Below are 72,089 nucleotides of genomic sequence, written 5' to 3' on the forward strand. Positions count from 1 at the left end.
TGAAGATTGGAAGCCCACTAGTTATTAAACCTCTGAAAACCAGAAATACTTCTTACTAAATTCCCCATGAACATCTCCCCAACCACCACCCTCCCCCCACGATCCTGACCACGGGTGCTGCCTGTACGGAGTTTGCACATTCCTCCTGTGACCACGTAGGCTTTCTCTGGGAGCTCCAGTTTCCTCCCACATCCCAAAGACGTCCAGGTTTGCAAGTGAATTTTCTTCTGTAAATTGTCCCTAGTATGTAGGAAAGAGCTAGTGTAAGGGGATTGCCGGTTAGTGTGGACTCGGTGAGCCAAAGGGCCTGTTTCCATGCTGTATCTCTAAACTAAAGTAAACAAATCTAGACAAGTAATGAGACAAGTGATATGGTCAAATGAAAAATAAACGAATATCCGATAAGTCAACTTGCAAGAACAAGCTCATTGCATTTTGATTAAGTAACTTGTTCAAAACATTAAGGTTATTGGGTTAAATACTAAACTGACAGTTTGAAGAAAATAGTAAGGCTTTAAAGTGAAGTATAACCTCTAAAGTACCATGAAACAGGCCTGGCAAGTGAATGAAAAATTAATTGCAATTAATCCCATTGTTAAAATTCTCATCCGGACTTTGTATCATTCTCAATTGTTTCTTTAGCAGAGCATTGACGCGCCAGTTTTTTTTGGCCACAAATATGTTCCCTCAAGGTTAGCTGAAATAAATAAGACATCATTTCATGTTCATATTCATATTCACATTCATATTCATATTCATATTCATATTCATATTCATATTTATATTTATGTTCATAACCCAGAAGGAAACTATTCAGCTCTCAAATAGTATTCTCATCAATCACATTCCTTCCAATTTATTCCTTGCATTTTATTCTCCCTCACAAGGCTAATCTCTACCCATGTGGTTTTACTACCCTAACACGCTAGGGTTCATTTACCATACAGCACATCTTTGTTATTTGGGAGGAAATGAGCATCCGGAAGGATCCCACGTTCACAGGGAGAGCAAGCAAACATCAAGCAGTCAGCATCGGAGGTCATTTTGAGTCAAGACCCCTCACAAATGCTATGCTCAGACTTTCCTTCAGTAACTTGCTTTAAAAATCTAGCCTGGGGTGGATCCAGAGGAGCTACTCTCAGTTCTTTAGAACTACTGTGGCCAGTGTGTGGGCGCTTAGGGGCGCTTAGGGTCACCCCCCCTTAGTAACTGATATATATCAATAAAATCACCAGCTCATTCATCTTAACTTCAAAGAATATGGATTTACGTCTTTCCCCATTTGTTATAGGACAACGCTCTCATCCTGGGCATGAGGCGAATGATTCTCTTTGAGACGGCTAGGATGTCCTTACCTAAATGAGTGACCAAACCTGTTCACAGTACTTCAGCTGCAGCCTTACTTGCAATTTGTATTCTTGTAATAATATTTTTGTATTTTTAAATGTTTTTAACCGAATTTTCACTGACTCTCAGTATATCTTAATCCTGATAATGAATCCAAATATCCTCATTGCAGAATGCTTTCTCAGCATCTTTGTGTCACTAGCAAACTTGAATACAGTATAGACTGCTCCTTCCTCCAGGTCATATAAATGGTATAAATGGTAAATAACTGATGGCTAAGAACATCCTTGGGGCACTTCGCTACTTGCGTACTTCCAGGCTGATAAAGATCCGTTTATTCCAACTGAAGATAGACACAAAAAGCTGTAGTAACTCAGTGGGTCAGACAGCATCTCTGGAGAGACCTATTCCTTTTTTCCTGAGATGCTGCCTGACCCATTAGGTTATTCAAGTTTTTTTTTGTGTCTATCTTCGGTTTAAACCAGTATCTGTTGTTCCTTCATTTACTCCAACTCTCTGCCATCTATGTGATCACCACTCTTCAGTCCATGTAAGTACATAACCCACAATTCCACTTTCAGTTTAGATTATATTATTATTATTATTATTATTATTATTATTATTATTATTATTATTATTATTATGTACCCAAGTACAGTGGAAAGCCTTTTTTGGTGTATTCTCTCCAGTCAACAAAAAGACCATACATGATTACAATCAAGCTGTCCACAGTGTATAGACACTGGATAAAGGGAATAATATTTAGTAGAAGATAAAGTCCAGTAAAGTCTAATTAAAAATAGTCTGAGAGTCTCCAATGAGGTAGATGGTAGGTGAGGACCTTAATGGGATCTTAATTTGTGTATTTTTGGTGGGACTTTATCAAAAGCCTTTTGGAAATGCAAATAGACAACACATGGAAGTTCTTATCCATCAACCCTGCTTGTTGATGGATAAGAAGTCACCTTTATTCTTCATTGTCAATGAAGAATAAAGAGAATTATCAACTGTGAGTTTTATTTCATAAGATTATGTTGAATTTGTTTGGTTGCATTAAGCTTTTTTAAATGGCTAGTTATAGACAGCAGCATCTTCCCTTCAACAGATGATGGACTTCCTAACATCCAGTTTCTATTTTTTGATACCCTCCCTTTTTAAAATAAGGACATTGCCATTTTCCAGTCTGCTGCTACCATCTCTGACTTTGGAGAGTTCTGGCTAACATCACCTGATGATCCTACTCTCATTGCAGCCACTTTACTCAAATCTCTTGGGTGGAGGTCATCAAGTTCTGGTGACTTGTCGGACATTAGTTTCATTAACTTTTCCAATACCTTAACCTTGGTGATAGTGATTGCTCCCAATTATTTCCTCCTCTTTTGAAAATTGTCTATCTGTAATTATTGGGATATTAGTCTTATCCTCCAAAAAAGTATGCAAAGAATTGGTTTAATTCACCCACCGTTTGTTCATTTCCCGTTATTATTTCTCCATTCTCATTCTCAAGGGGTCCCACACTTATCTTATCCACCATCTTCCTTTCCACACGTGGGCTCATGATAAGTCCATTATCTCATCCTCTTCAATCACTTAACCAAGGGTCTCTGTTTCATGGAAGCTGTGTGGCAGCCACAATTTGTGCCTTTTGATTGCATCCATAACTCACTCATATAAATTTTGGGTACACATGATAACATTAAAATTTAATGTTAGGCAATTTCACCACCAAGGGTGCAGAATTTTGTTGAAGGCTGCAATAGCAATTTTTATTTATTCCCTACATAGTAAGAACAGAGTTTTATATTATATCATCCCTCTAAATTTTGTCTGCCACCATCAGTGAGAGATGTACCTGTGGATATAATGAAAGGACATTATTAAACAATGGTGATAATGCATACACTAAATTTGAAATAGTTTTTTAATCGAGGCAACTCGTGAAGAAACCCAAAGTTGTACTATTTATAGATAATAAGAAGAGAAAATCCATGTAATTTCCATGCCTATAATCGATTATACATATTTCCTGCATGAATAAGGAAATTTCACGTCAAAAAAGGCTTCAAATATTTAATATCCTCAGGAGGTTGTCGACCCTAAGGCCTTGGCTCAGTCATCCTTGGCATCAACTGTTTTTTTTTTTATTTTGCACGATGCTTCTGTTAAGGAACGGTTTGATAATTGCAACATTGCCAAACCCCCAGTTTTAGTCCACAACATATTGAATTGCGCTTCTGTTTTTAATTCATAAGATTCCCTGGAATAGAAAGGGAAAATCTCATCTTCCTATCCCTGGGAATTGTTCATATTAAAACAATAGCTCTAAATCAATAAACTGTAAATGAAATCAAGAGTGTTGGCAATGCTCCATTGCTAGATGTTCAGCAAAAATATCCAAGGAAAATTTGATCTGCTTTCTCTTTTCATATAGGATTAAACCTGATTAAAGCTGCTCTGCCTCGCAATTATTTGGCTGTAGATACTTATTTTACTTTATATAATCCTTTCTGACCTCATTTGTTCTCTTCAAATTGTCCCAATTCTGAAGAAATGATTTATAAATGATGCGGGCAAACATCTTATCATTGGTTTCTGATTTGCAGGGAGTTAAAATTCTGCTGCAAGTAACTTAGGGTAGCAGTGGATTTTGCAGTACTTGTCTGGACATTGGAAGGATGCTCATGTCTCAGGAAGTGCTGTGGACCAGACTGATGTTGTGCCCACACTTTGACCTCAGAAGTCAGAAAGCTAATGGTACAGGTCACTTGTACAAAATCTACACTGACATTCACAAGCAGTGCCAAGGGAATGCTGCTTAATGAAGAGTCTGCCCTTCAGTGAGACTTTATAACTGCTTCGCAGAGGGATGTAAAAGATCCTTCAGCAACCTTTTAAGAACAGTATGTGCAGGAACAGGCTCTTTGGCCCACAGTGTCTGTATCGAACATGATGCCAAGTTAAAGTAATCTCCTCTGCCTACACGTGATCCATATCCCTCCACTCCCTGCATATCCACGTGGTTATCTTAAACGCCACTGTCATACATGCTTCCATCACCACCCCTTGCAGCATGTTCTAGGCACCCACCGTTCTCCGCATAATGAAAACCTGTCCTGCACATCTTCCTTCAAACCCTCCCATTCTGATCTTAGAGCTACGCCCTCTAGTTTTTGCCATTTCCACCCTAGGAATAAAAGTTCTGACTGTCTACAGTCTCTCTGCCTTTCATAAATTTATATACTTCGATCAGGCCTCTCCCTCAACCTTCGATGCTGCAAAGGGTGAGGAAAAGACCCCCTTCCATGCAGTTTAATTTTATGGAAAAAGGATGTGCTAGTATCTGGTGTAAATTGCATGAATTACTCACAGGCGCTCATTTCTAAAGTACCATCTTACTCACTTCAATGGAACCGAATTTTGGAAACACATACAATTTGCACCCACAAATATATTGTGTATTTAGTGTTATGAATTGCATATACATTGTGACAGCATTGGTCCCCTTTGGCAGCAGTGACAAATGAAAAAAAAAAAGATGTATGTACATACAATGCACTGCCAGTTCGACAAAGTCCAATTTTAATAAAATAGTCAGATTATTTAAGACAACAAGATTTAATGTAGTTTCCCTAAACAACACATGTTGTTAACGTTTTTAATATTAAATAGATTTATAGCCAATGATGGCTTATGATAGCACTTGACCATTCAGTGAAAGATCAAGGTGGAGAAAATAAATAAAGAGTGTTGGAATTCTGGTTAATTAATTATCTATTAACCAACATCACTTAAAATAAACAACATTTAAAGCACAAGAATATAAGTAATAGGAATAATAATACTCAATGTTATTGTGAAACTCATATATCAAGTTCACTTTACTCCCCAATCTTCTCATCCCTTTCAAAAATCTATCTCAATCCTGAATATCTTCAATGGCTGAGTAGGTTAACATATGATGAGCATTTGTCTGCACTGGGCCTGTATTCGCTGGAGTTTAGAAGAATGAGAGGGGCTCTCATTGAAACATACAGAATAGTGAAAGGCTTGGATAGAGTGGATGTAGAGAGGATGTTTCCACTAGTGGGAGAGTCAAGGATTAGAGGTCATAGCCTCAGAATTAAAGGATTTTCTTTTAGGGAGAAAAAAAGGAGGAATTTCTTTAGTCAGAGGGTGGTGAATCTGTGGAATTCTTTGCCGCGGAAGGCTATTGAGGCAAAGTCAGTGCATATATTTAAGGCAGAGATAGATAGATTCTGGATTAGTACGGGTGTCAGAGGTTATGGGGAGAAAGAAGGAGAATGGGGTTAGGATGGAGAGATGGATCAGCCATGATTGTATGGTGGAGTAGGCTTAATGGGCCAAATGGCTTAATTCTCCTCCAATGACATGATTTTATGATCCAGAGGCTAATTAAATTGAGAATACTGAAGATTTATGACTCTAAGAAAATTATTTCTCCTTACCTCAGTTCTAAATACCTATCCTTTATCCTACAATGAATTTAGTTTAGTTTAGAGGTATGGCGTGGAAACAGGCCCTGCAGCCCACCGAGTCTGTGCCGACCAATGATCACTCGTACACTCATTCTATCCTACACACTAGGGGCAATTATAGAAGCCAATTAATCTACAAACTCATACGCTTGGAACCCACAAGGAGAAACCTCCACAGCCACAGGGAGAACATACAAACTGTGTACAGACTGCACCCGTAGTCACGATCAAACCTGGATCTCTGGCGCTGTAAGGCAGCAACTCTCCCTCCTAACCCCATTCTCCTGCTTTCTCTCCTGTTTCTTTGAGATTACCTCTCATTTTCAGGTTTTCTCTGAGAACAGGGACACACTTAGCAATAAAACACCTTGTTGTCAACATCAACAGCAGGCCTCAGGATAAATCCCGCTCTTCAGCCAAGTTGAATGTCGTGTTTGGATTAAACTCCCAGCAAACAATCAACACCATCGAGAACCTCTCATTTTCAGGTTTTCTCTGAGAACAGGGACACACTTAGCAATAAAACACTTTGTTGTCAACATCAACAGCAGGCCTCAGGATAAATCCCGCTCTTCAGCCAAGTTGAATGTCGTGTTTGGATTAAACTCCCAGCAAACAATCAAAGATTAGATAAAGAACAGTTGTGCTATTACCGTTGCCTATTTCCTTCGCTCCATAGATGCTGCTGCACCCGCTGAGTTTCTCCAGCATTTTGTGTACCTTCGATTTTCCAGCATCTGCAGTTCCTTCTCAAACACCAGAATAAAGGCACCAAGGTCACTGAAGTGAAACGAACACATGGCATACTGGACATTGATGGAGTGAAAGTGCTTCTATTTCATATAGGTTGCTGGCTCGTCCTCTGGTGCCCTGATAGCTACATCAGTGTGACTATTAATTTATCTTTCTCTTGGCCAAAGTTAATAATCTCACACTTCCCTACATCACACATCTGTTATATTTTCCATCTATCTTTGTTTCTTTGTCAGAGAGTCATACAGTCTGAAGTTTCTAAAGAAGGGTCCTGACACTAAATGTTACATATTTCTCCAGAGATGTTGCCTGATCCACTTAGTTACTCCAGCAATTTGTGTCTATCTTTAGTCATGCAGTCAAGAAACTATGCATTAGGCAAACTGCCCCTTCGGCCCAACTTGCCAATGCTGACCAAGTTGTCTGTCCAAGCTAGTCGCACCTGCCTGCACCTGGACTATATCACTCCCAACCTTTCCTATTTATATAGCTGTTTAACAATCGTTTTAATTGTACCTGCCTCCATAACTTCTTCAGGCAGCTTGTTCCATGTACGTGGAACCCTCTGTGTGTAAACTTTGCCCCTCAGGTCCCTTTTAAATGCACCGTTGTAATTTATTTCTTCGATATCCCCAGTTTATTGGCAAAAGTAAATAATCCCACATTTCCCCACATCAAACTCCACCTGTTGCAGTGTTCTTCTATCTGTGTCCCTTTGTCAGAGAGTCATACAGTCTGAAGTGTCTGTACCTTCTACAAACTTGAATCAAGCACAATCTTTTTCTGCTTGTCATCATATGAGGTAAACATATGCAGGCTTATGACATATTATCTCACCTTTGTTACTGTGTGTTTGGGCAATCAAACGCACCGTGTTTCTGCTCAGTTAAGAGTTAATCTCTACACTTTGCAATTAACTCTGTAAGAACCTAAAATACTCATCTTGTCCACAAACTACGCTGATGAAACAGTAATCACAGCATCAACAGTGGCAAAGTTATCAGGGACATCAAGTGACCACATAACTTCATTTGCAGAAGACACCAAAGTGGTAAGTATTATAACCATATAATAACCATATAACAATTACAGCATGGAAAATAGTCCGTGCCGAACATGTATTCTCCCCTGGTCCCATCTACCTGCACTCAGACCATAACCCTCCATTCCTTTCCCGTCCATATAACTATACAATTTATTTTTAAATGATAAAATCGAACCTGCCTCCACCACTTCCACTGGAAGCTCATTCCACACAGCTACCACTCTCTGAGTAAAAGAAGTCCCCCCTCATGTTACCCCTAAACTTCTGTCCCTTAATTCGCAAGTCATGTCCTCTTGTTTGAATCTTCCCTACTCTCAGTGGGAAAAGCTTATCCACGTCAACTCTGTCTATCCCCCTCATCATTTTAAAGACCTCTATCAAGTCCCCCCTTAACCTTCTGCACTCCAAAGAATAAAGACCTAACTTGTTCAACCTTTCTCTGTAACTTGGTTGCTGAAACCCAGGCAACAATCTAGTAAATCTCCTCTGTACTCTCTCTATTTTGTTGACATCCCTCCTATAATTAGGCGACCAAAATATTACACCATACTCCAGAATTGGCCTCACCAATGCCTTGTACAATTTTAACATTACATCCCAACTTCTATACTCAATGCTCTGATTTATAAAGGCCAGCACACCAAAAGCTTTTTTTACCACCCTATCTACATGAGATTCCACCTTCAGGGAACTGTGCACAGTTATTCCCAGATCCCTCTGTTCAACTGCATTCTTCAATTCCCTACCATTTACCATGTACATCCTATTTTGATTTGTCCTGCCAAGATGTAGCACCTCACACTTATCAGCATTCAACTCCATCTGCCATCTTTCAGCCCACTCTTCCAACTGGCATAAATTTCTCTGTAGACTTTGAAAATCTACTTAATTATCCACAACACCACCTATCTTAGTATCATCTGCATACTCACTAATACTTAATATCATCTGCATACTTACTATTGGAGATAGTGAAGATGGTTGTCCAAAATTGCAGAAAGTTCTTGATTGGATGCGTAGGCGAGCTGAGGAATAGTTAATGGAATTTAATACAGAGAAGTTTGAGGTGTTACATTTTGGGAAGTCAAACCAGGGCTGACCTACACAGTGACTTGCTGGGCTCTGGGGAGTGCTGTAGAGCAGAGAGAACTAGGAGTGCATGATACATTGTCCTTGAAAGGCACGATGCAAGTAGATAGGGTGGTCAAGAAGGTTTTCGGCACATTCGTCTTTATCAGTCAAGGAACTGAGTATAGAGATTTGGAGGTCATGTTACACTTGTACAAGACGTTGATGAGGCCAGATATAAAGTACTTAGTTCAGTTTTGGTCACCCTGTTACACGAAAGATTTTGTGAAGCTAGAAAGGGTGCAAAAAAGATTTACGAGGATGTTGCCATGACTTGAGGGCCTGAGTTACAAGGAAAGGTTGAGCAGGTGACTATTTTATCCCATGGTATTAGAGACTAGGCATTAATATGGATAAAGGATTGGCTGACTGGCAGAAGGCAGAGTGTGGGAATAAATGAGTTTCTTACTGGTTGGCTACTGGTGGCTAGTGGTGTTCTGCAGGGGTCGGTGTTGGTTGCACTACTTTTCATGTTATATGTTAATGATCTGGTTGATGGAATTGATGGCTTTGTAGCCAGGTTTGCAGACGATACGAAGATAGGTAGAGAGGCAGGAAGTGGTGAGTAATTTGGGAGTCTGCAGAAGGACTTGGACAGATTGGGAGCGTGGGCAAAGAAGTGGCACATGGAATACAGCATAGCAAAGTGTACGGTCATGCACTTTGGTAAAAGGAATAAAGGTGTAGGCAATTTCCAAACGGGGAAAGGATTCAGAATTTGGAGGTGCAAAGAGACTTAGGAGAGCTGAAACAGGTTAATTTACAGGTTGAGTTGGGAGCAAAAAATGTTAACATTAATTTCACGAAGATTAGAATATAAAAGCAAGGATGTAATGCTGAGGACACAATGTGCTGGAGTAACTTAATGGGTCGGCAGCATCTCTAGAAAACATGGATAGGTGATAGGTCCTTGTTTCTACACTTGTAATGCTGAGGCTTTATGAGGTGCTGGTCAGACCATATTTGGAGCATTTGGGCGCATATCTGAGGAAGGATGTGCTGGGATTGGAGAGGGTCCAGAAGAGGTTTACAAGAATGATCCCAGGGATGATTGGGTTAATATACGAGGAGCATTTCATGACTCTGAGCCTGTACTCGTAGGAGTTTAGAATGATGAAGGGGGATCTCATTGAAACCTACGCCCAGATGGAATGGATGTGGAGAGGATGTTTCCAGCAGTGGGAGAAAATGACTAGAGGGCACAGCCTCAGAATAAAAGAATGTGTCTTACGAATGGAGATAAGGCACAATTTCTTCAGCTCGAGGGCTGTGAATGTGTGGAATTCATTGCCACAGAAGGCTGTGAAGGCCATCATTAGGTATTTTTAAACCAAAGATTGGCAGGTCCTTGATTGATAAGGGTGTCAAAGGTTACAGGGGGAAGGGAGAAAAATGGGATTGAGGGAAAAATAGATCACCTATGATTGAATGGCGGAGCAGACTCAATGGGCCGAATGGCCTAATTCTGTCACCATGTCTTATGGTCTTATGATAATATACTGAGATCAAAATATCAAATACATTCATGAAGGCAATGCATTTGCTTCCCATTTTCAGTATAACTGGGCAGATTCTTCTTTCTCGGCTCATAAGATAACTTAATGGCCCCAGCTGTAGTTTATACGTTGCCTATTTCCTTTATTCTGGTTCCAGTTACCACTTTTCCAAATATCCATAAAGAGGGCTAATGCTGCAAAGGATAATTCTTCCACCCTTTCTTGATGGCACCACTGTGGAACTCGACCTATCTGTGCCACACCAACACAACGAGAGCTGGAGAACCACCAGGGTCACCACATAGCGGAGAAGATCAGAGGCTATTGTTAATGTTGGCCAGACAAAGTGGATGCATGGCCAGCACAGTGATGCAGTGGTAGAGTTGCTACCTTACTAAGCCAGACACCTAGGTAAGATCCTGACTAGGGGGGCTGGCTGTGCAAGTCAGGATCTCTTATCCAAATTCCGCACAGATGCTGCTTGACCTGCTGAGTTATTCCAGCACTTAGTGTCCTTTTCTGTAAACCAGCATCTGCAGTTCCTTGTTTCTACATAATTCATGCCATGTTCAAGCAGGCATGCAAGTCAACCAAATCTGTGCAATTATCTCTAAGAATGCACAAGAATTTTAGCCAGTGGAGAACTTTAATTGTAAATTAAGTACACGCACCCATGACAGGAACAATGATTGAAGCTCTGATATTGAGTTTGGGTCACATGTATCTGACCGACTCAAAAGCAGGTCTGACAGGAAGTTGAATGAATGAATGAATGAATGAATACGTTTATTGGCCAAGTATACACATACAAGGAATTTGCCTTGGTGCTCCACCCGCAAGTGACAACGACACACAGTGACAATTAGGAATGACACATAAAACATTAAACATTAATAATAAAACATTATTGATATAAACATGTGAATTAAATAAAATACCAGAGCAAAAAGAGGCTACAGATTTTGGGTTATTAAGTAGAGCTACTACTCGTGGAAAAAAGCTGTTTTTATGTCTGGCTGTGGCGGCTTTGACAATCCGGAGTCGCCTTCCAGATGGAAGTGATTCAAAGAATTTGTGGCCAGGGTGAGAGGGGTCAGAGATGATCTTGCCCGCTCACTTCCTGGCCCTTGCAGTGTACAGTTCATCAATGGAGGGAAGGTTGCAGCCAATAACCTTCTCAGCTGATCGGACAATTTGCTGCAGCTTCCGGATGTTGTGCTTGGTAGCTGAGCCAAACCAGACCATGATGGAGAAGGTGAGGACAGACTCTACGATGGCCGTGTAGAATTGGACCATCAGTGCCTGTGGCAGATTGTGCTTCCTCAACTGCCGCAGGAAGTACATCCTCTGTTGTGCCTTTCTGACTGTGGAGTCGATGGTAGCCCCCCCACTTAAGGTCCTTGGAGATGATGGTTCCCAGGAACTTAGATGTGACTGTGGTGTTGTTGATAGTGAGTGGGGTGAGGGGAGGGGGGGCTCTCCTAAAGTCTACAATTAATTCCACTGTCCTATGAGGATTGGGCTCCAGGTTGTTGCGATGGCAACAGGCCACCAACTGTGTCACTTCCTGTCTGTAAGCAGATTCTTCCCCATCCTGGATCCGTCCAATCAGGGTTGTGTCATCCGCAAACTTGCGAAGCTTGACAGAGGACTCAGTGGAGGTGCAGTCGTTGGTGTAGAGAGAGTAGAGGAGAGGGGAGAGTACGCAGCCTTTGCTGAGGGTTTGCGGGTCCGAGATGTGCTTTCCCAGCCTCACATGCTGCTTCCTGTCTGTCAGGAAGTTGGTGATCCACCAACAGAGGGATTCAGGCACAGTCAACTTGGAAAGTTTGGAGTGTAGTATCTCTGGCACAATGGTGTTGAATGCAGAGCTAAAATCAACAAACAAAATCCCCTGGCGGTCTAGGAGCTGGAGGATGAAGTGCAGGCCCAGTTCTGCTTTTGTTGCAATCGGAATCATTTAACATAGTATTACAATTCTAAATATTAAGAAATCAAGTACATATAATATCCATCTGCAGGGCTACTCGGACTAAAGACAGCCAAAGTAGTGGCAGTCAAGCATGAATTTGAGAGTCACTGATAGGATTGAAATAAATGAGTAATATGGGGGGCATGTTTTAAAAGTATAAATACAATACTGATGATATAGAAAAATTAGATTTTAACAAACAAGACATTGATGTAAATGTTGTTGTAGCTCTTGATTGTTCCATCTTCAGAAAGGATACACACAATATAATCAGTTTAACCAGTTCCACAGTGCACCACATTGTATCCCTATTGAGATTACACCTTCCCAGACCAACAATGGGCTTACCAGCACACCTCCCTGCCTGAGCTTATTTATAGCTGGCCCTGATTGATCCTGGTCTTTTCTTGCCCCCAACTCTTCATGCCCCTTCCCCCCATCCACCACCCACTACGTTCAGTGTGAAGAAGGATGCCGACCCATTACGTCACCTATCCTTTCCCTCCAGAGATACTGCCGGATCTGCTGAGTTACTCCAGCACTTTGTGTCTATCTTTCATTTAATCAGGAATTTAGAAAGGTCCCAAGAGCAATTATCTCTAAGAATGCACAAGAATTTTAGCCAGTGGAGAACTTTAATTGTAGATTAAGTACATGCACCCATGACAGGAACAATGATTGAAGCTCTGATATTGAGTTTGGGTCACATGTATCTGACCGACTCAAAAGCAGGTCTGACAGGAAGTTGAATGAATGAATACGTTTATTGGCCAAGTATTCACATACAAGGAATTTGCTTTGGTGCTCCGTCCGCAAGTGACAACGACACACAGTGACAGTTAGGAATGACACATAAAACATTAAACATTAATAATAAAACATTATTGATATAAACATGTGAATTAAATAAAATACCAGAGCAAAAGGAGGCTACAGATTTTGGGTTATTAAGTAGAGCTACTACTCATGGAAAAAAGCTGTTTTTATGTCTGGCTGTGGCGGCTTTGACAATCCGGAGTCGCCTTCCAGATGGAAGTGATTCAAAGAATTTGTGGCCAGGGTGAGAGGGGTCAGAGATGATCTTACCCGCTCATTTCCTGGCCCCTGCAGTGTACAGTTCATCAATGGAGGGAAGGTTGCAGCCAATAACCTTCTCAGCTGATCGGACAATTTGCTGCAGCCTCCGGATGTCGTGCTTGGTAGCTGAGCCAAACCAGAGCATGATGGAGAAGGTGAGGACAGACTCTACGATGCACTCAGTGCAGTTAAAAAATCTTCTGGCAAGATCCCACTAACATCAGGACTAAAGGAATAGTCCACCATGATTGTCCAAAAGTAAACCTATCAATTCTAATTGCTGGTTAAGTGAACGGGCCAATTCTGTTTGAGAGATATTGGCTGAAGGAGTTGAGCTGAAGGAGTTATGTATTTAGCATGAAAATGTCACAGCACAGAAGAATGTGAAGAAATGTTTAAGGATTCATGCAAAGGCATTAGAACTCACCAACCTCATACTTCTATTAAATCAAATATTAAATATATCCATTGTAAATACTGACAACTCCGAAAAGCTGATTAAATTGTGCTGACACAATGTGTTAGTGAAAGCTTCACAGAACAATACAGTAACAACCATTCTGAAGAAGAGTCTCGTCCCGAAACATCACCCATTCCTTCTCTCCAGAGATGCTGTGTGTCCCACTGAGTTAGTCCAGCATTGTTGGTGTAAACCAGTATCTGCAGTTCCTTCCTCCACAGTAACAACCACTGTTACCAAAAGTGACTCCTAATGGAGCAGTGCATGACAAATAGTATCCTCTGACCAACTCTCAAGTCCTGTACACTGAACTGACAGGGGTAAAGGACTGTGCCAAGTTAGACATGACCCACACCTATGACATGAAGATGTAGGAAGCCAGCACAACCTGAGAAGGAACACTCTTGAGGGGTATATCCATTTACAAAGCTACTGTACAGTGTGATTTCATCACCAGGCATTTTCTATGTGACTATGGATTAAGTACTCAAAAGGTCATAAGGTCATGAGGAATAGGAGTAGAATTATGCCATGCGGCCCATCAAGTCTACTCGGCCATTCAGTCATGGCTGGTCTACAGTATCTCTTCCTCCTAACCCCATTCTCCTGTCTTCTCCCCATAACCTCTGACACCTGTACAAATCAAAAATCTATCTCTGCCTTAAAAATATCCAATGACTTGGCCTCCACAACCTTATGTGGCAAAGAATTCCACAGATTCACCACCCTCTGACAAAATAAACTCTTCCTCATCTCCTTCCTAAAAGAACGTCCTTTAATTCTGAGGTTATAACCTCTAATCCTCGACTCTCCCACTAGTGGAAACATCCTCTCCACATCCACTCTACCCAAGTCATTCACTATTCTGTATGTTTCAATGAGGTCCCCCCTCATTCTTCTAAACTCTGTAGGGCATTCAACATTGTTAATGCAATCCTGGTGACATCCTAATTGTAACTGCCTGAGAAGAAAACATTTACGTACTGAAGGAACTCTTCAGGCAATTTGATCAACCTAGTGTAAAGCTTATAACCAGCAAATGTACCTCCGTACAGAAGATTATTTATTTAGGTCTTTGAGTGGCTGCCAATTGCAGAGAATGCTGAAGCCACTATCAGAGCCAGAAAGCAAACTGATCACAGCAAAACATGTCTCTGATCAGATGGAGGAGGAGGAACTAGCAATTGTCTTTGAAGTTACACACTTTCACCATTTCCAACTGGGAAAGATCTCTCATGTGAGAAATTGATGACCAACCTTTTCTAGTCTTTCTGGGACCCAAGTCTGTTATTCCCACAATGCTGGTATCAAAAGTGTAAATTGCTCCACTGGGTGCTGGAAATTTGAAATAAACCAGAAAATGTTGGAAACACTCAACAGGTCAGGCAGACAAAAAATGCTGGAGAAACTCAGTGGGTGCGGCAGCATCTATGGAGAGAAGGAATAGGCGACGTTTCGGGTCGAGACCCTTCTTCAGACTGATGTCGGATGGGAGGGGCGGGAATAAGAAAGGAAGAGGTGGAGATAGTAGTCTCTGTGGGAGAGTTCGTACTAACCAACCTGATCACCCGGTTGCTCAGCACTTCAACTCCCCCTCCCATTCCCAATCTGACCTTTCTGTCCTGGGCCTCCTCCATTGCCAGAGTGAGGCCAAGCGCACATTGGAGGAACAGCACCTCATATTTTGCTCGTGTAGCTTACACCCCAGCGGTATGCTTCACCTATTCCTTCTCTCCATAGATGCTGCCTCACCCACTGAGTTTCTCCAGCAGTTTTTGGCTCCCTTCGATTTTTCCAGCACCTGCAGTTCTTTCTTAAACAAGAAGTCAGGCAGTATCAGTGGAGAGAGAACCAGTGCTACTCTCTCAGGATGATGATTCTGATAGAAGGTGCTGACTATTTCCTGTATTGTTTTTTTGATGCAAGGCAGCATCAGAGGTAATTCATCATCCCATCTCAGTGCACCTATAACATGGAGGACAAGTATCCAAACAAAATGCTGTGGCAGAAACAAGAGATGACAGATGCTGGAATCTAGAGCAAAGCACAAAGTGTTGGAGAAACTTAGCAGGTCAGGCGGCATCTGCGGAGGGAATAGACAGACACGTTTCAAGTCAGGACCCTTCTTCAGACTGAAGAAAAGTCAAAATGCTGTCACAGTTGGCTTGTCAGGACTATGGAGGGGCCACAACAAGCAGTGAAAACAAAATGTGTGCTCTACAGATGGGGGGAAGACTATTTCACTATCACAGCTGCAAGGTTTTGTCCGTAAGTCCGGTATAGATGAAGCCATAGTAGATCTCACCAGCAGACATTCAATCTGACAGGAAAACACAACCTCATTAAAAACATTGCAGGTGTGGAAATGGTCTGAAAGACCACTCCATAAATTATATTGTGAAAAATATGGCTACATGTGTTAATATTGACCAAATCCTATTCATGTGGTTGAAATTAAAGCATAGTCATAGAAGATGGAAACTTCAGCCCAAGTCACCCATGCCTACAATAGCAGAGAGTTCCATTTTGCTGCATTTGACCGATATCTCTTTAAACTTTTTCTATCCATGCACCTGTCCAAATGTATTTTAAATGTCACAATTTTACCTGTCTCTATAGGTTCCTCTGGCAGCTCATTTCCATATATGCACCATCTACTGCATGTAGAAATTGACCCTCAGATCTCTTCTATATCTTCCCCCTCTCATCTTAAACCTATGTCTGCTAATTATGGCTCATTTGCACTCGGAAAAAGATTGCAACCATTTCCCCCATCAATACTTTTCATGATTTTACATACCACTACAAGGTCCCCCCTCAACCTCCTACCTCACATGAAAAAAAAGCCCCAAACTGTCCAGTTTCTCCTTATAACTCAAGGCCTGATAAAATTCTGGTGAATCTTTTCTGCATCCTTTCCACCTTAATGATATTCTTCCTTTAGCAGGATGGCCAGAACTGCCCACAATACCCAAAGTGTGGTCTCACCATATGGTATTCCTACTCCAGTACTCAATACTGTTATCGATGAAGGTAAGCAGGCATCACCACAACACAACACAACACAGGGTGAAAACATCGGGATCAGTCTTTGCCAAACATAGTCTTTGGGGAAAAAAAGCATATCGGACAATGATGCTGTATTGTTTCAATTTGATTAATTAATGAGCAACAATGGAATAGAGCACTGTTACACATCTCCTTATGATCTCGCTTCAAGTGGAGAAACAGATGGATTGCTTTGCATAGTAAAGGGCCATGAAAGGAACAGGTCAGAGAAGGTCAATCAAATATCAGCATGAAATATCAATGCTGCATTTCTCCCCAGTTATAAAACAAAGTTACACTTGAAACCTGTGACACTTCTGGCAGAAGCAATGATGCACAAAATACCCAGGGTGTGGGTTAGTCATTTGCAGCCCAGTTTGGAAAGAAAAGTGAAGGAAAGGCAGTTGAAAACAAATGAGCATCTCAACAAATGCACAAAGAGACAACAGCACGACATAGTGCACATGCTAACACCCCTCAGCAGGCCAGGGATGAGAAGATGGAAATCAGGAAATCAGGAAATCAGTGGAGGTGTACAGTTAACCAATAAGTAAATCAATCAGTTATCAATAAGGATGGTGAAAGATTCAGAAACATTTATGTTGCTCACTTGCTCCCCAAGCATGATATCTGGGAGAATTAACAAAGAAAATCGAAGGTCTGAAAATGTTCCTGATACGCTTAAGAAGAACCAAAGCAGGATGAGCAGGATACCACTGATCAGCATCAAAAAATGTACAATCTTCTAGCAGGAATTCCAACTGCAAAGAGCATGCTTGCAGAAAGATGGAGTTTATATTTTGAAAGGGCCTCACACTTAGTAAAAATCAGTAGTAGGACTGGAATATGATTCACATGAAACACTCTCAAAGCCACAGGCCTGTTTTCATTTTTGAGGGACCTCAGTGCTTAGAGTAAAGGTGGTGGTGCCCCTATGTCGACAGTCCTACTGGACTTCCCCATCCTATCCTGCCCCGGTTTGCTTCCAGCACATCAGCAAGTTATAATCCAGGTCACCCCATCAGTACAGAGTGGAGATGATGGTTACATTTAATTCTCTCACATTGTCCCAACTCTGCAGATATGGTTACACACAGAGCCCTAGGCTAAAGGGACATCCTTCCAATCTTCCAAAAATACATTTTGAGTAAACTATCTTCACCCTTTCATACAACATTACTTGAAATACAGTATCTTCCACCTAGATTTAATGTGCCATATACTTCATCCTGTAATTATGCAGCGGTAAGCTTTTGTGACTGTAAATTAGAAATTCATATGCATTAAGGAAAATAACAAGGCAAATATTTTGACAACAAAACTCAAAATGTGACCATTCCTATTATATTCATTATTTTTATGATACTCTCAGCAATAAAATGTCCTCAAAAGCAGTCCTACTATTAAATGTTCGGATTTAGTGAATAATACTGCATTTAATTCTGGTGCCTAATTAGCTGTTATACATTTTTTTTCCCTTTAAATTTACAGTGACTATTCTTCTGTTCCTTTAACCTTGAAGTATGAAACAATTGCCTTGCTATGATAATCTTTACAACTGCTTCCATTATCTCTGAGTAGGACACAACAAAAGGCATTTAAAAGCTGCTTTTTAAGCAATACTTTTTTTTTCAAATTCAATCAGATACACATTGTATGCACACATCAGATATACCATCCAGAAAACAGAAGGATATTGACTTCAAAATCACTGCTGAGGCAAACAGAGCCTGCAGGAATGTCAAATCTCCAACCTGCATTTTGATGTTTTGCCCCAGGTTAGTCTTTACTGACATGCTTCGAGCATTCTGTTTGTGCTTGAGCATCCATTAACTGTCCTTGACTCAATGTTATAAAGGCCTTTATGGTTGGGTCGATGCAAACGGCTGCTGCACATTATGTGCCATGAGGTGTAAGAAAAGCATACGCCTCATTTTAGTGGATTACATTGGCGATTCCATACTTCATTATGAAGTATTGTTTCATCCCAAATTAATGAAAGGTTGTTAATTACTTATTCCGGTAACAGAGCTGGTGAAGGAGTGTGCAGGCAAGAGCTGTGTCAAAGAAACACAACTTTAACGCGGAAAAAAATAAAGCCAAGGTTGAAATGTCTTTGATTGAGGCATTAGTAGAAAAAGCTTTTTGCCTCTAATTAGGTTGTATCTGCAAGTATTTAAACAGATGTAAACATCTTACCTCCTGGGTAATGAATATTGGGATTATTTCACAAATAATATAGGTGGACCATACAGATTGGAAAAATGCATCTTTGATAGTTTAAAGTGAAAAATACAGAGGCTATTTGGAAATTAACAAAGATAACCGACAGTACGTTAAAAACAATATTTAATTCAAGCAAATATTAATTTAAAGAAATGGACAGTTTAACACAATCCTACATGTCGACGATAAGGTTTCTGACCTCTGTGGCATCTTATAGGTTAACATTTATCAAAGTAGTGGGTTAAATTACAGGCACAAAAGTGAAAGTCTAACAGTAGTCAGGACTGAATATAACACAGCAACATGGGCCTATTTTCTATTAAATAAATATCAGGCAGATTATTGAAAAATGCTGCAGTGCATCAGATTATAAAACAAGGAGTGGTATGAATATGAGGGTCTCTAATTCTGATTCAGTGTGATCATTTAAAATAAGCGGAAGTGAATTGGTAGCCAGTTTCACATCACACTCCATTTTTATGTTTTTGAAGTGGAAATTAAATTTTGGAGAAATGTAATTTGTGAGGCAGACCTTGCTGTCACCTGTTTAACACTTTCACATGATCAAAATTACCCACAGAATTTTAGCCCAATGCCATACTTCATCTATGCATATATTTTTATCTGAGAGATATACAGCAATATCTTTGAGTATATTTCATAAAATACATTTTGGCACATAAGCCTGTATTTAAACTCTGACTACGGGTGCTGTCTGTACAGAGTTTGTACGTTCTCCCTGTGACTGCGTGGGTTTTTGCTGGGTGCTCCAGTTTCCTCTCAGACCCAAAAGATGTACAGGTTTGTAGGTTCATTGGTTTCAGTTAAAAAAAAAGTCAATTGTCCCTATTGGGTGGGAATAGGCTAGTGTACAGGGTGATCACTGGTTGGCACGGACTTGATGGGCCGAAGGGCTTGTTTCAGCGCTGTATCTCTAATGTCTAAAGTCTAAAGTGACCCATGCTGCTGGGAGAGGTCCCCACCAGCCCTCTTGCTTCACACCACTGCCCTCATAGACTTTGTCAGAATGTTTTCAACCCTTTGCCTTCAAGATGCTGTTTGATCCCATGAGTTCTTACAACAGTTTGTTTTCTGCAGGCCTTGACTATCATGTGGATCACATTTAGTGAAACTTCTCCAGTTTCCTTTTTATTTTCAAGTTCGTTTCTTCAGTGAAACCAACTCCATATCCTTTGACCTCCATCTTTCTGATCACATTCAAATGTTCATGTTGGCTAACTGTGTAAGGCAGAGCTTCCCTTCTGGACCTATACCTCCTCTCGTTCAACAAGTCTGTCATCATCTCTTTCTTCATAAAGGTTACTCTAAGCCCCTTGGTCATTGTAAACAATCCTTCCAGTAATCTCTAGCTACCACTCATTCTCCAGAGTGGTCAATGTGACTTTATCCCCAAGATGTGTTTTTATTATCCCAGAACCTGCTCTGAAATTATTTTGTTCAGTTTCTGTTCCAGCCAAAGAATTGAAATGGCTGTGCTATTTTAACACCAGTGTGCATCCTATGTTATTGCTTTTTGGCCCTATCATTGGAAGTGCTCTGAAGTTCTCCTGGCTGCCTCTCCTCTCCATATTTTTAGCTGCTGATCACAGCATTAGATAGATAGGATTGGGAGTGGGCCTTTCAATCCTAGAGCTGGTTTCACCTATCATTAGGATCATCGCTCAGCAATATTTTAGCTTCATGGACGCTTGCATTAGATTCAGATTCAGATTCAGATTCAATTTTAATTGTCATTGTCAGTGTACAGTACAGAGACAACGAAATACATTTAGCATCTCCCTTGAAGAGCGACATAGCAAACGATAAGTTAGATCTAGCACCTAAACTTAAAGTTGCTAAGCTTGTGTTAAAATCCTACCAAGACCACACACCTCGTCATCATTGTGATTTCTTCCAGTCTTGCACCCAGCTCTTTATTCCAAAGTCATAGTTACCCTGCTTCATCATCCTTCCAGTGGCAGCCATGGTCCAACATCCAGAGGCCACGCTTCCCACCTGCATCACTGACCCTTGTCACTGTTAATGGTCATCTTTCCTGCACTTTACTTTAGGTAGATATTTACTTTTTTAGTTTTGTAGGTGTAGTTGAAGCTTTGAGGATAGACACAAAGTGACAATAGACAATAGGTGCAGGAGTAGGCCATTCGGCCCTTAGAGCCAGCACCACTATTCAATGTGATCATGGCTGGTGTAACTCAACTGGTCAGGCAGTATCTCTGGAGCAAAAGGATGGGTGATGTTTTGGGTCTGGACCCTTCTTCAGACTGAAAGTAGAAAGGAGGGAACTGGAGGTAAGAAAAAGATCAGAACAAAGTAGGGCAGCCCATAATGGCCTATTGTTTCCACATTAAGGATGCCATCAAGTTGTTGCTCTTCACCTATGTGTTGGATTGCAGCAATGGGATATGCTGTATGACCAAATGGACGTACAGATTTGTAGGGTAATTGGCTTGGTATGAATGTAAAATTGTCCCTGGTGTGTGTGGGATGGTGTTAATGTGCGGGGATCGCTGGTCGGGTGCGGACTCGGTCGGCCTAAGGGCCTGTTTCCGCGCTTTATCTCTAAACTAAACTAAACTAAATGCTAAGTGCTGTAACTGTAGTAACCACAGGATTCAGTATTGCAGTTGCATCATCATCATCATCATCCTGGGCATTTTTAGTTTCATCTGCCTCTGGTTAAGATGCACAGAAAATCAGCACAATTGCAAAGAGAAAAGCTGACTCACAGTAATAAATATAAAGAAAACACATAAGGGGCTGAATAGACAATTCCTGTTCCTATTTTGTATGGTCTTATGGCTTTTTGTTTAACTTGCCTTTCTCTTTGTTCCAAAAAGGGTCATTGTTGATCAGAAATAGAATAGCCAAATCGGCACAATTTGTTAATGCATCATTTCATCCAGTCCAATGCTATTTGTGTAAATGATGAAAAGATCAGCCAGTCATATCATAATAATAACCTTGGAGGGAAAGAGTATTGAATGAGGTATAAAAGTGGGTTCTTCATTTTTGACTCCCTGGTTTAAATGACTGCCAAACTCCAATGTCACCCACATGATGTGCTTGTTCAAGCCATGCAGCTGGTTAATGGAATGACTGGATAATCTGCCCATGAATGGAGGAGTGCAACCTGCTTCTCTATGGCTTCCTGGGTCAAGTGTGCATTTTGCACGAGCGAACATGTCCTCTAATTTGTGGCAGGCAGAAAGTATTGTTTTCCTTTGGAAAAATTCATGGATTTATAGGCCTTCGTGCTTAAAATCATTCTGGAGTAATTGGGAGAGGTCTCAGGAAATATAAGCCTTGGATTGCCCAAGAGAAGGTCAAACAGGGCACCCATTCTCGAAGCACCATCAAATAGTAGAGTTGCTGCATATTACGACTTGCCCACAGATATCATTTCCAGTGTTTGGAATTCTTTTCTTCCTGTAGCATTTTATCTGCCTGCCGTTTTACTTGAAACCTTCTTTTGAAAACATAAAACAGTTAAGGATCTTATATAGTCTGAAGCTATGTATCATCATAAACAACTACTCGCCCCTTAAATGACTACTTTTCTTTAAGCTTTTGCCGTTCATCCTTTGGCACTGATTCCCTTTCTGTCACCCATTTGGGTCAGGGAAGATCAAACATATCCGTTCTGTTGTCTGTTTTGTACAGCAAAGATATTTTTCATATAGACTAACGGCAATTTCATCTAAAAACAAAAAGATCACAAACTCCCTGCATAGCTGAACAACATTCACATTGAGAAGTTGTGTGAAATCAACTGTTTGCAAACACTAATTTTTATTGAACTGGAGTCTCACCATTGGGTCCAGGGAGTTATCCTAACACTGTAAAGCACCTTCAGTATAAATCCACAAATAATCTAATCTTAGGTAGACATTTGTTCATGAGATGATGTCAAATCAGTTTCAATGATCTGACCTGAGATTCAACCAGTTTGAATTATGTAGGCAGTATTGCGAGAATGGCAGGACCCATTTCTCTCAAGGCCAGTAGTTTACTAGTGTGTTTTTAATATAGTATTGTAGCATGTCTAACATCCATTTTCTGCCGTAAATACAAGTAACAATCAGTTACATCTGTTTGTTCCTATTTAAACCTAGTGCACCAAAACACTATCTAACTGTACCCAGAGAACATTTTAAATGTGCTAAACTTTAAGATTTAGTTATAAATACCTGAGCCTACAATGTGAATTGTAATTTAAAAAACAATTTCTTTGACTTTTGTAAGACATAAAGCTCCAATAAAATATGTTGGATCTTTATTAATTTTTGTAAATTCTCTCTTTAATATGAAGCACTTTGTCTGGTGGTTAGTTGAACCTTGTACGGAAGTCCTTGAAGTGCATGCATGCAGAACAATTGGATATCTAGTGGTGATTCTGGTCCATGAGCTATCTTCTGAGCTGCCCACATTAGTAACTGCACCCGCAGAGATGTTCTACAATGAGACATGGGAAGGATTACTCAGCTGGAGGAACTTGTGCAACATCCGTCCACCCAAGCCAAATGATTCATCAGTAGCACAACGGGAGATTGTCACTCAGCAGCTCAATGATGGGATATCAGAGAGTGATCTGGGTCACATCAAACAAAACAAAATAGAGAAATGAAGCAATGCAACAAGAATTGCAATAACATTAGGAAGGGTTGAGTACAGGGAATGGGAGAGAACACAAGCAAGTTTTTCGTGGTCATCATTTAGCAGGCAGGAAGACGTTTACCAGTTTTTCTTTAAAAAAAAACCAAGTCACTAATTGTCTAGTTAACAGTGATGAGGAGCGGTTGAATCTCCACCAATCACACCTTTCCAAGCCAGCAATTAGGCTCCACCCTTCCTGAGGTCATTTGTTGCTGGCCCTGATTTGATCTGACCAATCCTCACCTCCACTTTATCCGCCCCCCACCCCCTTCCCCACCAACACCTCCACTATCAGTATGAAGAAGGATTCCATCTCGAATCGTCACCTGGTCTTTTTCTCCAATGATACTGCCCGACTCACTGAGTTACTCCAGCATTTTTTATCCATCTTAAGCAAAATAGTAAGTTGTTTAGTTGAGGAGACCCCAGACAACGCATCTATGGAGAACATGGAATGCTGATAGGGGAGCAGGATTCCCTGGAGAAGACAGCAAGAGTCCAGACAATAGGAAAGCTCAGCTAAAAAGGACAAAGGTCAAGAGGGTGATGGTTAGATGCGGTTCGGTAGTTAGACCAACTGTTGAGAGTTTCTGCAGTTGCAGATGAGATTCTAAGGTGGCATTACCACCCTTCCGCTATCTTCAAGGACATTTCTGGAGGATGAGTTGGAACAGCCAGAGGTGGTCATGGTCAATTGAGCACCCCTCAGTACCAATGACATAAATAGATATGGGATAAGATTATGAAGTTGATATTTAGGAGAAAATATTAAGTAGCAGTACAGTGGCACAGCGGAAGACTTGCTGCCTTACAGCGCTAGAGACCCGGGTTCGATCCTGACTATGGGTGCTGTCTGTACAGAGTTTATGCGTTCTTCCTGTGACCACTTAGGTTTCCTCCGGGTGCTCCAGTTTCCTCCCACACTCCAAAGACATGGACGATTGTAGGTTAATTGGCTTCGGTAAATTGTAAATTTTCTCCCAGTATGTAAAATCGTGCTATTGTGCAGGGTGATTGCTGATCGGCACGGAATCAGTGTGTTGAAGGGCCTGTTTCCACCGTGTATCTTTAAAGTCAAAACTCTAAAGGGAAGGGGAAGCGATTAAGAAGTTGGTTAGTAATCTCAGATATGTCCAGTGTTTGGGAGAATAGAAATTGGGGGTTAGTGCAGATAAATCAATTACCGGAGAGATGCTGCAGGAAGGAGAATTCTAGATACCTGCTTTACTGGGACTGGATCCCAGAAAGGTTGAAACTGTTCAGATCAGATGGACGGTACCTTTACAAGACCCATACGTAACAAGGCCTTTGTGGACAGGGTTTCTGGTGCTGTCAGAGAGGATTTACATTGTTTAACAGGGGAATAGGAAGCTTAGCAAAGATTCAGAAAGAAGAAAAACTAAAATGGAAATGGAAAACATTATTAATGAGGTAGTTGATCATCAGAAAATAAAGGTTAGAAAATATAGAAAAGGGAATTTGGCTGTGCTTAATGGGATATGTCTAAATGCAAGACATGTTGAGATTAAGGAATATGAGCTGAAGGCATCAATAGACATATGGTGGTACCATATTCTTTTGCTTTAGAGATACAGCATGGAAACATGCCCTTCGACCCACCTAGTCCACACTGACCACCAATCACCTGTACACTAGTATGGCAGGATAAGAAACTCTAAATCCACTAAGACATCTCCTGTGACATCTAGGGCCTTATTGGCAGGGAGTAGAGTTGCCTGTTACTCTGGTCTCTGTAACAAGAGATAACTAGTTGCCTAGGTTAACACAGAGCAAGGTGTGAGTGATCAGTCTTCATCAAGGTGCAAGCTCTTTGTGTGAACAGTCAGTAGCAATTAAATCCGGGTTCCTCGATATGTGACCAGCTCACCACCAAGAACTAGATGCTACACAATTGGTGATGGGGAAGATTGAGGTGATACTGAGGTCGCTAATAGCTCATCTGCGCTGGGATGAACAAGGACTGAAAGGCTCGGATTTTCACAGGGAGACGGATATAACTCTATTGCATTGGAAAGAGAATAAAAGGAAGAGGAGGGGGAAGTGTGAGATAATGCATTCAGCAGAGTGCAACAATGCAAGGGAATGCATGATTAATGAGAGGATATTGAATAGTGTGGAAGAGCAAAAGGACCTTGGAGATTGTCCTTGTGGATTCTTGAAGATAGGAGGATATCAAAAGCTGGTTTGTGACATATAGGTTGCATTCCTATATGAATCAAGGCATAAATTATAAGAACAGAGGATTCACTAGAAAAACAATAGTAGTGATATTTACACCACAGCTTGAGTGATGTGCAGATTACTGGGAAATGCATTGCAGGACAGTTATGAGTGCACTGGAGCGGGTGCAGGATAACTTTACCAGTCAGCTGCCAGGATTGTAAATTCTAGCTATGAGGAGAGATTGGATGAATTAAGGTTGTTGCCTTTGGAGCAGAGGAGGCTGAGCGGCGGTTTAACTGATGTGTACATCTTTATGTGGGATCTTGAGAGAGCAAATAGGAAGGACTATTTAACTCTGCAGAGTGTCACAGTTGGAGGACAAAATAAATGGCGGATGGGAAATGTGAAATACTAATTTCACTCAGGGTGCTATGAACCAGGGCATCACTACATGAATGAGTGGTACAGGCACGGCAGTAGAGTTGCTGCCTTACAGCACCTGAGACCCAGATTCCATCCTGACTACGGGTGCTGTCTGTCCGAGTTTGTACCTTCTCCCTGTGACCACGTGGGTTTTCTCCAGGTGCTCTGGTTTCCTCCCATACTACAGAGATGCACAGGTTTGTAGGTTAATTGGCTTCTGTAAATTGCTCCTGGTGTTTAGGATAGTGTTACGTACCTGGTGCAGAAAGGAGGGACTAGGCCAGGTAGCTGTTTTTAGACAGGCATATAAAAGATGGGCTGAATGGCCCTCTTCTGTGCTGTAAATGGTCTTTAATTTCTCTCCTATAATTCGCTTCTCTCTTTTCTGCCAAGTTGCTTCATGTGTGATGTTGTCAGCGTTACTGGTTTTATATTCGATTTTTGGTATTTCTTTAGATATATCTTTACTGTTTTTATCAGCCATTACTTTTCTTGGCATCAACCTCGGGTCATTCAGTGTTCTACAGATTAAAAACAAGCCCAAATAGGCTGCAGTTTGCTTCTTTTCAGCTTAATTTCATTCATTCTAAATCAATGAGCCAGTGATCTCAGGGCACTTAGAGTGAAGAAGCAACAGACATGTTCAATAACATCATATCTATTTTTAAATTAATATGGCGGGAAATGGAGAGCCATCAATACTTATTTAAGGTTACAATGCAGAGTTACAAAAGGCTGAACAAAAGGATTTTGCACCTAATATTGTGAGGTGAAAGTGATTCTGGGGTTTGGTTCTCTTCAGCTGCTGAGACCATATATTATGTGAGTCCAGGCAATCTTCCACAACAGTCATTGTACCAATGGCGTTGTCAGCTCCTAGTCGGTAAAATAATTCATGTTCTTTTGAAGGATTTATAAGGATCTATAAAATCAAGGATTTTTTTTTTGTCCTTAACGAGAGCTAATCTGTGGAGTAATGAGGACGGTTTAAAAATTGGAGGCGATTCTGTAATAAATTCGACGGTCAGGCGCATAAACGAGATTTTGTAACCGAGTGGGGATGTGCGAGTGTGGCGAAGTTCCCTGTGTGTGAAGTGCAGCATGAACATATGTGCGGCTTCACCACAAAGGATGTGTAGTTTCTTCTGTAGGAGAAGCTGTAAAATTAATTCAGGGGAAGGCCATGCCGACCAAGATGCCCATCCATGCTGGGCCAATTTGGTGACAGTGGTTATGGGGAGAAGGCAGGAGAATGGGGTCAGGAGGGAGAGATAGATCAGCCATGATTGAATGGCGGAGTAGACTTGATGGGCTGAATGGCCTAATTCTACACCTATTCCTTATGACGTTTAAACCATGTCCCCAAAACCTTTATTCTTGGTATTAAACTGGGTATTGGCATAAATTAGGAAGAGTAAGGATAAGTCTATGGCGCTCCATTAATACTGCAGGGACTTGTTAGTTGCAAGCTATGGTTTCATTGAACTCATGTATAACATGATTTGATTGGATACACACACACACACACACACAAAGTTTCTCGCTGAAACCCTACCCTGACCAATCTCCAATTGCTTCTCTACCACTGATGTGAGGCTCACTAGTCCATAATTCCCCGGATTCTCTCTACTTCCCTTCTTAAAAAAAAGAACAGCAACTACTCTCTAGTCCTCCAGGACATCCCCTGTACCTGGAGAAGACATAAAGATCTTCATTAAAGGCTCCCATGATCTCCTCTCTTGCCTCTCTCTGTTACCTGGGATAGATCCCATCAGCTTCTGGGGATGTATCCACCTTAATACTCTTCAAGCACCCCAAGATCTCCTCCTTCTTAATCTCAAACTGCCCTTGCATGTTAGTATTCTCCACACTGATATCTCACTGTCCTCCATATACTTCTTGTTGAAAAAGATCCAAAGTAATTGTTTAGTACCTCACCTACATGCACAGACATCAAACACAAATTCCCTCCTTTACCCTTGAGTGGTCCTGCCTTCTCCCTGGTTATCCTTTTATTTTTTAATGCAGGTGTGAATAGCTTTGGAATTTTCCTTAATCTGACTCGCTAAACCAATGACCAAGAAGGCACACCGATGCCTCTAATTCCTTAGAAGGCTTAGGTTTGGCATGTTCCCACAGCCCTCACCCACTTCTTGAGATGCGTCGTAGAAAGCATTTTATCGGGATGCATCACAACACGGTTTGGGAACAGCTCCTCCAAGACTGCAAGAAATTTCAGAGAGTTGTGGAGGTTGTCCAGATCATCACACAAACCAACCTCGGATTCCTTCTACATTCATGCTGCCTCAGCAAGTCACCAGCATAATTGTTTTGATATGTGTCTGCTTACGATATAGGTGAAACTGGCACATATTCGACGGAGAAAGATGGCTCCACACACACTCATGCTGGGATCAAAAACATGAATGCTTTATTTCCAAGTCAAAGGTCCTGACTGATTTACTGAGCATGTGCGAGAATGTGTACAGCTCATATGCATAAATTACCTGGATATTGTCACAATAATCAAGGACTAGTCACACCCCGGTCACTCCCTCTTCTCCCCTCTCCCATCAGGCAAGAGGTACAGATGTTTTCCCTGACTATCAGTCTGAAGAAGGGTCTCGACCTAAAATGTCACCTATTCTTTTTCTCCGGAGATGCTGTCTGACCCGCTGAGTTACTCCAGCTTTCTGCGTCTATCGACAAAAGTTTAAAAATGCATGCCTCCAGATCCAGATTCAAGGACAGTTTCTTCCTTGCTGTTACTAGGCAACTCTACTGTCCTCTGACCAGCTAGAGTGTGGCCCTGGCCTCCCATCTACCTCATTGGAGATCCTCAGAATATCTTTAATCAGACTTTATCGGACTTTATCTTGCACTAAATGATGTACCCTTTATCCTGCATCTGTACACTGTGAACGGTTTGATTGTAATCATATATAGTTTTCTCGTGGACTGGATAGCATGGAACAAAAATACTTTTCACTGTACACATGACAATAATAAACCTAACTGGAAACAAAATCTAACACTAAACTATAAAAAAAGCCATTCATGATCCCTTTTTGCATCAGTATCAGGTTTAGGTCTGGCTGGCTCCTGCCATTGATTGGACTGAGTGACACAGACTGATCTCCACTGTAATTCAAAGAGTCTAACATTCAAGACTCTATCTAGACCAGTCTCTTGTTACTGAACGAATGACCTGAGAGGCTGCAGAAAAGCTGGAAAGATTTCCTGTTATTTTTGCTCCAAGTGATATATTTCAACTAATTTACTTTTAAATGTTTCTCCAACAAACACAGGCTCTGTAGAGCACGGCAGGCGGGGTGCCTGTGTTCGTCAGGTATGTATCATCCATGAAAGATGGGTGTTTGAATGTTTCGAAGATATGGTTCCTAATTGGACGTTAATATAATGAGGACCAATAAAATAATTCCTTTACTTTAGTTTTTTTTTCTTTTGACTCTCTTGAATTTTCATGGCAATTGAATTATTTCATTGCCTCTGATACTTTTCGATTTCCCAGAAGAAATCCCCATCAGATGTATTATGGAACATCTGGACCAGCCAAAGAAGGTAAAACAAGAGAGTTGACTCCTGAAGTGATCATGCCATTCACGAGAATATTAAATGATACCAGGAACATGTGCAGGGATTTATATTTGATTGCATCAGGAGGGTCATGTAAAATAGATGCTAACTACATACACACCGATACATAGGTCTTTAACCTGCTGAGCGATCACTGTGGGGAACCAAGATCCTGCCGACCACACACACCCATCCTACCCCAGCTGCCGCTTGTTCAATTGGTGATAACAATGACCAGTTGGCTCACTATCTCCACAGTTAAAAGGTTATCATCAACGGCAGGATTATTATCTCGAATTAGTTCAGTTTAGTTTATTGTCACGTGTACCGAGGTACAATGAAAAGCTTTTGTTGCCTGCTAACCAGTCAGCAGAAAGACAATACATGATTACAATCGAGCCATTTACAGTGTATAGATACATGATAAGAGAATAACAGTTAGTGCAAATTAAAGCCAGTAAAGTCCAATCAAGGATAGTTCGAGGCTCACCAAAGAGGTAGATAGTAGTTCAGCACTGCTCTCTGGTTGTGGCAGGATGATCCAGTTACCTGATAACAGTTGAGAATAAATTGCAAATTAGAGCATTGGATTAAATTTGAACAGAAGCAATAGTATCTGAAATAGTGCCGTGCCTCTTTCTTAGCTAGGCTGCTTGACCTGACCCCTAATAGGAACTACTATTACTGCTGATTGATGAAAGTGAATAAGAAAGGATATGCTGGCAAATAGGATTAACATTGCTGATCCTGATTGGCTTTCTCACCTTTCTTCACAGTCAGCTGAGCCCTTCACCTAAACATAAATAAAATACATTACCGACGGCTTACCACCTGTGGGTCAGTGGTGAAATGGTAATGGGGATGTCTGTGTCTCTTATCGGAAGGAAAAATACCCAAGGAGGAAAGAGATTGATATATCATTTTCAGCGAATTGGATGCATGGGGCCAGATCTCATTAATATTAATAGCAATACTGCAATGACCTTTCAAACTTACAGTGCACTTTCTAAAGTACAATAAAAGTTACCAAAAGAGTTTGTACAATTTCAAACACAGCAGCTCTGTAATTTGCATAGTATCCACATACCAAATATTGTAGGAACATTCTAATTACAGAAATTTCATATTTATAAAAAATTCTTTTCAGAAAATGAAGTGTTTAATGTGATGAAAAAGGATGTTGAATAGATTTGACTTGATTTGATTTGATTTGATAGTTTGGAAATCAAGGCCATCTAAAAAGAATATTATAGCTTTAAACTTTTACTAATAATTTTTTCCTGGTCTTTTTGCCCATTATCTACTGCTGCATGTTATTGATCCTGGGTAGATTCAAAGCCACCATTAAGCCAAATCTTTTGGATTCTAAAGAAATTATAATAGTTCCAAAGATGACAGGAAGTGGCAGCTGGTGACAGGAAAAAGCCCTTGATAAGTCGGCAGTGGTAAATCAAACTACTGCCACTTTTTGTTTCATGTTTGTTAATACCACTTCATCTTTGAAGTTTAAAGCAAGTTCAAAAGAGCCAGGTGCTGAATCATAATATTAAAGCAAGAAGATCTCCATTAAAGCGACAAGATCTGAGAGGAGAAGGCAACAAACACAGCTTTCAACTGGCTTTTGTTGGCCTTTCTGCAGATGTCACCAGTTGTTATCCCCAGCAGAGGCTTCAAGCGCATACACTGCCTCTGGCTGATTCCAGCGTGCTGTTTCAAGTGTCAATCAGCAAGGGGACACAGCATAGCCCTGACCATTGTCCTGTGAAAAGCCAGCATTTAACATCGATTTAACTCATTCAATATACAAAGATAGAGTTAGCTTTGTGTAAAAAGGCCCTTTGGCAAGGTTGCTTGTAGAGCAATTCAGGCAGAACTGATGCTCCTTGGGTTTGCTGTCATAAGGCAGTGTCTGCAGCCTGATAAAGAGAACATGGGTGACTCGATAGGCTATTTGAGAACAAGGCAGCTCTAGAAAGGAACAACCTGCTGTAGTAGTTAACAATGTGAACTTTACACTCTGCTGTTAACTCTCTACTTGGGTCTGAGACATCAGATGTGATACTGAACATCCACTATTTGTTTACCGTGAAATGTTGACATTGTTTACCACATACTAATATTAATATTTATGATATAGCAGGTTACTTCAAAGCTATTGAACATGATTACACTGTTCCATGTTTGGTGGTTAAAAATGGTCTTCATTTAAAGTTTGATTCATCATAATCGGGGCAAAAAAATGAATAAACTTGTTCTTGGGAAGTGTTTGATACTGACAAGGCAGTATTTTATTACTTGGCTCTCGTTACCCTGAGGCCATTGAACATTAGCCACATACTGCGGGGCTGGAGTCATCTGCAGGCCAGACTAGGTAGGGTGACAGATTCCCTTCCCTGAAGGGTTTAGTGTACCGGTGGGGCTTTTATGACAGCCCAGCAGATTTCATGGTCAATGTTCTGGTACCAGCCCACAAATAACCAGATTTATTGAAGGCAATTTCACAAGTCCCCATAGTGGGATTGAATTTACAACTCCTGGAGACTCGGTATAACATGATAACCATGACGTTACCATAACCCCGCTTATTGGCTGCCTGTCATTTTTTTAAAAATTGGAACAACTACTGAAATTGTCCGAAAGATATCTTGGCAATAAATTGAGGTTCAGGAATTCTGCACAGCTACCTCACCTCCACTCTTGTAACTGTGCACATGTCTTCTTTGCCCTTCTTTTTCATTGTCATCATTCCTCACAAGAATGGTAGTTTTTACCCTTGATTGTCGTCACTGAATGACTTGCTGGGCTACTCCAGAGGGCAACCGTGTGTCAACCGCATTCATTTACAAACTTGACCAGATAAGGACAGCCATCGGGTTTTTTTTTATGCCAAGCCTTCAACTCCATGACTGCTTTTACCAATACCAATGTACTTTATTTTATTACCAGCCTTTTTAACAACTGAAGTTCAGTTTCTCAAACTATTAGGGTGTTATACAAAACATGACTTGCTATATTATCATCAAAAGCCTTGTTCATTAAGCAAATTCAGAAAGGTTACCTTGATGTTAACACAGTCAATCTATTAACAATGTACAAAGTTCTGTCAGAAGACGAGAGCAACTGCAGCAATATTCCAGCCCTAACATATAAGAACGACAAATTCATAAAATCCAAACCAAAAATAGAAAAACAGAAATTCTAGAAAGATCATTCAGCAAATGGATTGTCAAAAGGCAAGCTCATTTGTTGTTGGTTCATGATTTTATTTTGAACTATTAAGATTATGATGTTATATGTGTGAATCTAAATCATGGCTCATTATTTCTCTGGTGTCCTTCTCGATGTTGCATTAAAAGGGAGTGCAGATTAAACTCTGAAATATTTTGGAGCTCTCTATACCCATCAACTACCAGTTTAATTGCAAAGGAACTAAACTGTTACAGTAATGATTCTGTTTAAATTATCTTGGCACTTTGTAACCTTTATGTTAGTAATTATTTCTACAAATCGAATTTAATCATTGGATGACCAAAAACAGAGCATAGTGTAAACACCTCACCACATTGATTCAATGAGGGACATTCATAATCATAGGAAAAACCAGAGATATTTATTTCTGGAGAAATGCTCCAGAGATGCTGCCTGTCCCATATAACCATATAACCATATAACAATTACAGCACGGAAACAGGCCATCTTGACCCTTCTAGTCCGTGCCGAACACATATTCTCCCCTAGTCCCATATACCTGCGCTCAGACCATAACCTTCCATTCCCTTCCCGTCCATATAACTATCCAATTTATTTTTAAATGATAAAAATGAACCTGCCTCCACCACCTTCACTGGAAGCTCATTCCACACAGCCACCACTCTCTGAGTAAAGAAAACTGAGTTACTCCAGCATTTTGTGTCTATCTTCGATATTTATTTCATGTAGGTTCATATTGGAATGTGGTTTTACATTATTTATCAGGAGATGGTAGCTGTTTTTCTTACATCGTTGGGATTTTAATCAGATTTTTTTAAATTTGTAACAGATACTGGGAATTACCATATACCTGCAAATACAGCATTTTGTCAGTTGGTTAAAGGTTGATATGAGTTTGTAGCCTTATTCACGTGGCATCTCCACAACTCTAGGCAATGATGCTGACACAGAAAAGAGGCAATTAATGTTCCGCCTCATTTTTAAAACCATTTTTGACCAGCTTCCACCATGCAGATGGAGGTGAAATCCATCTCATTAGGTCAGGTCTCACCAATATGCGTCTTGAAGGAGACGGTCAAATTAAAGAGCAAATTTTGTCAAATGAATATCTAGGTCACTCAGAAGACATTTGTTTGAAGATGGGTCCCAACCCAAAACATCACCCATCCTTTTTCTCCAGAGATGCTAACTGACCCGCTGAGTTACTCCAGTACTTTGTGTCTAACTTTGACAGTGTTCTGTCCCACAACCTGCTTGTTGTGACAATGTTGTGAGTTGAAGCTTGCAACATTGTGAAGGAAGGCATAGTTGACGGAAAATAACTTTGGCAAAAACACAAGAAAATAAATGATATGGTGCAATTCTTAAATAGGTGAAGAAATAGAGAGCCTTGAAAGTATGTTGAAGGGAGCAAACAAGTTTAGAGGTTAGTTAAGAAAAGGATTTGGGGATCATGACTTTATGGCAGAACCTTGATTAGTACGGGTGTCAGAGGTTATGGGGAGAAGGCAGGAGAATGGGGTTATGAGGGAGAGATAGATCAGCCATGATGGAATGACGGAGTAGACTTGATGGGCCAAATGGCCTAATTCTATTCCTATTCCTTATGACCTTATGACCTTATAGACCAAATGGGCTGAATTGAGTCCCCTTACTCCAATCAATCTGACGAAGAAGTCCAACTCAAAACATTGCCTATCTATTCCCTCCCCAGATCCTGCCGAACTCTCTGAGTTTCACCAGCATTTTGTGTTATGGCTGAATGGAGCTAACTGTTAGTCGATGGTTCAGTGAGTTGGTCTGCCAGTTGCAGTCGGCCTTCTGCCCTGGAGTCCAATGAACTTGACAATGCGATATCCAATCGTGCAGCATTGATACAATGGAGAAAGAGGCTTGGGTGTACCTTAACTCCAGCTGGTCGAATTCAGGCCAGAATAAATTGATTTGGAATTAAGGCCTCAGAGAAGTTTCAAAGGAGATTTACTAAAATGGTGCCAAGAAAAAAACTGTTCCAATGGATAATAGACAATAGTTGCAGAGGTACGCCATTTAGCCCTTTGAGCCAGCACCGCCATTCAATGTGATCATGGCTGATCTCCCCCAATCAGTACCCTGTTCCTGCCTTCTCCCCATATTCCCTGACTCTGCTATCTTTAAGAGCCCTCTCTTGAAAGTATCCAGAGTACCGGCCTCCACCACCCTCTGAGGCAGAGAATTCCACAGGCTCACAACTCTCTGTGTGAAAAAGTGTTTCCTCATCTCCATTCTAAATGGCTTGCCCCTTATTCTTAAACTGTGGTCCCTGGTTCAAGACTCCCCCAACATCGGGAACATGTTTCCTGCCTCTAGCGAGTCCAAACCCTTAATAATCTTATATGTTTCAATAAGATCCCTCTCATCCTTCTAAACTCCAGAGTATACAAGCCCAGCCACTCCATTCTCTCAGCATATGACAGTGCCGCCACCCCGGGAACTAACCTTGTAAACCTACGCTGCACTCCCTCAATAGCAAGAATGTCCTTCCTCAAATTAGGAGACCAAAGCTGCATACAACATTCCAGGTGTGGTCTCACTAGGGCCTTGTACAACAACAGAAGGAACTATTTGCTCCTAAACTCAACTCCTCTTGTTATGAAGACCAACATGTCATTCACTTTCTTCACTGCCTGCTGTACCTGCATGCTTACTTTCATTGACTGATGAACAAGGACCCCCCAGATCCCATTGTACTTCCTCTTTTCCCAATTTGACACCATTTAGATAATAATCTGCCTTCCTGTTTTTGCTACCAAAGTGGATAACCTCATATTTATCCAAATTAAACTGCATCTGCCATGCATCTGCCCACTCACCCAACCTGGTCAAGTCACCCTGCATTCTCATAGAAACGTAGAAACATAGAAAATAGGTGCAGGAGTAGGCCATTCGGCCCTTTGAGCCTGCGCTGCCATTCAATATGATCATGGCTGATCATCCAACTCGGTATCCTGTACCTGCCTTCTCTCCATACCCTCTGATCCCTTTAGCCACAAGGGCCACATCTAACTCCCTCTTAAATATAGCCAACGAACTGGCCTCAACTACCTTCTGTGGCAGAGAGTTCCAGAGATTTACTACTCTACCCCCAATACCATGTGCCCTCATTTTGCCCACTAATCTCCTATGTGAGACCTTATTAAATTATTTCTGAAAGTCCAGGTACACTACATCCACTGGCTCTCCCTTGTCCATTTTCCTAGTTACATCCTCAAAAAATTCCATAAGATTAGTTAAGCATGATTTCCCCTTCGTAAATCCATGCTGACTTGGACCAATCCTGTTACTGCTATCCAAATGTACCGCTATTTCATCTTTTATGATTGACTCCAGCATCTTCCCCACCACTGATGTCAGGCTAACTGGTCTATAATTCACTGTTTTCTCTCTCCTGCCTTTCTTAAAGAGTGGGATAACATTAGCTACCCGCCAATACACAGGAACTGATCCTGAATCTATAGAACATTGGAAAATGATCACAAATGTGTCCACGATTACTAGAGACACTTCCTTAAGTACCCTGGGATGCAGACCATCAGTTCTGTAGTGTAGAAGGTTCGAAAATTAGAGTGATGGTCCGGAGGGGGAGGGAAAATTCTACATAAACCAGAAGAGGTTATGAGGAACTTTATCAGGTAATCAAAACCATGATGGGGTTCATTTGAACAACAGAAATAAAATAGTTCAATTTGTTGGAATGAATGGGAAAAGACAGTCCATGATAAGTGGCACGATTAAAATTAGGGTGCAAGGACTGAGTGATCTAGGATGTCTGTACTCCAATCTTTGAAGGTGAAAAGACAGGTTAACAAAGCAATTAATAAAACAAATGATACCGTAGGATTTCTCAGCAAACGTATATAAAACATCTGATGCTATGTTAAAACCTTTTAAAACCTGAATACATCCCTGGGAAGAATTATTGTCCAGACCTGGGTACCGCACTTTGATTAGAAGAGGAACTGTTTGTGTGAATAGACTGGAAAAACAAAGGTTCTCATGAAAAAACAGCGAAAGATTGAGGAGAGATTTTTTAGAGATGTTTAAAGTCATTAGGCACGGTAAATATAGAGAAGTCACTTCCAATAGCTGAAGGGTCAGTAATCAGATGACATAGATTTACTGTATGTTGATTGGCAAAAGAACCTGAGGCAGCAGGGAAAGAAAACGTTATACAAAATGAGTTGTTGTGATCTGGAATGCTCTGCCTGAAGGGCAAGTGAAAAGAGATTCAATAATAACTTTCACAGGAGGATCAGATAAATACTAGAGTGGAAATAATTTACAGGGCTACAAGGAAAGAGAGGAAGATTGGAGCTAATTGATTGTCTCTATCAAAGAGGTGGCACAAAAACAATGGATGGAACTGCCCCCTTTTTGGCAATTTGTACTCATAAGGTCATAAGGTCATAAGAAATAGTAGAATTAGGCTATTCGGCCCATTTAGTTACAGGCAGTCGAGGGCAGCCGTTAGCAATCTCCTTCGCTGACTGGGCATTTTGATTGGCTCATTGGAGTTTTCAGGACCAAGGAAGACCTACCAGTAGGTAAAATGCCCGCTAAACTTTATTATACTTCTTAAAAATGTCTCCACTCCTTCCCCCTTCACTCCCTCCCCTTCTCCCCCCCATCCCCCCCTTGTCTCTCTCTCTCTCCCCTTCTCTCTCTCTCCCCTTCTCCCTCTCTCTCCCCCCTTCTCCCCCTCTTTCTCCCCATTCTCTCCCCTTCTCTCTCCCCCCTTCTCTCCCCCTCTCCCCCCCCTCTCTCTCATTCTCTCCCCGTCCTCCCTTCTCTCCCTTCTCTCTCCACTTCCCCCCCGCTCTGCCTTCTCTAAAGGACTTACCGTTACTGTGCAGCCATTTTACCATCCCCTTCATCGTGGGTGTGAGTTTCAGACAGCGCTCCCCCGCTTTCCCTGGCCCCCACCTTTGCGATGTGTTTGTGCGTGTGCGGTCGACAGCGCTCCCCCGCTTTCCCTGGCCCCCGCCTTTGCGATGTGTTTGTGTGTGTGCGGTCAGTCGATCCAGCTTGCGTTTTCAACGCGGTCGGTCGATCCAGCTCGAGGCTTTCCAGGCGAGTGCCCTCGAGCTTGAAGGTCGAAGACACTCTTCCTAACTCGCGGATTAGGTCGCCCAAGTGGGACAGCCCCTTACTCATTCACTTCAGCTGATCTAAGGAACACCTCAGATTATGCCACTGTTGAGCTTTCTTCAAGTACTCAGTTCAATGAAATCATAGTTTAAGTACACTTGATGCTGAACTGAAAGTGTTCTCCAATTAACACTGAAAATCCCTTCCAACACCACCAAATTCTGTCCTATCTTTGCAAATGTTATTTGTTGTGATTCATGTAATGAAGTCAAAAAGTAAATACAGAGAGAGATTTCCAGAACAGACTGACACAAGTGCCTCCTCTATATGATTGTAGAGTTGCTAAGAGAGCTGTCAGAGGATTAAACAGAAATAAAGCCATTAGTGTGGCTTAGCGATCATGATCAATGGACTCTCGACTTGAAGTCCACATTTCTTACCGTGTAAAGATTTACCGCGAGGCATTGTTTAAATACATTCAACCTGGAATAACTAAATTATATTTTTTATTATTGCGCAGAAACATATGTAATTTTACATATTACGTTGAGAAATAAATTACTTTTAACTGTGCCCTGTTACATTTATTTTGAATACTGTAAAGATGTGGTTAACATTGTTCGATTTTTGTGTTATGTCATACAGTTAACCTCTTCATTTTGATCTTGGAATGAAATCAATATTGTGTGACCTGAAATTCATTGGTCAATATATGTTTTTTTACTTAAGTTGTTTTTGAGCCATTTTGCCACTAGCCATTTCCATTTCCATTCTTCTTTCCCAATCGATTAGCACTGCATTTTCAAAGTAAGCATTGTACAGTTAATCTTCTCCCTCATTCAAAATAGTGTGACTGAAAGTGTAAGTAATTAGTGACTCTGGAACACTTTTAATTGCCTTATGTACTATGTGTAACATGTTATTAACAAAAAGAACTGCTGATGTGCCTCTGCTAAGAGATGCACACAGCACTCCTGTCTGAATTAACCTGAAAAGTAGACATCATTTCCAATAATGCTGAAGTAGCATTAGTAATAAAATATATCCTGCTAGTGATTTTATACATTTGTCATTCAAGTGCGTATCCTATGAAACAACTTCATGCTTAGTAAGCAAACTATTGTGCATTCTTTTTCTTTGCACCTTAGGCCTTGTAATGTTCCTTTTTATGTGTGCTTCTGAGTCCCTTTGCGCCTTTCTTTACAAATTACAAATTGCATCAAATCCATGAGCAAGTTTTATTATACTATTTGTCTTAATTTGTCTTCCACAATTCAGAAAAAATATCTTGTTTGTAGATTTACATATACATTTGATTTAATTTAATTTAATATATATATATTAAGATGCATGATGATTGCTTAAATCAATGTATTTTACCTTCTTACTTTACTAAAGTTTACCTTTCATATTCCCTTAACATTTCCAAATGCAATCAATTGTTTGCAGTAATACATTCTTCCAGTAGATTATCAAGTAAAGCGATTTACAAAATAATCTTGCTAGATCTAACTCTTCCTTATAATGTTCATTCACCTTCCTCCTTTATTAATTTTTTTTTAAATGTTCGAAATCCTGCATCAGATAACATTCAATCCTCAGCCATGAGAGAAGCAGTCAATCTTCGGCCAGTGAAACAGCCTCCCAATTTATTTGCGACAAATAAATAAATCATTTGGGATCTCTGCTGCAGAGAAGCATCAAACATGCAGAGCCACCTGTCCGGTTTAAGGTACGTCGAACTGGTTTTGAGGACCAAAGTCCACAACGTTACTTGAACAAAGGAAAGGAAAAGTACAAATGTAGCGGAGTAATTTAATTTGGAAGAGAATGAAAAGCATTGCTGTAATTTGGCATGAGGCCAAAAATATTATACTGCATCCTGTAGATCAAAATGTCTAAACTGGCATTATTTCATTAGAGTTAACACAATTGATTTATATTGGGTGAAAACAGTAGAAGTAAAATGCAATGTATATAAATGTGTACAGGGGTCGACAGTAATCACCCCACCACTATCCCTTTGCCCTGCAGAGATGGGCAGCTCCAGGTTTGTAGCTCTTAAAATTCTGCTTACAATCAGAAGTTTTTCAGGGAAGGTTCTGGCCAAAGATGATCATATCCCAATGTTCAGCCAAAGATCCTTGTGATTTCCGACCCAAGATCAGCCACATCCTTCCTGCTACCTCATCATCTTTCTCTCCCGTCCACTTGTCAGTTTGACCCCCTCCCCCTCTCTCACCTTGTGTTCTTTCTCAACAGTCTCCAGCTGACGTCTTGCCTCCTTTAGAGACATTGAGTTATGCAGCACAGAAACAGACCGTTCAGCCCAACTTGTCCATGTTGACCATGATGTCTATCTGAGATAATCCCATTTTCAGGTGTTTGACCAATTCCCCTCTAAAACCTTTCTATCCATGTAACATCCCGGAAGTGGCGGCGCTGTTAACAGCTGCGGCTCGCCTGCAGTCCGTCTGTCTTTACTTTTTTCTGTTGTTTTTTTTTGTCGTGTTTTGGTTAAGTTTTAGTTTGTTGGGTTTTGTTAGAGGGGGGGGAGAGGGGGTGGAACATGTTCTCTGTCTCTTCCTTTGGGGGGAATGCGACTTTTTCATGTCGTATCCCCCTTCTCTGCCTCCGTCTGCGCTGAGGCCTAATGGCGGAGCTGGCGGCCTCCAGCCTGCGACTGACCCCGAGGCTCCGGAGGCAGAGCCAGCCAGGACTCACCAACGAGAGGCTGGCCGTCTTCGGGGCTGAGGCAGCGGTGGCCCGACTTGCTGGTGCGGCGTTCTGGCTTTCGGCGGCGGCCTGGAGCTGATGCAGCGGGGCTCGGAGCTGAGACTGCGGGACCCGGAGCTGGGGCAGCGGCCTGGAGCGGAGACTGCGGGACCCGGAGCTGGGGCAGCTGCCCGGAGCTGATGCTGTGGCGGGCCGTCTCGGAGCGGAGACGGCGTTCCAGCTTTCGGCGGCGGCGACATCACCACGGAGGTCCGCTGGACTGGAGAGCGGCATCTTCGGCCTGGATCGATCGCCTCAGCGCAGAGGGAGAACAAGGAGGGAAGAGACGGAGACTAAGACTTTGCCTCCATCACAGTGAGGATGTGCTTGGTGAACTCACTGTGGTGGATGTTTAATTTGTGTTTATTGTATGTTTTGTTTTTATTGGTTCTGTGTATGACTGCAGGCAACATAATTTCGTTCAGACCGAAAGGTCTGAATGACAATAAAGGAATCTAATCTAATACGCCGATGACACCCAGATCTACCTCGGCACCAAATCCCCCCCAAACCCACCCCCCCCCCCCCCCCCCCCTCTCCCATATCAACTCCTGTTTGTCAGCTATAAAAACCTGGATGTAACATAACTTCCTCAAACTAAACAGCGATAAGACAGAATTGCTCCTCATAGGCTCCAAAGCCACACTCAGCAAAATCAATAACCCCACTCTCACCATCGACGGCACCACTGTCTCCCCATCTCCCCAGGCCCGCAACCTTGGCGTGATCTTTGATTCCACCCTCTCCCTTGAGCCTCACATCCGCCATGTCATTATAACCTCCTTCTTTCATCTCCGCAACATCGCCAAACTCAGACCCTCTCTCACACCTCCCGCTGCTGAAAGGCTCATCCATGCCTTCATCTCCTCCCGACTGGACTATTGCAACTCACTTCTCCTTGGCATCAGCTCCACCTACATCAACCAACTCCAACTGGTCCAGAACGCAGCCGCCCGACTCATCACCCACACCAAATCCTGCCATCACATCACTCCAGTCCTCAAACAACTTCACTGGCTTCCCATCTCCCACCGGATCACCTACAAAATCCTGGTCCTCACCTACAAAGCCCTCCGCCATCTGTCCCCCCCCGCCCCGCCCCTCCATATGCCACTGACCTCCTCTCCCCCTACCAACCCTCACGGTCCCTCAGATCCACATCAGCCGGTCTCCATCCACAAGTCCAACCTCCACAGTTTTGGGGACAGAGCCTTCTCCAGGGCAGCTCCCAGGCTCTGGAACTCCCTCCCCCAACTGATCCTCAATTCTATGTCCCTCACCATCTTCCAGTCCCGCCTCAAGACCCATCTCTTTACCTCTGCCTATCCTTAGCCCCACGTCCCCCTCCCTTTTCATCTGTGCATTAATTGCCTTATATTGTGTTTTGAATTGAATTCTGTCTTTACTTTGTGTACTAGTCATGTCTCTACTATTTATTTCATTCCCCTTACATGTTTTTCCTCTACCTGCTAAATCTTTGTAAGGTGTCCTTAAGACTCTTGAAAGGCGCCCATAAATAAAATTTATTATTATTATTATTATTACTATTATTAATCTAATCTAATCTAACTATCCAAATGTCTTTTAAACATTGTAATTGTACCTATCTCTACAGCTTTCTCTGGCAAATTGTTCCATATACACACACCCCTTTGTGTAAAAAAGTTAGCCCTCAGATTCCTTTTAAATCTTTTCACTCTCATCTTGAATCTATAATCTCTAGTGCTAGAGTCACTTACTCTAGCAATAGACAGTGACCATTCACCTTATCTCTGGCCTCTCATCTTAAATCGATATTCTCTAGTTTTAGGCTCCCTTCCTCTGGGTAAAGACAATGACTATTCACTTTATCTCTGCCCCTCAAGATTTGTTATACCTCTAAATGGTCACCTTTGTTTTCTATGCAGGAGGGAAAAAATCCCCAGCCTTAATCTCTCCTTAAAACTCAAACAGTCATCGTCGTGAATCTTTTCTGAACTATTTCCAGCTTAATGAACCTGTCCCATTTACGTGACTTTTTCGGTGACTGTAGATAGGTTCTTGATTAATACAGGTGTCAGAGGTTATGGGGAGAAGGCAGAAGAATGGGGTTAGGACAGAGAGATAGATCAGCCATGATTAAATGGAGGAGTAGACTTGATGGGCTGAATGGCCTCATTCTACTATCACTTATGACCTTATGATCATGGGAACTATAAAATGTATCTAAGAGAAAATAGTGAAATAAATTGTGAATTAATTAATTGACCTGGAATTCCACTGGTATTTTCCATTATGTCCCGTATGGCTTTGAATGAGTTCCCTGTCAAATTGTTACCATTTTTAAATATTCACATGGATTTGGCAAGAGTAACCTTAAGAAGATTGCTCCCTGTGCAGCAATGATATTTCAATTACAGATCATACTCATATTAAAAATGTATAGAACTATGAATGTATAAATTGAATGACAGTATGAATTTAAAGAAACCCAGGCACTGTTTTCTTTTTGTGCTTCCTGGATGTATTTCATGAATAGAGTTTGCGTTTGAAATTTTAAAAAAAAGTAATTTCTCCTTTACTAATACATTGAAGTCTTGTAGTGGAGTTGTACATACAGAAAGGTGCATGGCCACCACTTCACCTCTGCATGCACACATGTGCATGCACACACAGACACACGCACACGCACACAAACTCTCACACACAGGCCCCTCCATTAGTCACCTCCCAGTCCATTGCATTTTCCACCCACTCTCCCTCACATCCACCAACCTACCCCTCCTCTCCTGGATCCACATATAATTGCCAGCTCGTGCACCACCTCCCTCACCTATTTGCACTGGCTGACTGCTCTCCGCTACTTCAGTGCAGAGGAAAAGTCAGGACCTGAAATGGTGACAGTCCAATTCCCTCTACAAATGCTGCCAGAACCTCCAGCGGTTTGTTTTATGCTCAGATTCCAGCAGCTGCTGTCTCTTGTATCTCCATGAAAAATCCTTAACATACAGATGGGGACCTCTGGCCATCTGACCACTCAGAATGGAGAGGGTGCATGGGAGAAGGCACTGAGCATTGTGAATGTCTTTGACATGAGTGCAAGAGTCCAAGTGAAAACAGGGCAAGGAGAGCCCTCCCACATTAGTCATTGGCAATTCTTTCAGTTGTGCCCTTCCCCACCCAGTGCAGAATCAGAAAGGTTCACGTCAGCCTCATCAGACGACTCAGAACAAAAATAAATTAAGCAAGTGGTCTTTAGGTAGGCACATGGATATGCAGGGAACATAGGGATATGGATCATGTGCAGGCAGGTAGGATTAGCCTACCTTAACATTATGATGGGTACAGATATTGTAGGCCAAAGTGCTTGCTCCTGTGCTGTACTTTCCTATGTTCTATGTAGTACAAGTCATCCACAATCCTGAGGAATTTTTAAGAAGAGAAGCACACCCTTTGGGCACTTGTGAATGAAGCCCCTGCCTACTGACCTTACTTATGCAGAGCTGAGAGGTCCAGCCTTTATTGCCATGTAACAGCTTGTGCACTTCCAGTGATCCTTCCAAGTTACTGCCATAACTAGCAGGAAGGCCATTCTGCCCATCGACTATATTCTAGCTCCCAGTGCAATGCCATCAATCTGCAAATGCAGAACATCTTGGACAATTTAGCTCACCCCCTCCATGACACACTGGTCAACCTGAGGAGCACCTTCAGCAATAGATTGGTTCCACCAAGATGCAGCACAGAACGCCACAGGAGATCCTTTTTCCCTGTGGCGATCAAACTGTACATCTACTCCCCCTTCAGTCGCAGGGTAGACTGAGTTTGCACATCCCCCAATCCTTCCACTCTTCACTCCAATTTCATGTTTCATGGATTTTGTGTTTTATGACTGTTGGCAGATCAATTTCTCTCCTGGGATAAATAAAATTCTATCGTATCGTATCGTTATGCTCCACTTATTTCCAGGCAGCTTATCCCTCTCCTGTGCCCTTTAATCTCTCCCGATTGCCCATCACTCACCGACACGAGAAGCGATTTACAGCACCAATTTAACCTACCGACCGATATGTCTTTGGGTTGCGGGATGAATCTCACTCGCGCTCGGTTGGGTACATGCAAATTTCACATCGGCAGCTCTGGATGTCAAGTCGCTAAAGCTGCACGATAGTAACAATGTGTAGGAAGGAACTGCAGATGCTGGTTTACACCAAAGATAGACACAAAACGCTGGAGTAACCCAGTGGTACAGGCAGCATCGCGGGATAGAAGGAATGGGTGACGTCTCGGGTCGAGACCCTTATTCAGACTACCTGCTGCACCACTGTGTGCATGGCACAGTTGCAAGATTGCCAGCAGATCACTGCAGGACCTGAGGTAAACCTGACCATCACTTCACCCCCCTCCAACCATAGTGTGACAAGCTCCCTCCCTCCACACGGGTTTTATCTGTCACCAAGTTGGAGTCAAGTCTGAACTGCATGAGTGCCATCGTCAAATTGTTGGACAAATCAGTGGGACCCTCCCCCATAAATGTCATTATTTTGCTCCCTAACCATCTGCTCTGTAATGTTACACACAAAGGCATGTTATTCCAAAGTGAGATTTGTGTAGTACAATGAATGAGTGATATCACAGATGCTGCAGTGTTCGATGCCTGAGCTGTGAAACATGGACAGAGCAGAAGAGAAACAGCCAAACTGTTCATGTGAATTCAAAAACCATCAACTTGGATCCTACTTAGTTTGGAGGAATATTTTCTAATTCCTGGCACCAGCTATCAATGTTTTCCAGTCGTTCCCAGCTCTTTTCTTACATTCAGTATTCCGACAGTTTATTGCCAAGTTTAACCCAGAGCCATCATTGTATTTTTTGAATTTAATCGCTTCTGTATAATAGGGATGTTTTCATCTTTTGTTCACATCAGATTGCTTAATGAATGATTATACCCATAGTGTTACAAAGCTTCACAAAATGGTTATTTCTGCCTGCAGTTTTCCAAAATGCTGACATAAGAATAACATTCCTTGCAAATATAATAAGATATGCCTTATGAATAAAGCATTATTATCCAGGGATAATTATGGTAAAGACACCACAGGAGTTGAATTATTGTGTATGTGGGTGTAGGCCACACACAATTTTTGAGGTAGTACCTCTTCCACACAACCTGCCAGTGTGAACCTTAGACAGATTAGTGCCATGGAGCCAAATCACGACAGAGTCAGACCACACAGAAACAGGCCCTTCGGCCCAACTCGTCCATGAGACCAAGATCCCTCAGCTGGTTCCATTTGCCTGCATTTGGCCCATATCCACTGAAACCTTTCCCATCCATGTAACTGCCTACAACTCAAGCCTTCAAGTCCTGGCGACACCCTCAGTGCACAGCCACATGGCCAAATATTGTGAGTGACTAGCATCAGATGAAACTTGCTAGACGTTGATTAAATCTAACCTGCGACTCTCAAAGAGGAAGACAAACATACAATACTGCAAACAGCAGAATAAAGGTTATTATTTTGGGCCAATGCCCTTTATCAGAACTGTATATATAATCACTTTCTGTTGGCCGATATAAAATTGTGTGTTTCCAACAATTTTAGTTGTTAGGTGCCCCTATCAAAATTCTCAAAAGGCTTTGATAGGATAGATATGGAGATGATGTTTCCCCTAGTTGAGGAGTCCAGAACTTGGGGTCAGTCTCTCAAAATTATAGTTGGTCGTATAAGAAGCATTTCTTCATTCGAAGAATGTTGGATTTTGAATTTATTTTCTCTGGAGGGCTGAGATGTCCATCAATTTTCCAAAAGCTTTAAAGGGACTTCCAGCTGTGATTATTGTGGTACTTTCTCCTCATAGATTTGGACCCATTCATATTATTCATGACATAGATTGAAGGAATATCAACGACTGTGGAGAGGATGTTTCCATTAGCGGGAGAGTCTAGGACTAGAGGTCATAGCCTTAGAATTAAAGGACGTTCTTTTAGGAAGGAGACGAGGAGGAATTTCTTTAGTCAGAAGGTGTTGAATCTGTGGAATTCTTTGCCACAGAAGGCTGTGGAGGCTAAATCGGTGGGTATTTTTAAGGCAAGTAGATAATTCTTGATTACCACAGGTGTCAGAGGTTATGGGGAGAAGGCAGGAGAATGTGGTTATGATGGAGAGATAGATCAACCATGATTGAATGGCAGATTAGACTTGATGGGCCGAATGGCCTAATTCTACTATTCCTTATGACCATATGAAGCATGAGTTTTATGCATGATCTACGTCATAATCCATGGAATAATCATACACACTAATCCCAGAGCACAGTTCACAGTGCAATCCAATTTCTCTCCCAATTGTTTACCATTTTGGATCCCAAACATATTTAATTTTCATATTTCACAGTTTCATATTTCACATAACTGCATCAAGCATATCAAGAATGCTTATTAATCATATTAAGGTATTTGCTAAAATAAATAATAAAGATATATTGATTAACAGTTTAAAATAAGAAAGGTCACAAACTGTACAGCTGGGATTTTTACTGCTATATGAATGCATTAACCTTTACCACTGTTCTTCCTGGAGAACACTCCAGAGGGCCAACCTAACAGCTATTAGCAGGTCCTTATGGTCCATTGCACTAACCATCTGACAAAATCTGAAGTCCAGTGGTCCATGTAAGCAGAAATGACAGTGCATTTAAAAATCACCAGTCAAATTGGGACATTTCCAGCTGTTTACAGAATCCATCTGTAGGTGATGGTTCTGATTGAAATTTAAATACCGTGAGTCAATACTTTAATATTCTCTATTTATGAGAGGGAAGAAATCAAGACTTCCATTTTCTTCCCAAAATATTCCAAAGCACTTCATAAGCAATGATGTGCATTTGAAAAGTAGCTATTGGAAGGTAAGGAATGCAGCTTCCGATCTTTGTAGAAGTAGGTCCCAAGTTGTGAAAATAAGTATATACTATTTTAGATTCTAGCATCTGCTTTTGGAAGCTTCAGATATCTGCTGTGCCTCTGCTTTAGAAATGTTGAGTTATGCTTAAACTTTGGACAGGTTAACCTTTCTGTCTTTCTTCAAAATAACACTGAGATCCAACACAAATGTTTATTTAATGGGTGGCACGGTGGCACAGCGGTAGAATTGCTGCTATCAGCGCTTACAGTGCCGGAGACCTGGGTTCGATCCCGACTACGGGTGCTGTCTGTATGGAGTTTGTACGTTCGCCCTGTGACCGCGTGGGTTTACTCCGAGATATTCAGTTTCCTCCCACACTCCAAAGACGTACATGTTTGTAGGTGAATTGGCTTGGTGTATGTGTAACGTGTCCCTAGTGTGGGTACGATAGTATTAATATGCGGAGATCGCTGGTTGGCGCAGACCCGGTGGGCCAAAGGGCCTGTTGCCGCGCTGTATCTCTAAAACTAAAACTAAATCAGTTGACCATCGAGTTCAATGTTGCCAGTTGTGCAGTCTTTGTTGGTGAGGCCGAGTAATGCTGGGAAGACCAAGTCCTGGAGGCACAGACGCGGGGACAGTGGAAACGCAGGAAGGACCAACATTAGTATACAAACTTAAAGCACACGGCATTGGGGGTTCAGTATTGATGTGGATAGAGAACTGGCTGGCAAACAGGAAGCAAAGAGTAGGAGTAAACAGGTCCTTTTCACAATGGCGGGCAGTGACTAGTGGGGTACCGCAAGGCTCAGTACTGGGACCCCAGCTATTTACAACATATATTAATGATCTGGATGAGGGAATTGAAGGCAATATCTCCAAGTTTGCGGATGACACTAAGCTGGGGGGGCAGTGTTAGCTGTGAGGAGGATGCTAGGAGACTGCAAGGTGACTTTGATAGGCTGGGTGAGAAGGCAAATGTTTGGCAGATGCAGTATAATGTGGATAAATGTGAGGTTATCCATTTTGGTGGCAAAAACGGGAAAGCAGACTATTATCTAAATGGTGGCCGATTGGGAAAGGGGGAGATGCAGCGAGATCTGGGTGTCATGGTACACCAGTCATTGAAGGTAGGCATGCAGGTGCAGCAGGCAGTAAAGAAAGCGAATGGTATGTTAGCTTTCATTGCAAAAGGATTTGAGTATAGGAGCAGGGAGGTTCTACTGCAGTTGTACAGGGTCTTGGTGAGACCACACCTGGAGTATTGCGTACAGTTTTGGTCTCCAAATCTGAGGAAGGACATTATTACCATAGAGGGAGTGCAGAGAAGGTTCACCAGACTGATTCCTGGGATGTCAGGACTGTCTTATGAAGAAAGACTGGATAGACTTGGTTTATACTCTCTAGAATTTAGGAGATTGAGAGGGGATCTTATAGAAACTTACAAAATTCTTAAGGGGTTGGACAGGCTAGATGCAGGAAGATTGTTCCCGATGTTAGGGAAGTCCAGGACAAGGGGTCACAGCTTAAGGATAAGGGGGAAATCCTTTAAAACCGAGATGAGAAGAACTTTTTTCACGCAGAGAGTGGTGAATCTCTGGAACTCTCTGCCACAGAGGGTAGTTGAGGCCAGTTCATTGGCTATATTTAAGAGGGAGTTAGATGTGGCCCTTGTGGCTAAGGGGATCAGGGGGTATGGAGAGAAGGCAGGTACGGGATACTGAGTTGGATGATCAGCCATGATCATATTGAATGGCGGTGCAGGCTTGAAGGGCCGAATGGCCTACTCCTGCACCTAATTTCTATGTTTCTATGTTTCTAGGACGCTGTGGCAGGTGGAGTTGCTGAGATCTTCCTACAATATCCAGCTCGGATCCCATCAGCTGCCTTCAGAGTTGATACAGGCTCTTTTAGTCAAACACACCAGTCTGTTCTGCCCAAGGCACTGGCCTCCTGCTCTCTTACAGGAATGCCTCGGTAGGCCCTTTCATATTCTCATGTTGCTTTCTTTGGACATCCCTGTTTCCGATAGCCCTATGCAAGAACAGTTTAATACCTCCTCCAAAAAATGCAGCTCTTTCTGATCTTCACTAATAAACCAGCCTACGTTTATATTCTCAAATCCTTATCGTGGGACAAAAATCAAATCTCCCAACTGAAAGGAATAAAGATAGCGTCACAACTGAAATTTTAGCAAATTAAATAGCAAAAACCAAAGTTAAAATAGTGAAACCGTTCTGGAAAATTGAGATGAAAGAAAGTGGGTTTTTCTTTGAATGCAGTAAATGCTATGTGTTAATGCTTTATATATCACAATCCAAGTATTATTGTTGACTAGTTAAACCGAATAATTTACCCTTTTTATTTGTCCTCTGAATGAGGGATATAGGCTGCCGTTATAGTCCAGTCCAAGTTAGAGTCATACTGTGTGGAAACAGGCCCTTCGGCCCAACGTGCCCACACCAGCGAACATATCCCAGCTACATCACCTACAAAATCCTGATCCTCACCTACACAGCCCTCCACCATCTGCCCCCCCCATATCTCACTGACCTCCTCTCCCCCTACCAACCCTCACGGTCCCTCAGATCCACATCAGCTGGTCTCCTCTCCATCCACAAGTCCAACCTCCACAGTTTTGGGGACAGAGCCTTCTCCAGGGCAGCTCCCAGGCTCTGGAACTCCCTCCCCCAACTGATCCGCAATTCCGTGTCCCTCACCATCTTCCAGTCCCGCCTCAAGACCCATCTCTTCACCTCTGCCTATCCTTAGCCCCACGTGCCGTCCCTTTTCATCTGTGCATTAATTGCCTCATACTGTGTTTTGTATTGAATTCTGTATTTACTTTGTGTACTAGTCATGTCTCTACTATTTATTTCATTCCCCTTACATGTTTTTCCTCTACCTGCTAAATTTTTGTAAGGTGTCCTTGAAACTCTTGAAAAGCGCCCATAAATAAAATTTATTATTATTATTATTACATTAGTCCTACCTGCCCGCGTTTGGTCCATATCCCTCCAAACCTGTCCTATCCATGTACCTGTCTAACTGTTTCTTAAATGTTGGGATAGTCCCTGCCCAAACTACCTCCTCTCGCAGCTTGTTCCATACACCCATTGTGCGAAAAAGTTATTCCTCAGATTCCTATTAAATCTTTTCCCCTTCACCTTAAATCTATGTCCACTGGTCCTCGATTCACCTACTCTGGGCAAGAGACTCTGTGCATCTACCCGACCTCTTCGTCTCATGATGTCCAGATAAGGGAGTGGTGTGTCTTTCCCTCGACCCCATACACTGCAGATGAAACATCTGCAATGGTGACAGGGTAGAAAATGTGACAGGGTAGACGGGGTTTCACCAACAAGTGCCCTCCAGTTGTCGGCACAGCAGAGGAGCACCAGGGCCAATGTTGAAGCACCGGCAAGAAAGCCCTGGTCAATACTGGGATGGTGCCACGCAGGGCCGGCCTTCAGCTCTCGTAATCTACTCTCAGCTCGGGTAGATCTACCCTGGGTGGATGGGGAAGAAAGGGGTAGAAGGGGAGGGGGTTGTGAAGGGGAATTGAGAAGGGGGAGAGGGGGAGGTGGGTCGTTCTCTCATGGTCCAGGGGCAGCGCTCCCACCCCTCCAGTCGCCGTGCTTCATGCGCACAGCCCGGCTCCACCCCTCTCTCTCCCCGGGGAGACACGGTGAACAATACAGGGAGGGCCGGGCCGGGTGTTGGAGCAACGTTTACAAACTTCAGCCTCAGCTCACACCCGTCTGCCCGGACCTCGGCATCCGCTCCCACCGTCGGCCCTCTCCCTCCCTTCTCTCCTCCCTTTCTATCCCTCCCTTCTCTTCTTCCACCTCCCCCTTCTCTCCTTCCCTCCCACACACACAGACAACACACACACACACACACGCACAGACACACACACGCACACACACACACACGCACACAGACAACTAACACACACACATAATGCACAGACAACTAACACACACATAACGCACAGACAACTAACACACACGCACACACACGCACACACACAACACACACACATAACACACACACACACACACACACACCACGCACAGACAACTAACACACACACACAATGCACAACTACAACTAACACACACATAACACACACACAACTAACACACACACACACACACACACACACACACACACACACACACACACACACACACACACAGACAACTAACACACACACAACACGCACAGACAACACACACACACACAACACGCACAGACAACTAACACGCACAACACACACACACACCACGCACACACACCTAACACACACACACACACACCACGCACAGACACTAACATTCACACCGACAACTAACACACACGCACACACCACGCACACAGACAACCTAACATAGGATGTGGTAGAAGACAACCAAAGGGTTGGACAACTAACATTCACACACACACCACGGGGCAACTGAAACTAACGCCACAACCACACACAGACAACTAACACACATACCACGCACAGACAACTAACTTGGACTGGTTTTTTCACCAATGGTTATTGGTTTTTCAGGATCTAGTTAATTAAATATTTTGTTTTCATTCCACAGTCACTAAAACAAGTGGTATTGTAACTATGTACGTTTCCGAGGTGATCTACACATTTTGTTTGTTTCTTGTAGGCTTACATGTGTGCAATTTTATATTAAACTGTAGCTTAGATCTATTTGGTCCATTAAGTCGCAAGCACTTTTTAAGCGCACATTTTGATTACTTTCCATTCTACTATAGAGATATAAAGTCTATAATAGATGATATTTCTATGATTCTACAGACCTTGGCTGGGAACCTGGGGCTCACCAAAATTGTTCCCAATTGGGCCCCGCATCTCCAAAGGCCGGTCCTGGTGCCACAGCAACACCTGAGTTGACCAGAGCAGCACTGGAGGAGCATCCAGGCAGATATCAGGCGAGTTCCTAGTCTGATATTGGGGCAGCACTGAGGGGGCTCCGAGACCGGCAGTGGTCTGCCCCCACCACAGTTCATTCACATATAGTTTTTCCTTACCAGCTTATTAATGCTAATTGCTCTCATAGAAGCGTAGAAACAGAAAATGGGTGCAGAAGTAGACCAGTCGGCCCTTCGAGCCAATGTGATCATAGGTGAGCATCCAGAATCAATACCCCGTTCCTGCTTTCTCCCCATATCCCTTGATTCTGTTACCTCAGAGCTATATCCTTCTTTCTCTTGAATACATCCAGTGAATTGGCCTCCACTGCTCCTCTCTCAGTGCTAAATGGCCTACCCCTTATTCTTAACCTGTAACCTGGACTCCAACAAGAGGTGGGGTACTCATTGGAGTTGAGGTGGCATACACTTCCATGGTCTTTAGTATTATTGATTTTACTTCGGAGTCACGTAAGTGACTACGTGAAGACCCCGCCAGCACGCATGCGCGACATAGCATCTGTTGCAGTGCAACAGCGATGGCTGGGGGAACGGGCTCTCCCACAACAGTTTAAAACGGGACCTCCAGGTAAGTAAAACTTATTCTGAGGCCGTTTTCGTCAAAACCCTTGTTGTGCTCTGTGTTATAGAAAACCAAAGAAGGTCGCACCCCATCCGACCGTGATGGCCCAGGAGGGTTCCAGCAGTGGGGGGCGACCGGTGGCACCTGGACTGCACTCGCTGTGGTCCACAGTCACTGACGCAATTTCTGCTGAGCCAAGCCCAACCCCGCAAGCTGCTCAGCTCGAACCACCGCAGCGGGTTGGAGGCAAGGCAAAGCAGAAGTCGATCCGACCGGTAGACTCCGATGAGCCCAGTCAGGAAGACACACTGCCCGAGAGCGGCAAAGGTGACCATTTGTCCCGCATGGAGCGGTTGATGGAGCAGATGCTCCAGCGGGACTTGCTCTGGGAGATGGGGCAAGCCCGCCAAGGGACTGCATGCACACCCACAACAATGCAATAACCGGCACTGTCCATTGCATCTCCCTTGACAGAGGGGAGCGTTAGTGGCCAGGGCTGGGCTGGTCAAGAAGAGGGGTCCGTAGCTGAAGACAACAGCAGTATGCTGGGGGTGCAGGAACAGGAAGAGTTGCTGGGAGTGGTTAACCGCTACGCGGTAACACTACGAGTGGGACAGCCGTTGCAATCAAAATTGGCGACCAGTATTGACTACCTGTCCTTCAACCCACTACAAGAACAGGTAGTAAATGAGGCATTGGACAGGTACACGCCCCCGGAGAACTGCATCTCACTCAATGTACCGGCTGTTAACAGCCAAATCTGGGGGTACATTGGGTTGGGCATACGAACCCAAGAGGTGAAGCTCCAAAAAATCCTGAAGCTCCTGACGTCAGCTATCACGTCTTATGCTCGTTCCATGGATGGGGTCGAAATGACCGACAACCAGCAGGACACTCTGGCTCTACTGTGCAACACACAGTATGAGATAAATAGCCTGCGGAAGGATGCCATCAGACCTGCACTCAATCGCAAATTTGCAGGGTTGTGCAAATCTGCGACCTCACAACCTCAAATCCTGCTATTTGGAAAGGACCTGTCAAAACAGGTTAAAGAACTGGATGAGGAGTTGAAAGTGTTGGACTCATGAGGCCAGGCCTATGAACAAGCAAAGCCACACAACCCAGGCGGCAGCACCCCTATGCATCCACCAGCAGGCGTCAACATCAGGGTGCTGGTGAAAGCATATCATCGTCGGAGGTCTTTTTTAGGCCAGGGCCCAGAGCGGACCCCATGGAAGATGCGCCAACCCCACACAGCAACAACTCGACCGATGAAGAAACAGAAACCCAGGAAATGAACACTCTACCATGTAACCATGGAGGTAGGTGGATCTGGTTCCTTCCAGAGCATAAAAGGTGCAGGGCCTGTACTAACAGGGAGAAGGTTACACCTGTTTTTGGAAGCATGGAGGACTATCACTCTTGATAATTGTATACTACAAAGTATTCAGGGATACAAAATTGAATTCATCCAAAAAAGTATGCCACCAGTTCAACATGTACCCCACAGGGAGTTTACGCTCTCGCAAAAAGAAAAATACGAGGGACAGGCAGAACTGGTGAGATTACATACAAAAGGAGTCATAGAAAAAACGGAACTTTGGAATTTGTATCAAATATCTTTACAAAAACCAAGAAAGATGGTGGATGTCGCATCATCATTGACTTGACGACACTGAATACTTTTGTCAGAATATATAAATGTATATACATTTCAAAATGGAAACATTTGTTACTGCCAAACAGTTGATTTCCAGAGGATACTTCATGGCATGCATCGATTTAAAAGATGCATACTATTCAGTACCCATTCATAAGGATCATCGTAGATAGCTAAAGTGTAACTGGATGGGGCAACCATGGCAGTATAAAGCGTTGCCTAATGATCTAACATCAGACCCAAGACTATTTACCAAGATATTAAAACCGGCTTTGGCAACACTAAGAAAATAAAAACATATTGTCATGGCATATCTTGATGATATTTTAATAGTGGGCAAAACCCAGGAATTAGCTAAATCAGCAGTATTAGCTACCAAACATTTGTTTGAAACTCTGGGGTTTGTTATACATCCAGATAAATCTAAGTTGATGCCATCCCCAACTATGGACTATTGGGATTCACAATTAACTCAGTCCACATGTCTGTAACGTTGCCAAAAGAAAAAGCAGTAATTGGGAAATTAGTAGCAGCATTTCCAGCTACTCAGCTTGGACCTTTGCATTACCAAAACTTACAAAGAGCAAAGGTGCAAGCGCTAAAACAACATGCAGATCGACCCATGAAATTACCAGCTAAAGCAATTTCAGAGAGCAATCACGATACAAACAGATGCCAGTGCTCAAGGCTGGGGAGCAACTAACACTACATCTAGTACTGGTGGTAGATGGAACATACAAGAATCATCACTACTACAGACACTGAGTATAAACTATTTAGAAATGTTGGGTGCGTTTTATGGGCTAAAAGCTTACTGTTCAGATATGCACCATTTGCATTTCCGCCTACAAATTGAGAATACCACAGTGTTGGCTTATATTAACCATATGGGCGGAATAAAATCGATATCATGTGACAATCTGGTCAACACAATCTGGCAATGGTGTGTCGACAGACACATTTGGCTATCAGCAACTTACCTACCAGGTAAGCTCAATACAATGGCAGACACCAGGTCACGAAAACTCAATGACAACACCGAATGGATGTTGAACCCCAAAGTATTTGCTGAAATTACAAAGCGATATGGAACACCTGATATCGATCTCTTTTCATCCCGACTGAATCACCAGTTATCAACATATGTCACTTGGGAACCAGACCCTGAGGCAGCGGCGATGGACGCGTTATCGCTCAATTGGGGAAATTTGTTTTTCTATGCCTTTCCCCCCTTCTGCCTCATCGGTCGGGTCCAACGCAACATACAAATGGACCCTGCTTCAGGTATTTTGATAGTACCTGACTGGCCTACACAGCCACGGTTCCCTGTGGTCCTTGACATGGTCACTGAGCCACTCATGACCATTCACAAAAGACCGGATCTGTTGGTCCACCCTGTTACGGGCAAAAATCATCCATGCCATGACAGGATAAATCTGTTGGGTTGCAGAATTTAAAAAGGCCACTATTGGATCTGGGACTATCAAACAGGACCATGGACATGATGACGGCAGCCTACCGACAATCAACCAAGAAGCAGTACCTCTCCAGCATCCGGAAGTGGGAAGCATACTGCTCGAGGACTGGGGTAGCATATAGAACAGCTACAATAACGAATGTCCTGGAGTTCCTATCCAGCCTTCACTTCGATGAAAGGCTGAGTTACAGCACAATTAATAGTGCTAGGAGTGCTCTGTCAGCCTCTCTATGGCAGGCACCAGGACAGCAGTCCATAGGATGACATCCACTGGCGGCCAAACTAATGAAAGGTATTTTTAATACCAATCCCCCTAGACCAAGGTACACCCAGATCTGGGACATCAGTGTCGTCCTGTCATTACTAAGGGGTTGGTCACCAGCCAGATCCCTGTCTCTGGAACAGCTCACTCTGAAAACTGTAATGCTGATGGCCTTGGTCTCAGCCCAAAGGGTCCAGTCCCTACACTATCTAAGGCTGGACAATATGGTCACATCAGCTGACCAAATTACATTCAAAATCTGGGAGCTGGTCAAGCAGAGCAGACCAGAAACTTCAGGACTGACGATGGAATTCCGGGCATACCCACCTGACCCCCATTTATGTGTCATGTCACATCTGCTGCTATACCTTAGCACAACTAAAGCATTCAGAGGGAGCGAAAAGGCACTATGGATCAGCTCCAAAAGCCACATGGTCGGGTGCCGGTACAAACCATCTCAAGATGGCTCAGACATTGGTATTGGGAGCTGCTAGGGTGGATACTGACATTTTTAAATCTCACTCCACCAGGGCAGCAGCAACATCGGCAGCCAGGAATATGGAGGTGCCAATGGACCATATCCTGGCAACAGCGGGATGGTCCACGGAAAGGACTTTCCAAATATTTTATAACAAGCCGATTGCCAAACCTGCATTGTTTGCAGAAAGAATTTTAAGATCTGCAAATATATAATTTAAGCCCGGGGGAGCATTATTTTCTTTGTTTAAAAATAAATATTGTTATTGTTTTAAGAAAATGGATTCATGTTTAATTACGATAACATAACTCCCTTGGATGACTTTGGCAGTGAGTGAAGCATGGGCAGTTACATGGCTTGAAATCACAGAGCTTTAAAATCTTCATTTAGTCACTCACGTGACTCCGAAGTAAAATAGTAAGATTAAACGAGAACTTACCAGTTTGAAGTTTGATCTTTATTTTATGAGGAGTTACGATGAGGGATTACGTGCCCTCCGCTCCCGCCCTCAATTATAAAGGTCAACTGGTATCCTAGTTCTTCTTATCTTTACTATGTTTATTTCAATTACTATTTCTGTGATTCCACACCGCTGCTTTTAAGAATGTCGCGCATGCGTGCTGGCGGGGTCTTCACGTAATCCCTCATCGTAACTCCTCATAAAATAAAGATCAAACTTCAAACTGGTAAGTTCTCGTTTAATCTTACTATTATGTGATCTTGACTAACCAACACCAAATCCCTGCATTCCCTCCCAATCCATTCTCCATCGTAAAGTTTTCACAGTGGGTGAGGTTTATTAATTATTTGTTTTGTATTTATTTGTACTCCTCATTTGTTCAAAATTTTGAAAGCAAGATTTCCCTTCACACAGTGTTTCTCTTTCCAATAAGACCACCCAACCTGCTGGGTATTTTCAGTATCTCCTACCTTCTTGGTGTCCATTCGCCACTGTTCCTAAAGCCAATGCCCTACCTCTTCTTTATAAGTTCATTTTCATCCTTTGCCGTGCCATCATTTATGGTTTGAGACAGGATATAGAATTATAGCGAGGAAGTTGAGAGTGTGGAAGTCCTAACTTCCAAAACCCACTTGGATGTTTGCGTCCTGATATATTTTAGTTTAATTTAGAGATACAGCACAGAAACAGGCCCTTTGGCCCACCAAGTCTGTACTGACTAGCGATCCCCGCACCCTACACACACTAGGAACAATTTACGCTTATACCAAGCCATTTAACCCACATACCTGTACAGCTTTGGAGTGTGGGAGGAAACCGAAGATCTCGGAGAAAACCCATGCATTGATGGGGAGTTTCTTACTCGTTCCTCAGATGTGGTCATCGGTGGTGAGACTAGCTTTTACTTCCCAAACTCAGTTGGCCTTGAGAAAGCAATGGATGGCTCTTTTCTTAAATGTGTTGCTGGAGCTTTGTCTTTGCTGCCTCTGTTTCACAAGGCAGGCTGGCATAGAGTTGTACCATCTGCTGCCCAATCATGTGAGGGCAATATCATGATCGGGGACGGTACTTCCCAAGAAGTGAAGCTTGCCCATTTCATGCGGTTTTCATGCCACCACATTCTTCCAAGCCAATCCAGGAGACATCTCTCGAATCAGGCAGTCTCCAGTGTGTTTTTTTTTGTATTAGAGAATGACAACTGTTCCATTGGCAGAGGGTTTCAGCTTTGCCAACTTGCCGCTGGACAAAAGACAACACCTGAACAGGAATTCTAGCTCTCAGCAGATGGCAAAGTGCACTCGAGTACAAAGAATCACAGATGGAACCCAAGTGCCCATCTTCACTCTTCATAGTATCAGTGGGCTTCATGAAGAGAGAGGGTTTGACATATTATATCCCCTTCTGTCGTGACAATGTTTCTCTCGAATGTCAGCAGCCTGAACTCCACAAGGAATTGTTCATCTTAGACTCATAGTAGAGTTATAGAGTGATACAGTGTGGAAACAGGCCCTTTGGCCCAACTTCCCCACACCGGCCAACATGTCCCAGCTACACTAGTCTCACCTGCCTGCATGCGCTTGGTCCATATCCCTCCAAACCTGTCCTAGCCATGCACCTGTCTTCTGTTTCTTAAACGACGGGATAGTCCCTGCCTCAACTACCTCATCCGGCAGCTTGTTCCATACACCCAACACCCTTTGTGTGAAAAAGTTACCCCTCAGATTCCTATTAAATCTTTTCCCCCTTACCTTGAACCTGTGTCCTCTGATCCTCAATCCCCCTACTCTGGGCAAGAGACTCTGTGCATCTACCCAATCTATTCCTCTCATGATTTTGTACAACTTTATAAGATCACCCCCTCATCCTCCTGCGCTCCAAGGAATAGAGTCCCAGCCTACTCAATCTTGTTTCTTCTTTTCAACAAAACATGGGCTGTTTGCTGTTTCTCCAACCAAAATATCATAGTTATAAGGGGAGCTTCAAAAGTCAAAGGCCAATCAAGTTTATTTGTGTAAGAACCCAATTATGCTCTGATTGGTCTCTGACTTTAGAAGCACCTGAGCTATCAGTGTCTTTTTTTTTGGGGGGGGGGAGGAAGAAACACCACCAGCCCACATTCTAAAAATAAAGAATAGAATGAATGACTCCCAGTGGAGTCAGGCTGTTGATATTCCAGAGAAACTCCCCCCCCCCCACTACAATCAGTCTGAAGAAGAGTCCCGACCTGAGACATCACATATCCACGCTCTCCAGGGATGCTGCCTGACCCGCTGAGTTACTCCAGCACAATGTTTTGTAAACCATCATCTGCAGTTCATTATTTCAATAAGAAGATTCAGCTCAAAGGTCACAGTTCCAGGTCTGAAAATGTCTTATGCTTGGCGGATGAATATGAAAGAGAGGGAAATGCTTATAGTATGGTTGCTCCTGAACGAGTAGCTAGTTTCTAACATAGGCTTGCCATATACCTGATGGGCAGTAAAAAATCATTAAGATTTAAAGGGAGAGAACACTTGGTTTCATTACATTCTTGAGAGGAGAAGGTATTTTCTTTGGTGGCGATCAAGTGTGGGAGGCATGTGTACCCACGTTAATATGGGCAACCCTCTCATGAGATGAGAATCTATGCTTTTACTGCATCATGGGTCTCGAGCACCAATATAAACCACTCTTCCGCAGTGCAACATCTACACCAGAAGCTGCAAACCTTACGTTTCAAAGGGAGCTATGTTGGCCAGATGTCTCTGAACTTACCCTTTTATGGTGATCTGCAACTGTTAAAAATCTTTGCCTCTACAGAATCTTCTAATCCACAGCCAAGTGGACTGCGAGCCAAGTTTCCCTATTGCCTAAGTTCAAATAGCAGGCAGAGTTAATATTGGAAAATTGAGTGCAATCCATTTCCCTCCTCCCATCTCCATGACACATGTCAGTGACTCAGATGCATCTCATACTTTTGCCATCACAAGACTAATTTAGCAAGGATTAGAATATCAGGTCCTCAAGTGCGGAACTGATATATTAGTTGATCTTGGTTTATGTCTACCTTGGTTTATTTTAGTTTAGATTAGAGATAAATCGTGGAAACAAGGACCTTTGCCCACCAAGTCCACGCCGACCAGTGATCCACGCACACTAACACTATCCTACACACACTAGGAACAATTTATAATTTTACCGAAGCCAATTAGCCTACATACACGTACGTCTTTGGAGTGTGGGGGGAAACTGAAGTACTCGGGGAAAACCCACGGGGAGAACGTACAAACTCCATACAGGCAGCAGCCGTAGTCGGGATTGAAGCTGGGTCTCTGGCGCTGTAAGGCAGTAACTCTACCACTGTGCCACCATGCCGCCAACTATTTCTGAGATGCTTATGCACATTGGATGTTTAACCAATTATTCCCTTCATCGCAGAGGTTAATACAATCAGAAGGGGGCGCTGTCCTGTGCACGGCTGCCCTGCCAGCAGTTGTCTGTCTTTTCACCGTTTTATTTTTATTTTTAGTTAGTTAAAGTGTTTTGTTTGGAGGTCTAGACTTTTTTGTGTGCGGGGAGCGGGGGGGGGAGGGGGAAACTGCCTTTCAGGGTCCCTACCTGGTCGGAGAGGCAGCTTTTCTCCGGGCTGCAGCTTCGACCCGTCCTCGCGGCCTACCAGCGGGCCTGGAGCAGCGTTTCCTGTCGCGGACCGCCCAGAACCTCGGCTTCGGCGGCGGCACAGCGCTGGAGCGCTATCGTGGAGCGGGCGATGCCTTGCCTGGGTCGCCGCGCTGGAGCTCCGGTGAGCTGAGACCGCCGGGTAAAACATCGCGGAGCTGCGGGACTGTGGAGCGACCAGCTGCGGGCGGCGGCGCCGAACTTTACACCGGGAGCCTGGGATCTCTAGATGAGATCGCCAGTTGTGGAGCTCCAACCGGCGCGGCCTTGTCGGCTTTGGAAGCCGCGGCCTCCAGTACGGAGGCGGCCGTTCCAGGGTTCCCATGCCGCTGTGAGGACTCTCCCGACGCCGGAGCACCACCACCCGGCGAGAACGGCCAGGAACATCGGGCCTCCGTAGAGGCAACTGTGGAGGCCTCAATAGGCCCGACTATGGGTGAACTGGGGTTGGGGACTGGACTTTGTGCCTTCCCTCATGGTGGGAGCCATTGTGGGGGGATGTTCTTTGTGTTTAAGACTCTCATTGGTGTTATGTCTGTATTCTTTCTTTGTGTGCTGCAAAATGGCAAAAAGCATTTCACTTCACTACACCTCGGTGTATGTGACTGTGATCAATAAAATACCTTTGATACCTTTAATCTTTGAATTGGTTAAAGGACTGAAATATTCTTTGACAAAAATACAGAGTTAATTAAATCCACCTCTACCCAATCAACAGGTGGGGGAAGAAAATACCAGTCAATAAGCAAACTGCAGAACTGCTCAGACAATTTACAAATGTTATATTTCAAATGAGTTTAACTACTCAGAGAATTTAATTCCAGCTGTTATTAGCTCTATTTCTTTTCTAGAAAAGGTCAGCAGGCATGGTAAAAAAAAAATTATACTATGAAAGTGCACAATTTTGTACAAAATTGGTACATTATATTTAAAATTAAACATCTATTGATTATTTATCCAACTGGTCACCATTGTATGGAGTGTTGGGCCCTTGGAACCCATGTCATGTGATTGGTGCGCATTATTATACCACAGGAAGTGTAACGCCTTGGGCTGCATTCGATACATCCATTGCTGTTGTACAGAATCATAAAGCAACCAATTTTGATTAATTAAAAGTTACAGCATGGAAACAGGTCCTTCGGCTCACACAGTCCACGCCGACCATCCTGTTCACACCTGTTCTCTGTTATCCTATTTTCTCATCCATTCTCTAAACACTAGGAGTAATTTACAGAAGCCAATTAACCCTACAAACCTGCATGTCTTTGGGATCTGGGAGAAGACCGGAGCACCTACGCAGTCACAATGAGAACATGCACACTCCACACAGGCAGCACCTGAAGTCAGGACTGAACCCGGGTCTCTGGCGTCGTGAGGCAGCAGCTCTACCAGCTGCGCCACTGTTTTGCCCGTTTAAATGAGTAATATTTCGAATCTACGCGTGATACTTGATTTGTCTGCATCAGCCCAGGTATTTCACCTGGATCTTCAGTGGGAAGCAAGAAGCTCCATTTCCTGTTGACACATTTTAAACATGTAAGAAGCCTGCGATATTCATAATGCACCATGGCAACAAGTGTCCCATGACAACCAGCCAGATAATTGACAAATTGTGAGATGCCAACAACAGAAAAAAAAAGAAAAATAACGCAATCCTCTTTTATAACTCTTTTATATAGCTTAGGTCATTATATAAGAGATCTGAACTAATGATATTGTTTGGAAAGAATTTTTTTGCATCATTGAAGTGTACTGATGATTACACTAGGGCTGGAGGGAAATGCTTATGAGTTTGAACATTGCATCTAGAATCAATCAAGCCCAAAAAATGGTAAATGACCATCTGTTCAAGGTGCTGGTCATTGGATATTCATCAGTAAGAAAAACATCTCTGCTGCAATACTATGCCAACTTCATGAACTACAGATACGCAGCGCATACTGAAGAACGGGAGAAAAAAGATTTTTTTAGCATCAAATTCGGAATGAGAAGAAAAAGACAGGCAATTTTTTTGTGGAAGGAGAGAAACAAATAATGTTATATGTGCATCTTAAGTAAAAACCGCAGATCAATGGGACAAAAAAATAGCGAAGCAGCAAAACGTATTGTGCATAAATGAGAAGCAATTTGGTGGGAGGGAAGGACAAAACAATGTTATTTGCATCTGAATCAAAAGTGGGCTCTAAATAGTATTGCAAATGTAGTAGGTAGTTTTCATAGGATATGAACAACAGAGTTTTGGATGAGGGCCAATTTACGGAGGGTAGAATGTGGGACATCAGCCATGAGTGCTTCAGAATAGTCAGGTAGGGTTTTGCACGGCATTAAAATCAAAACTCAAGCAAAACATTACCTAAACACAGCCAATTTTGAATCTTACCTGACAGCAGTATTTTATAATTTATTATAATATGAATAGCAAGCTCCTGACCTGATCATCACTGCAAATATAACAAACTTTAAGTCTGATATCCACGTGCTGCTAAAATGTGAAGCAAATCATGTTAAGCTGAATGAAGTGATGTGCTGGGCCAACATGGCTCAGCCAGAATTGGCCTGACCAAAACCTGATTGCTTTCAACAAAACTGAGGCTAGCTGACCTAAGCCTGACAAAGAAAATTACCTCCCATTAGATTGAGTTCAACTATCCATGCTCTGCATTAGGGTCTGGATCGGGAAATATATCGCTGACGACAAATGGTGCTGTTCCCTCCGTGAGCTCAATGCATTCTACGCTCACCTTTCACAGAAGGTTTGTGAAAGGACGTCACCTGCTCCATCAGTCTCGGGAGCACCTATACCAATGGTTACTGTAGCAGATGCAAGAATGGCCTTCCTGACAGTGAATCACAGAGAGCAAAGTTTGTTAGTTTAGTTCAGTTTATCGGCACGTGTACCGAGGTACAGTGAAAAGCTTTTGTTGTGTGCTAACCAGTCATCGGAAAGACTATACATGATTACAATCGCGTCGTCCACAGTATACAGATACAGGATAAGGGAACAAGTGCGTGGAAGACTGTGTGTGCTGACAAAGTCAGTCTGAGTGTTCCCCAACTGGAAACCATGGATAAACTGTGAGGTACATTAACAGGTTAATGCCAGGTCCGCTGTGTACAGGTCAAACAACCCCGAGTGGTACAAGAAGGCCCGCTATGATCTCCGCAAAGCCATCAAGTATTCCAAGAGACAATACCGGGATAAACCTGGGTCCCAGTATAATCACTCGGACACATGGAGAATGTGGCAAGGTGTGAATAAGATAACTAGCTGCACAGCATGGTCAGGCAACTCATTGGTGATAGTGCCACCCTACCAGATGAATTGAATGCTTTCTATGCTTGCTTTGAGCAGAAGGCCAACAGGGCAGTGACTGACGCCTGCCCCTTCAGACACAAGTGTGCCTCTCCCCAGGGTGACTGTGGCAGAGGTTAGATCGGCCTTCCTGAGGGTAAACCCATGAGAAGCAACTGGGTCAGAAGGAGTTCCTGGTCATGTCCTTGGTAGTTGCGCAGACCATTCATTCCCTCATTCATTCCACCAAAAGCATTGTGTCACTTGGATGTCCTGTCAGAGACTTTCCCTCCATTCCATTCACCCTTCCTTTTGGACCATCTCTGACAATATGGACTAAATAAGTTCCATCCTTGTTGTAAACTTCCTATGTTTTTATCTGGCCCTTAAGATTAACTTTTAAACTATTCCACAATTGAATGCTGGCTCAGTTTGCGAAGCCCACATCTCAAAGAACATGGGTTTAACGAGGGGGGGGGAAACATTACATAAGAGCCTGAGGGGTAACTTTTTCCACACAAAGAGTGGTGGGTGTATAGGACAAGCTGCAGGAGGCGGTATATGAGGCAGGTACTATCGCAACGTTTTAGAAACATTTATACACATATGGATAGGACAGGTTTAGAGGGATATGGACCAAATGCAGGCAGGTGGGACTAGTGCAAATGGGACATGTTGGTCGGTGTGGGCAAGTTGGGCCGAAGGGCCTGTTTCCCGCTGTATTTGCTCAGTGATTCTATAACTCTTTAATAAATGTATAAACATAAAAGTGGATTGCTGGATCCCTTTCAAGACCTCAAACAACCTTCCAATTCTGTTCATAGAGCGCATTCATTTCCACTTAGTTGTTGCAAGTCACACATAAAAGTTGCACCCTGACTTCTCCCTTTCTCTTGGAAGATCACCACAATGCACCATAATGTGACTGTCTGCACAAGCGAACCCACAACAGTTCGTACTATAACTCACATTTATTCTTGAAAAAAATGTCTTAGTTACAGAAATACTTAGAAATGACGAGTCAAACCCAAGGATTGTTCACATACGTCCCCAACACAACACACCTTTGCCGCTTTCATAGTTAGCATGAATGTTAGGAGGTAGCATTTCCTGCAGACATCCAATTTTGGAGAGGTGGGATAAATTATTACCATATTCAAAATAGTCTCTCAGAGTGCAAGGTGGACTGTTTCGGCAACTCCGGCTGCGAAGGAGGATGAGGCAGGGAGAGATTGATTGGACAGAGAGACGGGAGATGGAGGAGGAGGTGGCGGTGGAGGGGAGGAAAGAGATCAAGTGGACAAGGCGACAGGCCAACAGAAGGAAGGGCTAGCTGGTAGATTCCCACAGTGACCAAGCGCGTCCTGTCATTGGCAGTGGCCTGAAGGAAGTGCTGCTCCCAGGGGCAACAACGTGAGCTGTTACAACAACTGCATTGACCATGCCTTGTTTTGAGTGAAGAAGGGCTCAATGGTGTACTTTCCAAAACGGGAGGTTTCCGAAAGCCGGGGCTGGGGAGGCGGTGTGAGCTGGGGTGGCGTCGGCAGGTCGGCAGTTGCACTTACCCCCATCATCACCAAGTGCTTCGAGAGGCTGGTCCTGGCACACCTCAAAAGCTGCCTACCCCCCACACTGGATCCCTATCAGTTTGCCTACCGCAAGAACAGGAGTACGGAGGATGCCATCTCAACGGCACTTCACTCCGCCCTCTCCCACCTCGACAACAGAGACACTTACGTAAGAATGCTGTTCATTGATTACAGCTCAGCATTCAACACCATTATACCATCAAAACTGATCACCAAACTCGGTAACCTGGGCATCGACCCCTCCCTCTGCAACTGGATACTGGACTTTCTAACCAACAGACCCCAGTCTGTGAGGTTAGACAAGCACACCTCTTCAACCCTCACCCTGAACACCGGCGTTCCTCAGGGCTGTGTGCTGAGCCCCCTCCTCTACTCCCTCTTCACCTATGACTGCACACCTGTACATGGTACTAACACCATCATCAAGTATGCAGATGATACAACGGTGATTGGCCTCATCAGCAACAACGATGAGCTGGCCTACAGGGAGGAGGTCCAGCACTTAGCAGCATGGTGCACTGACAACAACCTGGCCCTTAACTCCAAGAAGACCAAGGAGCTCATTGTAGACTTCAGGAAGTCCAGAGGCGGCACGCACACCCCCATCCACATTAACGGGACGGAGGTGGAACGTGTTTCTAGCTTCAGGTTCCTGGGAGTCAACATCTCCGATGACCTCTCTTGGACCCACAATACCTCTACTCTGATCAAGAAGGCTCATCAGCGTCTCTTCTTCCTGAGGAGACTGAAGAAGGTCCATCTGTCTCCTCAGATCCTGGTGAACATCTACCGCTGCACCATCGAGAGCATCCTTACCAACTGTATCACAGTATGGTATGGCAACTGCTCTGTCTCCAACCGGAAGGCATTGCAGAGGGTGGTGAAAATTGCCCAACACATCACCGGTTCCTCGCTCCCCTCCATTGAGTCTGTCCAAAGCAAGCGCTGTCTGCGGAGGGCGCTCAGCATCGCCAAGGACTGCTCTCACCCCAACCATGGACTGTTTACCCTCCTACCATCCGGGAGGCGCTACAGGTCTCTCCGTTGCCGAACCAGCAGGTCGAGGAACAGCTTCTTTCCGGCGGCTGTCACTCTACTCAACAACGTACCTCAGTGACTGCCAATCACCACCCCCCCCCGGACACTTATTATTATTTATTCAAATCGTTTGCTATGTCGCTCTTCCAGGGAGATGCTAAATGCATTTCATTGTCTCTGTACTGTACACTGACAATGACAATTAAAATTGAATCTGAATCTGAATCTGAGGTCTGTCCCCGATAACCAAAATCTGTTAATACCAAGGTTCACTGTACTTCCATCACAAACGTACAAAGCTAGCCAGCCCTGTGTAAAACAAAAAACACCACTACCTGTCTTATGCAATCCCGATTGCTACTTCATCAAACTATTATTACAATCCAATCTAGAGGTCCAAAAAGCACAATAAACATTAATAATATTATTGTATGTGGATCTTATGTGTAAATGTTTGTTCCAGCTGGGTTTTCATAAGCAGGCAGATCTGCTTTATCAAATCCTTCCACTGAATGCGGTTACTTCCTTCATGATTGTTCTGCATTAAACCCTGTGTGTACTTAACACAGGCATCTAAACAAAAGAAGGAGCAGGTGTTTTAAGTTTACCTAAAATTCAGCAGCTCGTACGAGCAACGATGTTTTAAAAGGAGGGAAGCAATGTTTTTTTTTGCTTTTGTCTACTCCACAAAATACCCATGAAAATTAAGGAAGCTGAGAAGTTATTTCCACCTTCTTATTTTGTCTTTAAAATTTAATTCACATCATTAGCCGAGGACAATTTGTTCATTCTTAGCGAGGCACAACAATGACTGAGGTTTCAACGGCTTGAATAAACCTTTCCGTGACTTGCAAAAGATGATTGTAAACCTTGCAGTATTTGCACAGAGATGTAGGCCTGAGATAAGATGACTTAATAATCCACTAGTTCAGGCCGATTAGGATTCCTCTCTTAACTCTTTACAACAAAAAAAACATGGACTGAGAGAAGAAGCATTTCACGAGAATTTATGCAGTGTTTTCCAAATGACTGCGTTGTATTTATTTGTTCTGTCTAAATGACCAAATTACAGAGAAGCTTTCTATGTAGATGTTGGTACATGACTGTATATACAGCAACGTGAATGAGCTATTCAGCTATTCAGCAGGATGCAACAGATGTTTACCTGGACAACCTAACCTCTTGAAAGCAATTACTCCATATGTTGAGTGGGCCGCAGCAAGTTCTGACAGTGGCGTTAAGCAGCAGATATCAGTAGAAACATTGAAAATAGGTGGGGTGGAAGATTGCAACCTTCATGTGGTCCGCCCTGTTCCGACTAATGCAATCAACTCGACGTGCACAAACAGAAGATCAAATAGAACAAGTTGTCCTACAACTTTAGGCTGTGCACGCTACACGAAAGAAGAAGAAGAAGAATAGAAAATAGGTGCAGGAGTAGGCCATTCGGCCCTTCAAGCCAGCCCTAAGTGCTATATCTAACCCTCTCTTGAATGTATCCAGTGAATTGGCCTCCACTGCCTTCTGTGGCAGAGAATTCCACAGATTCACAACTCTGTGGATGAAAATGTATTTTCCTCATCTCCGTCCCAAATGGCCTACACCTTATCCTTAAAGGGAGAATCGCAAAGTGGTGAGGCAGAGAGGCATACTGTTACGACGTTTGGCATTAAATAGCTTCTGTCATGCATGAAAATTAACAGGTCAGTTTTCAGATCACCGAAAAATTGTATGCAGGTGTTAAGAAGGATAAATCTTTAATCGGCAGAGAAACAACTACAGGGCTAATGGAAAACCAAAAGAGAAATTAGCTTTTAAACAGGACGTGGAATGTCATGTAGGAGATTGAATTGCACTGTGTTATCAACTAAAGATGTTAGTTTATTGAGAGGTTGAAGAATAAACTGCTTTAAGAATTAATTCTGGAAATAATTAATAGTTTTCCTGCAATAGATGCCTGCACCAAAACCTCTTTAATCCGAGTGCATTTCACAAACAGCCTCTCGGGCTGCACGTAGGAAATGATTGGGAAGTCATTTAGAGGTCAGCCTTTCTGGGATACACACAGCAGACAGTGCCCCTTCATTCAGATTCTTGGCACAAATTCATCAGAGCTGATAGATAGAGAGTGGTCTGCTCAGCTTGCCTGGTCAGCTTGTTACTTATCTAACGTACAGCATGCTTGTGAGAAACAGAGCTGCCAAGCACTGCACAAGTCTTTTTTTTTGCAGAGTCGCATGTGAAAACTCCATTTGTCCTTTATCTTCAGCCTTGCCTGTTAGTGTTCCCCTGAGATTGTGTGTTTATGGGAGGTCCTTGTAGTCATAGAGAGAGCAATGCAGCAGCTAAGCCACATGGCTCCGCAGTTGTCCGCCTACTTTATCCCCTTACTGATCTTTTTACTTCTCCAGAATCCTAATGACATGTGAGTTGCCATGAAAATGTTGATGAAATATTTGCTCAGAAGACAGCTCTGGGCAAGGCTGATAACCTATCTCTGTTTGAGTTTAGCTTCCCATATTCTAATAATCATCTTCTGTCTGTTTGGATTATTGATTGGATTGCCAAGAAAGTGGCCTTGTCCTCAATGAGCAAGGTCAAATCAAACAAAAAGAATGGAGAGAAGTGGGGCAAATTGGAATTACTTGTATCAGAGTACAAAGGTCCTTTCAGGGTCAGAGGCCAAACTGTCGATCTCTTCTTGTCACATGTGCACCCTGGGCCTATTTTTAAGTATCACAGGATGGCTGAGGAGATGTCTTTAATTCCTGGTTTGATTCACCTCCACAAACAAGTCATTGTCTATTTTGCTTAGTTTTCATGTGATCAGCTATAAATAGTACACTGAGCCCTCCAACCCCACACTCAAACTTCCCCTTGTCCTTATATATCAGTTAGTTTGCAGGAGCGGCAGATGAGCTGCCATTGTCGGGCTAACTTGGCACAGCTTTGTTCTGTTCTTAGCCAGGCTTATTGTTCAGCTCAAGTATGACACAAGCATGTAAGACTCTTGCTGACTCTTTGACTTTAACCGTTGTATCCCATTAATCAAACGCCACAGAAACCAAGCCACATCTGTTTGGAAAAAGTAGCTTTCGTCCGGATAAACACACCAACACATAATCCCTAAATAAACTGAAAGGTGAAGACAGCTTTTAATCTTCAATGGTAATAACAATTATCAAAACTTCCTTTTAATGAAACAACATACTCGGTTTGGTCTTTTAAAGCTCTGATAGTGGATTTTATTTTTCATCTATTTAGACCAGATGTCTGTCAGATGTGTGAAAATCCTTTTTTTTTTTTCATGACAATCTATATATTTTGGCATTTATCCAATATTATCTGTAGATTAGTTTCACTGACAAAAAGTAGTATTCATGGGAGAATAATTGTCAGATTTACTCAATACTGGTGTCATATTTAGAGACAAAATCTATATAAATTGCAAACATGATTACCAATTCATGTGAATATGTGTAAAATATGTATTTTTAATTTGGTTTGTCCACAGACTAAACCAGAATTGTTGAAAATATCACTGTACTGAATAAAATCTGCTAGCACTTATATGTAAAAGTGTTAATGTTTAATTAGTTTGCAACCATGCTGTTTAGTTAATCTGGTATGTTTTTTTGGTCAAATAGACAGCAGTAAGGTGGGAGGGTAGGGTGTATGGGGCAGTGAGATGGGTAGGGTGTATGGGGCAGTGAAGTGGGTAGGGTGTATGGGGCAGTGAGTTGGGTAGGGTGTATGGGGCAGTGAGTTGGGTAGGGTGTATGGGGCAGAGGTGGGTAGGGTGTATGGGGCAGTGAGAGGGGGAGGGTGTATGGGGCAGTGAGGTGGGTAGGGTGTATGGGGCAGAGTTGGGTTGGGTAGGGTGTATGGGGCAGTGAGTTGGGTAGGGTGTATGGGGCAGTGAGGTGGGTAGGGTGTATGGGGCAGAGTTGGGTAGGGTGTATGGGGCAGTGAGGTGGGTAGGGTGTATGGGGCAGTGAGATGGGTAGGGTGTATGGGGCAGTGAAGTGGGTAGGGTGTATGGGGCAGTGAGTTGGGTAGGGTATATGGGGCAGTGAGTTGGGTAGGGTGTATGGGGCAGTGAGGTGGGTAGGGTGGGGCAGTGAGGTGGGTAGGGTGTATGGGGCAGTGAGGTGGGCAGGGTGTATGGGGCAGTGAGGTGGGTAGGGTATATGGGGCAGTGAGGTGGGTAGGGTGTATGGGGCAGAGGTGGAACTTTATATTGTCTTGGGCCCCAAGTGCTACTAAATACAGTCGGTATTTACCAAATCACTAAATAATGCTGCACGCTGGCGCAGCGGTAGTGTTGCTGCCCTACAGCGCTTACAGCGCCAGAGACACAGGTTCGATCCTGACTTCGGGTGCTGTCCGTATGGAGTTTTGTACGTTCTCCCCATGGGTTTTCTCCAAGATCTTCAGTTTCCTCCCACACTCCAAAGACGTGCAGGCTCGTAGGTTAATTGGCTTGGTATAAGTGTAAATCGCCCCTAGTGTGTGTAGGATAGTGTTAATGTGTGGTCAGTGTGAGCTCGGTGGGCCGAAGGGCCTGTTTTTGCGCTGTATATCTAAAAACAAATAAAGCCAGTATTGGCTTGAAAAGTATTATATCAAAAGAACCGTAAACTTAATCCCTTCATTCTTTATTTAATATTATAGTGTTACAATAAGTGTAAAGAGCAAACATGGATACAGGCAGAGCCATATAATAGAAA

The sequence above is a fragment of the Leucoraja erinacea genome, chromosome 8, assembly GCF_028641065.1.
Source record: "Leucoraja erinacea ecotype New England chromosome 8, Leri_hhj_1, whole genome shotgun sequence".
NCBI lineage: Eukaryota > Metazoa > Chordata > Chondrichthyes > Rajiformes > Rajidae > Leucoraja > Leucoraja erinaceus.